The 52,655-nt window shown below is 40.2% G+C and overlaps 6 protein-coding genes across 8 annotated transcripts; 5 read left to right on the top strand and 1 right to left on the bottom strand.

Moving 5' to 3' along the window:
• The first annotated feature begins 21,536 nt into the window (after positions 1 to 21,536).
• Positions 21,537 to 26,010, top strand: LOC121808062 (protein MLN51 homolog). Of its 2 annotated transcripts, XM_042208402.1 has the most exons (11): positions 21,537 to 22,279; positions 22,752 to 22,860; positions 22,945 to 23,165; positions 23,251 to 23,981; positions 24,202 to 24,319; positions 24,497 to 24,622; positions 24,800 to 24,843; positions 24,933 to 24,978; positions 25,058 to 25,259; positions 25,535 to 25,594; positions 25,706 to 26,010. In XM_042208402.1, the coding sequence occupies exons 1-9, from the start codon at positions 21,780 to 21,782 to the stop codon at positions 25,083 to 25,085; spliced, it is 1,923 nt and encodes a 640-aa protein (XP_042064336.1). In that variant the 5' UTR covers positions 21,537 to 21,779; the 3' UTR covers positions 25,086 to 25,259; positions 25,535 to 25,594; positions 25,706 to 26,010. The 2 variants fall into 2 exon arrangements, with proteins under 2 accessions (XP_042064336.1, XP_042064337.1); XM_042208403.1 differs by lacking the exons at positions 25,058 to 25,259; positions 25,535 to 25,594; positions 25,706 to 26,010 and having other exon boundaries at positions 24,406 to 24,622.
• Positions 26,011 to 26,467: 457 nt separating this feature from the next.
• On the top strand, positions 26,468 to 27,762 carry LOC121809187 (putative oxidoreductase TDA3). Its single transcript, XM_042209728.1, has 2 exons — positions 26,468 to 27,320; positions 27,395 to 27,762. Exons 1-2 carry the CDS (start codon positions 26,468 to 26,470, stop codon positions 27,760 to 27,762), a joined length of 1,221 nt encoding a protein of 406 aa, XP_042065662.1.
• Positions 27,763 to 32,680: 4,918 nt separating this feature from the next.
• LOC121809491 lies at positions 32,681 to 36,599 on the top strand. 2 transcript variants are annotated; one of them, XM_042210143.1, is made up of 5 exons: positions 32,681 to 33,002; positions 33,272 to 34,344; positions 34,790 to 35,679; positions 35,930 to 35,986; positions 36,258 to 36,599. In XM_042210143.1, the coding sequence occupies exons 2-5, from the start codon at positions 33,372 to 33,374 to the stop codon at positions 36,501 to 36,503; spliced, it is 2,166 nt and encodes a 721-aa protein (XP_042066077.1). In that variant the 5' UTR covers positions 32,681 to 33,002; positions 33,272 to 33,371; the 3' UTR covers positions 36,504 to 36,599. The 2 variants fall into 2 exon arrangements, with proteins under 2 accessions (XP_042066077.1, XP_042066076.1); XM_042210142.1 differs by having other exon boundaries at positions 33,197 to 34,344.
• A 1,044-nt stretch (positions 36,600 to 37,643) lies between these two features.
• Positions 37,644 to 39,254, top strand: LOC121808417 (protein CDI-like). The gene is made up of 2 exons (XM_042208896.1): positions 37,644 to 37,981; positions 38,058 to 39,254. The coding sequence occupies exon 2, from the start codon at positions 38,082 to 38,084 to the stop codon at positions 38,859 to 38,861; it is 780 nt and encodes a 259-aa protein (XP_042064830.1). The 5' UTR covers positions 37,644 to 37,981; positions 38,058 to 38,081; the 3' UTR covers positions 38,862 to 39,254.
• Positions 39,255 to 39,927: 673 nt separating this feature from the next.
• On the bottom strand, positions 39,928 to 43,040 carry LOC121808415 (D-glycerate 3-kinase, chloroplastic-like). The gene is made up of 12 exons (XM_042208895.1): positions 42,732 to 43,040; positions 41,761 to 42,146; positions 41,568 to 41,647; positions 41,434 to 41,485; positions 41,301 to 41,342; positions 41,142 to 41,220; positions 41,036 to 41,067; positions 40,889 to 40,957; positions 40,689 to 40,763; positions 40,465 to 40,581; positions 40,329 to 40,379; positions 39,928 to 40,231 (listed from the first exon to the last, which is right to left on the bottom strand). The coding sequence occupies exons 1-12, from the start codon at positions 42,943 to 42,945 to the stop codon at positions 40,088 to 40,090; spliced, it is 1,341 nt and encodes a 446-aa protein (XP_042064829.1). The 5' UTR covers positions 42,946 to 43,040; the 3' UTR covers positions 39,928 to 40,087.
• Positions 43,041 to 46,866: 3,826 nt separating this feature from the next.
• LOC121806767 (katanin p60 ATPase-containing subunit A1-like) lies at positions 46,867 to 50,531 on the top strand. The gene is made up of 7 exons (XM_042206898.1): positions 46,867 to 47,232; positions 47,512 to 47,983; positions 48,532 to 48,729; positions 49,073 to 49,317; positions 49,463 to 49,621; positions 49,733 to 49,820; positions 49,963 to 50,531. Exons 1-7 carry the CDS (start codon positions 47,111 to 47,113, stop codon positions 50,242 to 50,244), a joined length of 1,566 nt encoding a protein of 521 aa, XP_042062832.1. The 5' UTR covers positions 46,867 to 47,110; the 3' UTR covers positions 50,245 to 50,531.
• The last annotated feature ends 2,124 nt before the right edge of the window (positions 50,532 to 52,655 follow it).

Genomic DNA, 52,655 nt, shown 5'->3' with positions numbered 1-52,655 from the left:
TGTAAACAAGATGGAGGCTTGCTTCAATAAGTGTGACACCATTAGTTGTTAATTTGTATCCTATTTATATAATAAACGTACGAGTACTTATTATTATCTCATTTCCATCCAGATTTGTGAGGTTGCTATGTGTTAACTATATAAATATTGTAAACGTCTTAAAATAAATCAAATCTTTTACCGATTAATTTTAATATATATCTAAGACAGACACTTGGGATTGATTAATGTGGGCTATGAAATGCCAGCAATTCAAAACTTATTCATGTATACATTATTTCTATTAATTGGTTGTTTATTTGGCAGCCATAGTAAAAAAAATGTTCAACTCTTGTTCACGAAATACCAAATTTAGAGAAATAGCAAAGCCAAATCGAAACAATTTATGTAGCATTCACATTTCAGTTGTTTGAAACTCTCACTTAAATATTCAATCACACAAAGCTAGTAAATAACTTAAATTGGCTGTCAATATTTTTGTTGTGGCTGCACTTTGCTAGGGATAGCAACGCTCGATATGAATTTTACTTATACCAAAGTTTCAGAATACTGATTATCTTAAATGATGAATGTTAAATTAATAAATGATTTTAAATGACAGTGTCACCAAATAATTAAAGCTTCCAGATTATCAAAAATCAGTTCCGCGTTAGCATAATCGGAACATGATTATGACTGCTTTCCATTATAAGATTAAGAAATTAAGGATTCCAAATTCGAAATTATAGATAACGGCCACTTTTTAAAGTATGGCGGTAATTCATACTGATTAGCAGGCCAGAAAACAAACGCCTATAAATAATAATGGAAGGCTGTCACAGACTCACCAATAATTTAATTATAAAAAAATATTAAGCATCCATTAAGAGAGGATTATTATTAGATAAAAATAGAGATGACGATTGAATGCAATAGTAAGCGTAGGTTAGCTGTGATTGCGGTGTTGATGCTAATATGCGCAGGGTGTGCGTCGGCTTCTTTCGGCAAATGCTACAGACATTGCTATGGAGATTGTGAGGCTGCGAGAAAAGAGTTAACTGTGTGCATCTCAAAATGCATTGTCAAGTGCATAGGCAAGTCAGCCAACTCTTACAACGTCCAGTGTGCCACGAATCGCTGCTCTCGGTTCGGTCAAGGTAAAATTACGCTTGTGCCCTTGCTCCGAGCTTTAGTGTGCGTGCGTTCGTGTTTAATATTGTGAATGTAAACATAACATAAGATTGTGAGTTTAAGTTTTTTAAATGAACTGTATCAAATATTGTTGGTAATGTTTATTTCATGGTGCTCTAAAGGGATATCTTAGTTTGACAATTTATTGTTTGAGAGATGTTAATATGTGTTTTAAATGATCAAATGCAGATGCCAACAAAGTGGAGTATTGCGTCAACAAGTGTGACAACAATAGTCGTTATTAGTATATCTCATTTCCTTCAAGATTCATGAGTTTGCTTTATGTTTTTTTTAGTTAGTTTGCTTTATGTTATTGATGGAGTACGTACTAAACAAGCCCAACAGCAGCAAAGCCCATCAGCCTAAAGCCCAAGAAAGAGTATCAGTTCGGCATGACTAAAGAGTATCAGTCCGGCATGACTAAAGAGTTCAGTTCGGCACAACCAAAGAGTTCGGCCCCAGCCTACAGCTCGGTAAAAGCCAACCAATCAAACTCTGCTCTCAGGTCGGCATCAAGCTCTATTCTCAGATCGGCAAAAGCTGCTCGGCAAGAATTCAGCAGTTCGGTCTCAGTATTCGACCGAACTAGGAGATAGTGGACTCATGCAGAATTTCCACCTCCACTACACCCACGATCTATTTAGTGGTGTCAAGCAGTCTTTAACTCATGCAGGATAGTGGACCCATGCAAGATCGCCACGATCTCCACGACATCCACTGCCTAGTAAATAAGGCTGCATGCCACGATCTTGGTTCAATGTATAAATAGAACCTAGATTAGATAGATAGAAAAAAGGTTCTGTTAAGCTCTCTAGAGATAAACCATCAAATAGCAAGTCTGTATTGTAAGCTGTAGAAAACAGATCAAGCAATACAACTCTGCCCTCTTTTCTTCCCGTGGACGTAGATTTACCTCAGTAAATCGAACCACGTAAATTCACTGTGTCGTGATCTGCATTTTCCTGCATTCATCACCATCAAAAATTCGCGGATTCATCACTGGCGCCGTCTGTGGGAAACAGAGAACCAAATTTGTGATAAAGCGAATTTTTGACCCTTTTTCCACCCCAAAAAAAATGCATACCAGATCACATACTACCCGTAATACCGTTCGTGATAACCGTGAGGAAGCTAGTCCAGCTCGCAGGTCTGAAAAACGGCCTCGGGAGACATCTACCTCCGGTTCTCACGAAGAAGGAACAAGCCACTCCAGGAGTCATCGCACCGAGTCTTCCCAGCAGCCCGATTTAAATGAAGCTGTCAAGCTGTTCTTGGCCGAGAAGCAGGAGGAGTTCTTAACCTTCCTGCAGAAGAGCCAACAGCCGGAGAAGACAACGGCGGATTCTCCCTCCTCATCCAGACATGAAAGTCACTACCGCAGTAGTGACGTGTCTTCCAGGAGAAAGAATCCTCAACCCCGACATGTTCCTGTTCCTCCTCGGTACCGGAACCACAGGAGAACTCCATCTCCTCCGTACCGATGAAATATCGGGTTCGCCATGTACGGAGCATTAAAGACTCCGTTCTCGGACGATATCACCCGAACTCCTTTGCCGCGGAACTACCGGACACCGTCAATGACTTATGACGGGCTAGTGGATCCTCATGACTTCTTGGGACGCTATCAGTATAATATGGCGAACCAGGGTCTCAATGAGGTCCATATGTGCAAGCTGTTCCCCGAGCTTCTTACCGGGAACGCGAGAAGGTGGTTCGATAGCCTCCCCCAAGGCAGCATTAGATCTTACCGAGATCTAATGGATGCTTTCCACAGGAGGTTCTTTCAGAAAGCGGAAGCCCGGATCACTTCGGCTCAACTGCTTTCTATACGTCAAGGTCGCGATGAAAAGATCAGCGACTTCATGACGAGATTCCACAAGGAATGCCTACAAGTAGATGATCTCAACGATCTACTTGTCATTTCGGCATTCCAAAATGGAATCCTGCCCGGAGCTCTCTACAGAAAGCTCGTGGAGTGCGGTCCGCAAACAGCTCAAGAAATGTGGGACATTGCGGACCAGTTTTCCCGTGCGGATGAGGCAGACCGTCGAAAACGGTCTTTAGACAGCTCATCCCGAGAAGAGAAAAAGAAGCCCGATCAAAGCGGCCAGGTGCTTCCTCGCCGAACTCCTTTTGAAAGAATTCAAAGGGCACCGGTACGCACCGGTACAAGGCAGATTGGGACCACGTCTCAATCCTGAGAAGCCGCCCGCTCAGTTCGTACCATTAAACAAGTCAAGAGCGGAAATTTTCGAACTACATTCCGATATGTTCGAAAAACCAAAGCGGATGACGAAATCAGCCGCGCGGCGACCTCAGGATCAATATTGCTCCTTCCATCAAGCCCACGGTCACGATACCGAGGAGTGCCGAAATTTGGCTGCAGGTATTGATGTTCTTGTGAAAACAGGAACGTTAAAAGAATACCAAAGCAAGCAGCCGAAAAAGAACAAAAGGCAGAGAGGTGCGAACTGCAATCCTCAGGATCTGAAAAGGCATGAGGATCCCGAAGACGACGACGAGCCGCAATATGATGGAGTAATCCAGACTATTGATGCTCTCCCTGCCGGGAAGACTAAGTCGTCCCTAAAAGCAGAGCGCAGAGGTTCCAATCAAGAGGAGCCAACACATAAAAGGCTGAAGAAAGACGAAGTGATTACTTTTTCAGATGCCGATCCCGTCCCAGCCATCTCTCCTCACCAAGACGCTATTGTCATTCAAGCCGGAGTGGCAAACAAACTGATCCACAGAGTATTTGTGGATACAGGAGCGTCAGTCAGCATTCTTTTTAAAGAATGTTTCGATAAAATGGAAGTGGATCCAGCTCGGCTCAGTCCGGCTCCACTTCCTCTGAAAAGTTTCGCCCAGGAGGACACCCGCCCTGAAGGTATTATCAGCCTTCCGATCACGGTGGGAAAAGCGCCTACAAGCTCCAATACGATGATCGAGTTCTTTGTGGTGAAAGCTCGGTCCCCGTACAACATCATCCTGGGGAGAGACTGGCTCAACACAGTTCGGGCCGTTTGCTCTACTTATCACCTCACCATCAAGATCCCCACTAAAGGTGGGATAGCGGTCATCCGAGGTGATCAAAAGAGAGCAAAAGAATGTCTGCAGATTGCGCTTAAAAGTGCCGAGCAATCAGTTCGGCACCATCAAGCATAGCAATCACAGCAACCGGAGTCAGAGGCAAGCGAGATGACCGAAGTCACTTCAGAGCCGAACTCAATGACCGTTCAGTTATACGAAGATGATCCATCCAGAACGGTCAAGATCGGCTTCGCAGGAACGCCTCTACTCCGGGAAAAGACCATTCAGCTCCTCAAGGAGTACAAAGATGTCTTTGCATGGTCTCCGTTGGACATGACCGGAGTGCCCCCCGAGGTAATCACTCATCGGTTAAATATTGATCCTTCAATCCGGCCAGTAAAACAGAAGCAAAGACTCTTTGCGGCAGAAAGAAGCCAAGTCATCCATGACGAAGTCCGCCAATTACTAAAAGCGGATGTACTATTCGAGGTGAAATATCCTTCTTGGGTGGCCAATCCTGTGATGATCAAGAAAAAAGAAGGAGGATGGCGGATGTGCATAGATTTTACCGATCTAAACAAGCACTGTCCTAAAGATTGCTATCCCCTTCCGAATATAGATAAAAAAGTAGAAGCTTTGATCGGCTTCGAAATTTTCTGTTTTCTTGATTTATACAAAGGATATCACCAAGTGTTGATGGATAAGAGTGACGCTCCGAAAACAGCTTTCATTACCGATTTCGGCATTTTCGCTTATAAAAAGATGCCATTCGGTTTAAAGAATGCCGGAGCCACTTATCAAAGGATGGTAGACAAGCTTTTTCGGCACCTAATCGGAAAACAGGTTGAAGTATATGTCGACGACATAGTTGTCAAAAGCAAAAGCACTTCGGAGTACGAAGACAACCTCAAATCCACTCTCGACGTGCTCCGAAAAGCCAACCTCAAACTCAACCCCCAAAAATGTACCTTTTTGGTAGATTCGGGAAAATTTCTGGGTTGTTGGATTTCAAAGGACGGACTCAAGGCAAATCCCTCAAAAGTTCAAGTTATTCAGAACATGGCGATGCCGAAGTCCATACACGATGTGCAAAGACTAACTGGATGTCTAGCCGCATTGAATAGATTCCTTTCCCAAGCAGCCGAAAAGCAACTGCCGTTCTTCAAAGTGTTAAAAAAGGCACCAAAGTTTGAGTGGGGAGCCGAGCAGAAAAAGGCTTTTGACGAGCTCAAAAGTTATTTAGCCGAGCTTCCAATTCTCTCTGCTCCAACAGATGCCGAAGTGATTTTCTTATACTTAGCGGCATCCGATCAAACCATTAGCGCGGTGCTTGTACGAGAAGAAGGCCTAAAGCAGTTTCCCATCTACTTTACAAGCCGAGCATTAAGAGGTCCAGAAACAAGGTATCAACCTCTGGAAAAAATTGCTCTGGCGTTAGTAAATGCAGCAAGGAGACTGCGGCCATACTTCTATGCTCACAAGGTATGCGTCTTAACCGATCTGCCTCTTCGGCAAGTTTTGACCAAGCCAGAAGCATCAGGCAGAATCGCCAAATGGGCCATAGAGCTGGGAGAACACTCAATCGAGTATCTACCTCGGAAAGCCATCAAGGGACAAGCCTTGGCAGATTTTCTTGCAGAAGCAAAGTTCGATCAAGCAATTCCTGTTATTGCCGAACAGAAGAATTCTGCCAATGCCGAACTAGCACAGCCCTTGGAATCCGAAGTAGAGCCGCCGGACTGCTGGAGCGGATTCGTAGATGGAGCTTCAAACAAGATGGGAAGTGGAGCTGGTATTTTACTTGTCGCTCCCGACGGACACGAGGTAACCTACTCACTTCGGTTCCTATTCCCCACTACTAATAATGAAGCCGAGTACGAAGCCCTCCTGGCCGGACTTCAGTTAGCGCAAAGTCTGCTCGTCAAATCTCTCAAAGTCCATTGTGATTCACAAGTCATAGTAAATCACATGTTGGGTACAAGTGAAGCTCGTGACGAGAGAATGAAGAAGTATTTGGACAAAGCGCAAAGCATCAGCCGAAGTTTCTCCTATTTTCGGATAATCCGCATTCCCAGAGCGGAAAATAGCCGAGCAGATACCTTAAGTAAGTTGGCCTCAGATCCAAGCTCAAAGGCGGAAGAATTAATGCATCGAAGCATTGATGAAGCCGAGGTACATTCAGTATCCAGCTCGCCGAACTGGATGACGCCGATCTTGCAGTATCTGGATCAAGGACAATTGCCCGAGGATAAGAGAGAAGCTCGGAAGATCACGTGCCGAGCACTTCGGTACGAACTTCATGAAGGAGTCCTCTTTAGAAAGTCTTACCTCCAGCCGTTATTGCGGTGCGTAGGACCAGAAGAGACGGACTACATCCTCAGAGAAGTTCATGAAGGATCGTGCGGTAGCCACATCGGAGCCAGAGCTTTAGCTAAAAAAGTTCTAAGATGGGGATATTATTGGCCAACCCTGGTACAAGAAGCAGTGCAGCTCGTCAAGACATGCCCGAAGTGCCAAATCCATGCAAATATCCCAAGGATGCCGCAGACCGATCTATCCACTATGCAAAGCCCTTGGCCTTTTATGCAATGGGGTATAGACATAGTAGGACCACTACCACAAGCTCCTCGGCAAATAAAATTCCTAATCGTTGCCGTGGACTACTTTACGAAGTGGGTGGAAGCTGAACCATTAGCTACGATAACGAGCTCGAAGGCATTGGATTTCGTCTGGAAGAACATAGTGTGCCGATTTGGCATACCCCACATCCTCATCTCGGATAACGGGACTCAGTTCACCGACAAGACGTTCAAGAATTGGTGCCAAGAGCTGAATATTCAACAGCGGTTCACTTCGGTCTCTCATCCACAAGCAAACGGACAAACGGAGGTAACAAATCGTATCCTGGTGAAAGGGTTAAAAGCTCGGTTAGAACAAGCCAAAGGACAATGGGTAGAAAATCTCCCTCAAGTCCTATGGTCCTACCGAACTACACCCACAACCTCCAACGGTGAAACTCCGTACAGTCTTGTGTACGGCACTGAAGCCGTGATTCCGGTGGAGATCGGCATACCCAGTCCCCGAACTCTAAATTTCTCAGCAGAAATGAATGACGACGGACTGAGGGCCGAGCTAGATCTTGCCGAAGAAAGAAGAGAATTGGCATGCATAAAAGCAGCCAAGTACAAGGAGCAAGTAGCCCGGTATTATAACCAAAGGGTGAAGAAGCTGCAATTTCAAGTGGGAGATCTCGTCTTGAGAAACAACGAAGTAAGCCGAGCAGAAAAGCTGGGCAAGCTCGAACCCACATGGGAAGGTCCGTATCGGGTGTCAGAAGTCCTCGGCAAAGGGTCTTACAAATTGGCTCACATGTCAGGAGAACAGGTACCCCGAACATGGCACATTTCCAACCTCAAGAAGTTCCATTTGTAAGAGACAGTCCGGTCAGTCAGTCTTGAGTCCTGTTCGGTCAATGTGCTTTCTTTGGTTTGCTTGGTCTTTGTTTGTCTCTGTGCGTTTTTGTCTCTATGTGCTTTTTGTTTGTCTCTGTGCGTTTTGTCTGTGTGTTTTGTCTGTCTCTGTGCGTGTCGTCTCTTACAAATGTTACTGAGGTATCTTGTTCTTCGAAGGCTGATCCCCTTCTTAGAACATATACAAGCCAACGATTGTGAGTCAAAGCTTCTAAAGAGGATACAAGACCACAATTCCGCTTAAGAAACAAGCACTTCGTCTGAAACGAACTGCAATAAGCCAACGATTGTGAAGTCCAAGCTTCTAAAGAGGATACAAGACCACAATTCGGCTTAAAAATCAAGCACTTCGTCTGAAATAAACTGCAACAAAAGTCCGATTCACGCGATAAAACTTGCCTGAATTAGGACAAGGGAAAGTCCGATCCACGCGATAAAACTCGCCGAATTAGGACAAGGGAAAGTCCGATCCCCAAATTAGGACAACGGAAAGTCCGATCCGAGCGATAAAACTCGCCAAATTAGGACACAAACCAAGTCCGGTCAAAGAAGAGTTCACTTCATCAGACCGAGGACAAACATCAACTTACCCCGTACCTTTATCCAGAATGCCGAAGTGATTCACTTCGCTTTTCGGGGGGGGGGTAGTGATGGAGTACGTACTAAACAAGCCCAACAGCAGTAAAGCCCATCAGCCTAAAGCCCAAGAAAGAGTATCAGTTCGGCATGACTAAAGAGTATCAGTCCGGCATGACTAAAGAGTTCAGTTCGGCACAACCAAAGAGTTCGGCCCCAGCCTACAGCTCGGTAAAAGCCAACCAATCAAACTCTGCTCTCAGGTCGGCATCAAGCTCTACTCTCAGATCGGCAAAAGCTGCTCGGCAATAATTCAGCAGTTCGGTCTCAGTATTCGACCGAACTAGGAGATAGTGGACTCATGCAGGTTTTCCACCTCCACTGCACCCACGATCTATTTAGTGGTGTCAAGCAGTCATTAACTCATGCAGGATAGTGGACCCATGCAAGATCGCCACGATCTCCACGACATCCACTACCTAGTAAATAAGGCTGCATGCCACGATCTTGGTTCAATGTATAAATAGAACCTAGATTAGATAGATAGAAAAAAGGTTCTGTTAAGCTCTCTAGAGATAAACCATCAAATAGCAAGTCTGTATTGTAAGCTGTAGAAAACAGATCAAGCAATACAACTCTGCCCTCTTTTCTTCCCGTGGACGTAGATTTACCTCAGTAAATCGAACCACGTAAATTCATTGTGTCGTGATCTGCATTTTCCTGCATTCATCACCATCAAAAATTCGCGGACTCATCAGTTATTTAGATAAATATTGTAAACGTCTCAAGATTAATCAAATCTTCTACCCTCTGAGTTTAATTGGTTAGTTCAATTTATGTTCCTGAAATTCCAACTTCAGAGAAATAGCAAAGCCAAATCGAAACTGTTTATGTAGTATTTTCACATCTCAATTGTTAGAAGCTAACTTTAATATTCGAACAAACAAATCAAATGTAAAGTTCAAAACAAGTAGAGCATATAATCGTATTCAATCACTTTTGTGCAACTATTTTGAAAAATCGATTTAGTTATATAGTTTTTAAGAGCTTAATTGTCCTTTATTAGCAAGTCAGAAAATACTATGTCGACCCCTACATCTCAATTATTTGTCTATAATACAAAATGGTCAATTTCCAATCGGATATTTTTGCTTGATTTATTTTATATTGCATAAAATTTAGTTATTTGTCTACAATGATACTCAACGATAATGCACACCACACTAAAAAGATCAACGAAAATATGTGATGAATCGGCGAATTTTTGATGGTGGTGAATGCAGGAAGATGCAGATCACGAGACAGGGATTTTACGTGGTTCGATTTACTGAGGTAAATCTACGTCCACGGGAAGAAATGAGGGCAGAGTTGTATTGCTTGATCTGTTTTCTTACAGCTTACAATACAGACTTGCTATTTTGTATTTTATCTCTAGAAAGCGAGAGAGTCTAAGAGTCTAACCCTATCTATCTGATCTAGGTTCTATTTATACATTGAACCAGATCGTGGCATGCAGCACCATTTACTAGGTAGTGGATGTCGTGGAGATCGTGGCGATCTTGCATGGGTCCACTATCCTGCATGAGTTAATGACTGCTTGACACCACTAAATAGATCGTGGGTGTAGTGGAGGTGGTGGAGGTTCTGCATGAGTCCACTATCTTCTAGTTCGGTCGAATACTGAGACCGAACTGCTGAATTATTGCCGAGCAGCTTTTGCCGATCTGAGAGTAGAGCTTGATGCCGACTTGAGAGCAGAGTTTGATTGGTTGGCTTTTACCGAGCTGTAGGCTGGGGCCGAACTCTTTGGTTGTGCCGAACTGAACTCTTTAGTCATGCCGGACTGATACTCTTTGGTTGTGCCGAACTGAACTCTTTCTTGGGCCTTAGGCTGATGGGCTTTACTGCTGTTGGGCTTGTTTAGTACGTACTCCATCACTACCCCCCCCCGGAAAGCGAAGTGAATTACTTCGGCATTCTGGATAAAGGTACGGGGTAAGTCGATGTTTGTCCTTGGTCTTATGAAGTGAACTCTTCTTTGACCGGACTCGTCTTTGGTCTGATGAAATAAACATCTTTGACCGGACTCGTCTTTGGTCTGATGAAATAAACATCTTTGCCCGGACTCGTCTTTTGGTCTGATGAAATAAACATCTTTGACCGGACTAAGCTTGTGTCCTAATTTGGCGAGTTTTATCGCTCGGATCGGACTTTCCGTTGTCCTAATTTGGGGATCGGACTTTCCCTTGTCCTAATTCGGCGAGTTTTATCGCGTGGATCGGACTTTCCCTTGTCCTAATTCAGGCAAGTTTTATCGCGTGAATCGGACTTTTGTTGCAGTTCGTTTCAGACGAAGTGCTTGATTCTTAAGCTGAATTGTGGTCTTGTATCTTCTGTAGAAGCTTTGACTCAATCGTTGGCTTGTTGCAGCTCGTTTCAGACGAACTGCTTGTTTAAGCTGAATTGTGGTCTTGTATCTTCTGTAGAAGCTTTGACTCACAATCGTTGGCTTGTTGCAGCTCGTTTCAAACGAACTGCTTGTTTAAGCTGAATTGTGGTCTTGTATCTTCTGTAGAAGCTTTGACTCACAATCATTGGCTTGTTGCAGCTCGTTTCAGACGAACTGCTTGTTTAAGCTGAATTGTGGTCTTGTATCTTCTGTAGAAGCTTTGACTTCACAATCGTTGGCTTGTATATGTTCTAAGAAGGGGATCAGCCTTCGAAGAACAAGATACCTCAGTAACATTTGTAAGAGACGACACGCACATAGACAGACAAAACGCACAGACAAAACGCACAGAGACAAATAAAGACCAAGTAAACCAAATAAAGCACATTGACCGAACAGGACTCAAGACTGACTGACCAGACTGTCTCTTACAAATGGAACTTTTTGAGGTTGGAAATGTGCCATGCTCGGGGTACCTGTTCTCCTGACATGTGAGCCAATTTGTAAGACCCTTTGCCGAGGACTTCTGACACCCGATACGGACCTTCCCATGTGGGTTCGAGCTTGCCCAGCTTTTCTGCTCGGCTTACTTCGTTGTTTCTCAAGACGAGATCTCCCACTTGAAATTGCAGCTTCTTCACCCTTTGGTTGTAATACCGGGCTACTTGCTCCTTGTACTTGGCTGCTTTTATGCATGCCAATTCTCTTCTTTCTTCGGCAAGATCTAGCTCGGCTCTCAGTCCGTCATCATTCATTTCTGCTGAGAAATTTAGAGTTCGGGGACTGGGTATGCCGATCTCCACCGGAATCACGGCTTCAGTGCCGTACACAAGACTGTACGGAGTTTCACCGTTTGAGGTTGTGGGTGTAGTTCGGTAGGACCATAGGACTTGAGGGAGATTTTCTACCCATTGTCCTTTGGCTTGTTCTAACCGAGCTTTTAACCCTTTCACCAGGATACGATTTGTTACCTCCGTTTGTCCGTTTGCTTGTGGATGAGAGACCGAAGTGAACCGCTGTTGAATATTCAGCTCTTGGCACCAATTCTTGAACGTCTTGTCGGTGAACTGAGTCCCGTTATCCAAGATGAGGATGTGGGGTATGCCAAATCGGCACACTATGTTCTTCCAGACGAAATCCAATGCCTTCGAGCTCGTTATCGTAGCTAATGGTTCAGCTTCCACCCACTTCGTAAAGTAGTCCACGGCAACGATTAGGAATTTCATTTGCCGAGGAGCTTGAGGAAGTGGTCCCACTATGTCTATGCCCCATTGCATGAAAGGCCAAGGGCTCTGCATAGTGAATAGATCGGTCTGCGGCATCCTTGGGATATTTGCATGGATTTGGCACTTCGGGCAGGTCTTGACGGGCTGCACTGCTTCTTGTACCAAGGTTGGCCAATAATATCCCCATCTTAGAACTTTTTTAGCTAAAGCTCTAGCTCCGATGTGGCTGCCGCACGATCCTTCATGAACTTCTCTGAGGATGTAGTCCGTCTCTTCTGGTCCTACGCACCGCAATAACGGCTGGAGGTAAGACTTTCTAAAGAGGACTCCTTCATGAAGTTCGTACCGAAGTGCTCGGCACGTGATCTTCCGAGCTTCTCTCTTATCCTCGGGCAATTGTCCTTGATCCAGATACTGCAAGATCGGCGTCATCCAGTTCGGCGAGCTGGATACTGAACGTACCTCGGCTTCATCAATGCTTCGATGCATTAATTCTTCCGCCTTTGAGCTCGGATCTGAGGCCAACTTACTTAAGGTATCTGCTCGGCTATTTTCCGCTCTGGGAACGCGGATTATCCGAAAATAGGAGAAACTTCGGCTGATGCTTTGCGCTTTGTCCAAATACTTCTTCATTCTCTCGTCACGAGCTTCACTTGTACCCAACATGTGATTTACTATGACTTGTGAATCACAATGGACTTTGAGAGATTTGACGAGCAGACTTTGCGCTAACTGGAGTCCGGCCAGGAGGGCTTCGTACTCGGCTTCATTATTAGTAGTGGGGAATAGGAACCGAAGTGAGTAGGTTACCTCGTGTCCGTCGGGAGCGACAAGTAAAATACCAGCTCCACTTCCCATCTTGTTTGAAGCTCCATCTACGAATCCGCTCCAGCAGTCCGGCGGCTCTTCTTCGGATTCCAAGGGCTGTGCTAGTTCGGCATTGGCAGAATTTTTCTGTTCGGCAATGACAGGGATTGCTTGATCGAACTTGGCCTCTGCAAGAAAATCTGCCAAGGCTTGTCCCTTGATGGCTTTTCGAGGTAGGTACTCGATTGAGTGTTCTCCCAGCTCTATGGCCCATTTGGCGATTCTGCCTGATGCTTCTGGCTTGGTCAAAACTTGCCGAAGAGGCAGATCGGTTAAGACGCATACCTTGTGAGCATAGAAGTATGGCCGCAGTCTCCTTGCTGCATTTACTAACGCCAGAGCAATTTTTTCCAGAGGTTGATACCTGGTTTCTGGACCTCTTAATGCTCGGCTTGTAAAGTAGATGGGAAACTGCTTTAGGCCTTCTTCTCGTACAAGCACCGCGCTAATGGTTTGATCGGATGCCGCTAAGTATAAGAAAATTACTTCGGCTTCGGTTGGAGCAGAGAGAATAGGAAGCTCGGCTAGATAACTTTTGAGCTCGTCAAAAGCCTTTTTCTGCTCTATGATTTCAGAGACGATTTAGTCTTCTCGGCAGGGAGAGCGTCAATAGTTAGGATTACTCCATCATATTGCGGCTCGTCATCGTCTTCGGGATCCCGTTGCCTTTTCGGATCCTGAGGAGCGCAGTTCGCACCTCCCTGCTTTTTGTTCCTTTTCGGCTGCTTGCTTTGGTATTTTTTTAACGTCCCTGCTTTCACAAGGGCATCAATACCTGCAGCCAAATGTTGGCACTCCTCGGTATCGTGACCGTAGTCTTGATGGAAGGAGCAATATTGATCCTGAGGTCGGCGCGCGGCCGATTTCGTCATCCGCCTTGGCTTTTCGAACATATCGGAATGTAGTTCGAAAATTTCCGCTCTTGACTTGTTTAAGGGTACGAACTGAGCGGGCGGCTTCTCAGGATTGAGACGTGGTCCCAATCTGCCTTGTACCGGTGCCCTTTGAATTCTTTCAAAAGGAGTTCGGCGAGGAAGCCTCTGATCGCTATGATCGGGCTTCCTTCTGTCTCCTCGGGACGATGAGCTGTCTAACGACCGTTTGCGACGGTCTGCCTCATCGGCCCGGGAGTACTGGTCCGCAATGTCCCACATCTCTTGAGCTGTTTGCGGACTGCATTCCACGAGCTTTCTGTAGAGAGCTCCGGGCAGGATTCCATTTTGGAATGCCGAAATGACAAGTAGATCATTGAGATCATCTACTTGTAGGCATTCCTTGTGGAATCTCGTCAAAAAGTCGCTGATCTTTTCGTCGTGACCTTGACGAATAGAAAGCAGCTGAGCCGAAGTGATCCGGGCTTCCGCTTTCTGAAAGAACCTCCTGTGGAAAGCATCCATTAGATCTCGGTAGGATCTAATGCTGCCTTGAGGAAGGCTGTCGAACCACCTTCTGGCGTTCCCGATGAGCAGCTCGGGGAACAGCTTGCACATGTGGACCTCGTTGAGACCCTGGTTCGCCATGTTATATTGATAGCGTCCCAAGAAATCATGAGGATCCACGAGTCCGTCATAGGTTATCGACGGAGTTCGGTAGTTCCGCGGCAAAGGAGTTCGGGTGATATCGTCCGAGAACGGAGTTTTTAATGCTCCGTACATGGCGAACCCGACATCTCTTCGGTACGGAGGAGATGGAGTTCTCCTGTGGTTCCGGTACCGAGGAGGAGCAGGAACATGTCGGGGTTGAGGATTCTTTCTCCTGGAAGACATGTCACTACTGCGGTAGTGACTTTCATGTCTGGATGAGGAGGGAGAATCCGCCGTTGTCTTCTCCGGCTGTTGGCTCTTCTGCAGGAAGGTTAAGAACTCCTCCTGCTTCTCGGCCAAGAACAGCTTGACAGCTTCATTTAAATCGGGCTGCTGGGAAGACTCGGTGCGATGACTCCTGGAGTGGCTTGTTCCTCCTTCGTGAGAACCGGAGGTAGATGTCTCCCGAGGCCGTTTTTCAGACCTGCGAGCTGGACTAGCTTCCTCACGGTGATCACGAACGGTATTACGGGTGGTATGTGATCTGGTATGCATTTTTTTTGGGGTGGAAAAAGGGTCAAAAATTCGCTTTATCACAAATTTGGTTCTCTGTTTCCCACAGACGGCGCCAGTGATGAATCGGCGAATTTTTGATGGTGATGAATGCAGGAAGATGCAGATCACGAGACAGAGATTTTACGTGGTTCGATTTACTGAGGTAAATCTACGTCCACGGGAAGAAATGAGGGCAGAGTTGTATTGCTTGATCTGTTTTCTTACAGCTTACAATACAGACTTGCTATTTTGTATTTTATCTCTAGAAAGCGAGAGAGTCTAAGAGTCTAACCCTATCTATCTGATCTAGGTTCTATTTATACATTGAACCAGATCGTGGCATGCAGCACCATTTACTAGGTAGTGGATGTCGTGGAGATCGTGGCGATCTTGCATGGGTCCACTATCCTGCATGAGTTAATGACTGCTTGACACCACTAAATAGATCGTGGGTGTAGTGGAGGTGGTGGAGGTTCTGCATGAGTCCACTATCTTCTAGTTCGGTCGAATACTGAGACCGAACTGCTGAATTATTGCCGAGCAGCTTTTGCCGATCTGAGAGTAGAGCTTGATGCCGACTTGAGAGCAGAGTTTGATTGGTTGGCTTTTACCGAGCTGTAGGCTGGGGCCGAACTCTTTGGTTGTGCCGAACTGAACTCTTTAGTCATGCCGGACTGATACTCTTTGGTTGTGCCGAACTGAACTCTTTCTTGGGCCTTAGGCTGATGGGTTTTACTGCTGTTGGGCTTGTTTAGTACGTACTCCATCAATATGCTATATGTAACACCATCTACTTAGATTTGGATTAAATGATGTAGACATATACTCAAAATACATCAGAGCATGCCATAATCATAAATAGTGAACGGAAAATTGATAGTCAAATATACATACTATATCAATTTTTAATTAAAGCATTAATTCTTTTTAATTAAAGCACTTATCCATTTTAATTAAGGCCCTTATCCATTTTAATTAAGGATATCAAAATATAAAAACAACGAATTTTTAATGAAAGCACTTATCCATTTTAATTCAGGCACTTATCCATTTTAATTCAGGCACTTATCCATTTTAATTAAGGATATCGAAATTTAAAAAGACAACTAATTTTTAATTAAGGCACATATCCATTTTGATTTAAAGACATAAAAAAATGCTTATAAATAAGAATTGAAGAGAGTCCTAATAATTCAAATATTAAGAAGATTAAGCATCCAATAAGAGAGTATTATTATTAATAATATTAGACAAAATAAGATGGTGAAGTGCAATAGTATGCGTATGGTAGCCTTGATTGCGGTATTGATGCTAGTATGTGCACAGTGCACACAAGCTGCTTTCAGCGATTGCTACGGTGAATGCGTTGAAGGTTGTCCAATTTTTGGCAAAAGGAGAGCTAGGTGCATCGCAGATTGCATTTTTAACTGCAAAGCCAAGCCAGCCAACTCTTGCAACGTCGATTGTACTACTAATCGATGCACCGGGTTCGGAAAAGGTAACATTACCCTTTTGCCCTTACTCCGAGCTTTAGTGTGCGTGTGGTGTTTAAAATTGATATAGTATGTAAATGTAACGGCCTTTGCGTTATTCATTTCTAGCAGGATGAATCTAATTTATTTAGGTGAATTCTTGTTATGCTATGAAAAATTGTGAAGTTATGTAAAAACGACACTTATAAAGATATAATATTCGTCTCACTCCACTCGTTATGATTTAAGATGTCATCTGAAGACATGTATGAAGATTAAGAGTATTTATTTTGAAGAATACTATAAATATCCTGGTTTTATGTGATTTTATGGTTGTAAGTATAAGTTTTCTAAATGAACCGGACCAAATCTTCTTGGTGATATATGTTTAGCTCATGGTGCTCTAAATGGATTTGTTAATTTCAATAATTTATTTTTTGGGAGATGCTAATATGTGTTTTAAATTGTCAAATGCAGATGCTAGCAAAGTGGAGGCTTGCTTCAATATGTGTGACCAGAGTAGTTGTTAATATCCCATATATAAATGTACTACCTTTTATTATCCCATTTCTTTCGAGATTTGTGTATTTACTTTATTTTATTATCTATGTAATGATCGTAAACGTATCAAAATAAATCAAATCCTCTGTCGACCGATTTAAATTTCAAGACAATTAATTTAGTGTTTGAAACTAACTTCAATATTCAAACAAGAAAATGCCAAGTTCACAAGAAAGAGAGAATTTAACCATATTCAAGAGAAAAAATAAAAAAAAATAAAGTCGGTCAGTAAATCCGCCAATGATTTAACATTTGACACGTTGTTTCCGTTCAAACATTCATTAATAATCTATCGTTAACAATGTAGAATCTGTCGATAATTTATGTTCTTTTGTGGTGAATGATTATTTTTGTGGTTCTTCATGTATTTCGTGAAATAGGAAAGGGGAGAGATGAAGAAAAGAAAGTGAAATGACGTGGCAACATGATTGAGACTTGAGAGTTAATTTAAGAGGCTGTTAATTTTATTTATTTAACGAGATTGGGAGTAATGGAAAAGGTTAAATTGTACTTCATCCGTCACATAGAAATCCGTCAAATTAATAAATGAGATTATATGACAGTGTCACAAAATAACTAAATTTTCCAGATAATCAAAAGCAAAATCAGAACATGATTATGACTGCTTTCCCTTAGCAATATTCAGTTCCACATTAGCAAATATATCATTCGTTAACATCTATAATTTTAATTATAGACGACATGAGTCTAGCGTAAAATTAATAAATTAAGAGTAAAAATATATGGAATGTTTCAATTGAATTTGATGAATAAGAAAGAAAGCATGAGATACACAGGGAAAAAAATGGTAAATGAGATTAACGGAATAGTCACCATATTTTGTTGTGCATTAGCAAAATTGGAAATAAGGATCCGAATTATCAAATTTGCCCATTCAAAATATAAAAACAGCCAGTTTTTAACCAAGGCACTTATCCATTTTTATTAGAAGGCCAGAAAATAAGCACCTATAAATAATATGGAAGAGAGTCATAATAATTCAAATATTAAGAAGATTAAGCATCACATAAGAGACTATTTTGATTAGATAAAAGAAGATGTTGGAGTGCAATAGTATGCGAAGGGTAGCTGTGATTGCGGTGTTGATGCTAATATGCGCAGGGTACGCGCATGCTGCTAGTGTTTGCTACAACAATTGCAAGGCGGGTTGCCAGTCTCTGCCTCCGGACCTACAACAGCGCGCAAAGTGCATCCTAAATTGCGTTTTCAAGTGCGCAGGCAAGCCAGTCAACTCTTGCAACCTCAAGTGCACGAGCACTGGGTTCGGAAATGGTAACCTTACCCTTTTGCCCTTGCTCCGAGCTTTAGTGTGAGTGTGTTGGTTTTTCAAATTGAGCATGTAAATATAACAGCAGTTGAGTATTCATTTCTACCTGGAGGAATCTAATTAGGTGAAATTTTGATATAAGTGTACATGTAGTGTAACACTATTTGCAATTTCTTGAAATTTTGACGAATTGCAGTCTTAAGTTTGTTGGTGTGAGTTATATAAATACGATACAAGTAATTATAAAGATATAAAATTCACCACACCCCACATGTTGTGATTTAGTATGTCATTTGGAGACTGGATTGAAGATATTTATTTTTGAAAATATGAGAAATATCTTGTTTATGACTTATGTGTGATTTTACGGTTCTAAGTTTGAGATTTTTAAATGAACCATATCATATCTTCTTGGTTTATTTCATGGTACTATAAAAGGATTTGCTAGTTTGAATAATTTATTTTTAGGGAGATGTTAATGTGTTTTTGAATGATCAAATGCAGATGTAAACAAGGTGGAGGCTTGCTTCAATAAGTGTGACACCAGTAAGTAATTGTTAGTATCCTATTTATAAAATAAATGTACGAGCACTTATTATTATTATCTCCTTCCTTCGAGATTTGTGAGTTTGCTATGTGTTAACTATATAAATATTGTAACTTCTTAAAATAAATCAAATTTTTACCGATTGATTTTAATATATATCTAAGACAAACACTTGGGACTGATTGAAGAATTAATGTGCGCTATGAAATGCACAATAATTCAAACTTATTTTCATGTATACATTATTTTGTCTAACGCATTGAACACCACCGTAATATATTAGCAATACATTACGAACAAGCATTGAACACCACCGTAATATATTAGCAATACATTACGAACAAGGACGGATGCTATAAATATTAGTAGTGGAGGCGGAATTCACACTGTGCTTCCCATGTGTCACAAAATCACGCTTCAAAAGAACAAAAAAATATTCTTCATTTACTATATTTTTATTTGAGCATTGTAATTATTATAGAAAACATTGCGATACAGGAAATTTTATCTCTATCATCCAAACTACTTAATCTCTCTGGGATTACTATTATCTACTAAAATGTAAGTACGATATTCTTCGATATTTTATTTTAAGTCATTCGCAATTTTAACCAAATATCTTTAAAAATCTTTACTACGTATCTTTTTGTATATTTTTTAAAAGCATAATCTTTTTGTACTAATCTTTTAAAAGCATAAATCAAATCTTTTGCCAACCGATTTAAATATCAAGACAATTAATTTAGTTGTTTGAAACTAACTTCAATATTCGAACAAGAAAATGTCTAGTTTACAACAAAGATAATTTGACCATATTCAAGAGTAAAAAAAGTAAAGTCGCCAATGATGTAACATTTAACACATTGTTTCCGTTCACACATTCATTAATAATCTATCGTTAACAATGTAGAATCCTTTCGAAAATATATGTTCTTTTGTGGTGAATGATTATTTTTATGGTTCTTCATAAAAAAAAATTAAACAAAGCCCAGCCCAGCCTAGCCTGAACCTAGCAAAATTAGAAAAAGACCGGCCCAACCCATCCGCCTCAGACATGGGCCAGGGCCGAACAGGGCCTCAATATAGGCGGGCCAGGGCTGGGCTGGGTCGGCCATGCCCACTTGACAACTCTGACCGTAAAGATTGGGCAACTATTTTATAAAATCAATTTAGAATATCAAAACATCTCTTAATATATCTAAACACCATTTTGCCAGTAAAGTATATATAAGATTAATTGATCAAACTATCCGCCAGTAAAATAATTAGGCATCGTTTGGTAGCTATGCCATGTTTCGACTAGACATGATATAATTTGTGATAGTTATCATAGTTTCGATTAATTAATTTATCTTAATTGGGTGTTTGATAGCTTAAGATAATTATAAGTTATCTTATTTAAGTGTTTGGTACAACAAGTTACAAATATGGATATAATTATAATTGTCAAAATTATCCTCATTAATTTAAGTTAATGACTAAACTACCTTGAAGAATAAATGCTCTCTTCTATGGCACACTCTCTCTAATGACAGATCCAAAAAGCGGAACTTGCGGAGTTGAAAATGTAATTAAAAATATTATAGTAGTATATTATAAATAATTATTATATATATTACAATTTAAGTATTATATTATCTTTTTTAAGGTATGGTAAAAAAACACGTCACACAACCTTATATAGTAGTATATTGTTTAGACTAATATAGAAATTTTAATATTTTAAAATATTTTATTTTAAAATTTGTGATATGTTATGTAAATTGTTTTGATCATTTTTATTATTTGAAGTACGCTTTTGTTAACTTCTAATTATAACAATAATTTTATTTGTAATTTTATAAATATTATTTCCTATGTCCCATAAAAACATGACATTGGGTATGACACGAGGATTAAGAGAAAATTGGTAAAGTAAGAAATAGAAGGAGAATGGTATGGTAAAGTAAGATAAATGAGGAGAATAGTAGCTAAAGTAATGTTAGTGGATAATGAGACCTATATTATTAAATTGATATAACTTTCCAAAAATGGAATGCACATATTTTTGTGGGATAGACGAAAATAGAAATTGCACATATTTTTATGGGACGGGGAGGTATTATTTTTAACTAAAAATGGATGGGTAGAAATGTATTTTACTAAATTTAACTAGGTATATTAGATATGTAACATAGGCAAATTGGTAGTTACAAATGTGATTGAAACATAGGCTTTTCAGTGGGCTTTGTGCGGGCCGGATACCAAACACGGGCTACGTAGATTGTTAACATAGCTACCAAATGCACAAATAAACCCAGACTACTCCTATTATCTAGACGGAACATAGCTACCAAACGATCCCTTAGTGTTTTAACACTGCAATTATGTCAAAAATATATTAGTAATATATCGATAAGAGATCGTATCAATGACCTACTTTTTTGTGATGAATGATTATATACTCTGTAATGTTTTGTAAAAATTAAATGATTCCTATAACATTGATAATTTCTAATTGTGATTATTAAATTAGGTCTTTGCAGTTCCCTTTTTATTTAAATAACTTTTGATAATGTTTCAAAGGACAAATAACTAATTGAATGAAATAATAAAGCAAATGGCATTAGAGACAATGAGGATTTTTAAGGGCCAATTTGAAGCCCAGTAGATTTAAGTGGGTCGGGTCTGGTCTCGAGTCGATTTGAAAAGCGGACTCGGATCCATCCGAATCAAATGTAATTTACCCAAAACACCCTGTAAAATTAGATAATTACCATCCGTATTAGGTTTTTGGTTGCTTTCAATATGAGTAAAGAACTTCAACTCATCCGTCAATGCCTCTTTCTCCATCTCTAAATTAATCATTGATTGGTGAAAATTGACTATTGACTCTTCCTCAAGCTTGTAAATCCAAAATCCTATAAATTCTAGACGAATTTACTGTGGGATCAAGGGTTTTTCTAATTTTTCTGACCCCTTTCAAACCCTAAGTTTTGTAGTAACTGCTGCTCTGAATCTCGGTTCATATTCTGTGTTGACGTTGAACTCAATTGGTTACTGGTGATGGCGGCGGAGGAGGTTGAGTACGAGAGCGATCCGGAGGAGGCGAAGTTGTCGTTGAAGATGCGGCGGAGGGAGGCGAGCGACGACGAAGAAGAAGAGGCGGAGCAAGGGTGGAAACCGCCGCGGAGGATTGAGTCGGACGGGGAATCTGAAGGTGCGGCGGCGGAGTATGAGGAGGAGTTGGACGAAGAAGAGGAGGATTATGATTTGGATGAGGAGGAGATAGAGGGGGTAGCTGTTCAGTGTGAAGAAGGCGGTGGTGGAAGAGGTAAAGATGTTGCGGAGGTGGTGGCGGTGGAGAGAGAGGAGAGTGGGAGTGAGAGGGAAAGAAATTTTGAGGGAAATGACGATGCAGGTGAAAATAATGATGGGGATAAGAATGCGGTTGATGGGGAGCATGAGGAAGAAAAGAAGGAAGTAGAGCCCTTCTCTGTGCCGACTGCGGGGGCATTTTACATGCACGATGACCGATTTCGAGACAATGCTGGCGGGCGAAATAGGTATTGGACTGAGTCTTTGTGATGTTTAGATGTTGAAAAAATATAAGCTTGTTTGTTAATATTTGGCGGAGAGAGCTTTGTGAACTTCTTTTGTTTTCGTTTGAATCATGCTTTCTCTTTCTTGATTGGACTTATAGGTGAGAATGGATAAGTTTCTTATAATCAGTAGAAAGCACAGAAGAAAATGTAAAGATGTTATTTTTAGATAGTTAAGTATTTTTATACTTCTTAGTTGAAACCTAGTTGTGTTTTTTATAATCTTACTACAGTTCTGCTTTGCTTCACGTTCTATGCTTTGTCCACTATTTATTTATACAGTACTACATTTTAAATTCCACTGTCTTTTTCCTCACCCGTATGATGACCTTTCTCCACTTTGTTTAATGCTGCTGTTCAGATAATGTTGATGCTCAACCCTTTTAAGTATTTTCAGAAATAATGCACTTATTAATGTAGGTTTTGGTGTTATTAGGAGAACCCTTGGAGGAAGGAAATTGTGGGAGTCTCAATCTCAAGATGATAGGAAATGGGGGCACGATAAGTTTGAAGAGCTGACTATGCAGGAAAGGCATCATGGACAGGTGAACCGGCCAACATTTGCTAGTATGTTTGTGTCTCTATGAGGAAAATTTTGTAGTGCATTCCTTATATGAATTGATTTGCAGGGTAGAAGGGGTGCTAGGGGACGCCATAGGGGCCGCAATAGAAATAGAGCCACAGACCCTGGATTTGCACAAGTAAACCGACCCAAAGAATACATTAATAACAGCACAGAGAATAATAATTATCAGGGCAGTGCTCCCAAGGGTGTTAGGGGACGAGGGCCTCGAAGATATCAACCATCCTTTAAGAACAACAATGACTCTCCAGCTACACAAAACAAATAGTGAGTATAACCCTCTTCTCCCCTCTTCCCTTATTTTTCGTTTGATGTTTTTTTCCTCTCATTTTTGCTATTTTTTCTTTTGTAGCCCTGGGAAATCGGTTGAAAAGCATTCCAATGTCAGTTCTCGAAGGAGTAGTGAACCTGTATCTAATGCAAAACCTGATGTAGTTCCTAGAAAACAAGTAGCCTCCAATTTGAACATTGCTTCCCCTCCATTTTATCCTACTGGTTCTTCCACAAAAGATAACACTGCACCCCCTAAGAGGGATGTCCATGCTAGTACAGTTAATCGTGGCCAGCAACCAGTGGTGGGTGAGAAGTTTACTATGTCGCAGTCTACTGCTACTATGCGAGGAAAAAATATAGTGGATTCCATTGGTCAACCTCAGTTAAGGGGCCAAGGAAGAGGACCAGCTTCCTTCACACAGATGGTTTACCAACCAGTTGTCTCTAATAACCAACATAACAGGGTTCCACCGCCTAACCAGCAACAAAATGCTCAGAGGAATTCTGGTCAAAGTCGTGCTCAGTCTTCTCTGCAAGATTCTTCCCAGCAGTTTACGCAACGTGTGCCTAGTAATTCACAAGCATTCTCTCCACCTAAAGCTGCTGGTGCTGTAAATACATCTGAATCTGGGGATGTTGAATCTGCTTCAGAATTAAATCAGCCTAAGACAGCATTGGTTGCTAAAGGAAAAGGGAGTGCTCCCGGCAGCACTAAGGGCTCGTTCCTATATGGTGGAGCTCAGGTTATGGGATCCTCTGCCAGTATGGGCAGTGGCCCTGGTGATCAAAACTTCCCAGCTTTCTTACCAGGTATTACGTGTGTCTATATATATATATATATATATATATTCAGTTAGTGCAGGGTCTCTTCTTTTCTTTGTTAAGTTTCTTAGAATGGGTTTTTATCTGACTTCTATATAATGACATTAATTTGCTATATATGTAACCATTTTATTGCTATCTACTATATTTGTTCCTGATTAACATCATTTTTAACTTGATCTAACATCTGCTCTTCGGTGAAATACAGTCATGCAATTTGGAGGCCAGCACCCTGGAGGAATTGGGGTTCCTGCTGTTGGCATGGCCTTTCCTGGATATGTTGGTCAACCACAACTTGGCGGTCTAGGGAGTTCTGAAATGACTTGGTAATACCTCTAGCATCATCCAGTCTTCAAAGTGCAAAGTAGATGTTTTCTGTTGACTCTATGATTCTATCTTGTTTATCTTTCAGGATATGGATAGATTCTCTTATCTTACAACCTAGATGTCCTATTTTCTGCTTATACAGTTTGCATCCCCAACTCTGTTGTAAAACGTTTCAGGCTTCCTGTTTTAGCGGGTGCTGCTGGAGCGTTAGGTGCAACATATTGTCCGCCATATATAACTGTTGATGGTTCATATAATGCCCGGCCTTCTGGGCAGGAATCTTCCACAGCAGCTGCTTCAAGGTAGAGAATTTGGCTGTAAAATCCTAGTACCTTGTATTTACATGGAATTCCTTGTTGGAAGCACCAGTCTCACACATTCTTTTATTTGCTTGCCTTAATAAAATATTTCTCCTTTTATGAAGTTAAAAATCCATATTATGGCACAGCTTACACGTGAACTTCATAATTTCATTGCAGCAAAGAGAATAGCAGTGCAACAAAAGGTCCTTCACAGAGGCCTGGTATGTCACATCAAACATTTGGTTCTTCTAGCTTTGTACACTTCCGTGTAAATGCCTTTTGCGGACCTAATTATTTGTTCCCTGTATAGATCTTGCAAATGATGATTTCGGCCAGAGGCAAAAGAACCCTCGCAGGCAAGTGTGGTTTGTCAGTGCCGTCTGTAGTTTTTTAATTAATGATCTTGTTTCTAACCTGACATGCATTGATATGCAGATATACAGAGATGAAGTTTGACCAGTGAAGTAGCTGGATGGCTTGGTTGTCTTGGAATAAGCATATAATCAAAAATCTTTAGAGTCCTTCAATCTGTTGGGTGTAGCAGAGTGTTTGGGTGTGCTTTTGGTGCAGGCCTTCTTCCAAGGCCCATTGTCTTCTCTAGTCGTTGATCTGGAGTGCACTTTCTCTGATATTTTAGGTATTGACTTAAAAGTGACAATATTTAATAATCTTTCTTGCATTTTCCCCTTTTACTTGTTGGATAGCGCGGGGGGTTGGGGTGAACACAGTGATTTTGAATAATCACTAAAATGATACTGGAGTTGTCATCTTGTTTGCCCATGAAGGTGTCTTCGCTGCTAGTGTAAAAGAAGTGTAATGGAATGGAGCATTATCTGAAAATAGGAAGTATGATTATTCTACCGACTAAGCTATTTACCATCACAGTTTGATAATGCATCTATCTTTCTCCAGGTACTTGAAAACGCCTCCTGATCCTGCTGCCTTAATTTGATGAACACTGCAGCTTGACAGGTGGCAGTTCCGTGTTTTTTTATGTTTTGACGACACTCAGATAAAAGGATATGGAATCTAGGTATTTGAATGCAATGTAGACTAATAAATGAGTTTAATTTTGTGATGCAGGTTATTGTGCATTAGTGTTTACCTGAATTATGCAAGAAGATTGTTATGGAGCTTTCAGAAAAAGAATAACGAGTATTGTTGTGCAGCCGCTGCTTGCTTGCTTTATCAAACTACGTTTCGCCTGGTATTATATGGATCTTATTTTCTATCCGATCAAAGGGTTCGTTGTCTTGCAGTTTCTAGTATTTTGGTTTGAGTTGAACTTTATTCTCTGCATATGAACTACTGTTCGCCTTTGTGTAATTGTGTTACTAAAATGTTTCATTTTGATATTTCATTATGTCTACAATCTAAAGTTTATTTAAGTGGGGACTCTATCTCTAAAATACTACTACTAAAATACATTGTATTACCAATCTAATAATCTATATTAGTATAAAAGTGGGATATATTTTAGTCGACTATTTCCATCTGCTGTCTTTCATAATTCTTGAATAATTTAAGATGCTCTATATCACGGACATATTTCGTTACGTAATAAAAGGAGATATTGTTAATTTGTTACCAAATAATCATATTGTTAATCCATTTTATATACTCCCTTCGTCCGTGAATAGGAGTCCCTTTTTATCATTTTAGTCTGTCCGCGAATAGAAATCCCGATTTACTTTTAAACTAAATGGTAATAGGCTCCCCATATTTCTACTCATATTTCATTTAAAACTAATATATACTTAAATCATGTGCCGCCAGAAATAATAGTACTAACATTCTCACGAGTTATCGCTAGCCGACACGTTTCAGCCAAAAAACATCTAAAATATGGCATCAGTTCCTCTACATCTCTCTCTCTCCCGGATCCATGCCCGACAACCCATACCCGACTCGATTAAGCTCTCCTCCTCACAAATCATGGATCCCCAAATTCCGCCGAAAAGAGTAATCGTCTGCGGCGGCGGAATCATCGGCGTCTGCGCCGCCTACTTCCTATCCAAAAAAGGTGCCGCCGTCACGGTCGTCGAGCAATCCTCAATCGCCTGCGCCGCCTCCGGCAAGGCCGGCGGATTCCTTGCCCTCGACTGGTGCGATGGTGGCCCGGTGTCCTCCCTCGCACGCGCCAGCTTCAATCTCCACCGCTCACTGGCCGAAGAGCTAAACGGCGCGGAATCGTACGGATATCGCCACCTCTCCACCCTCAGCCTATCAATCGCCGAAACGACGTCGGTCCGATCGAAGAGGCCCGCACCAATTGTACCGTCCTGGGTCGACGGGGCGGCGAAAAGCCCTAAAATTATCGGGACGACGGAGACTACGGCGCAGGTGCATCCGCAGCTCTTCACTAAGACGCTGCTGGAGAAGGCCGTGGAGGATTACGGAGTGGAGGTGGTTATTGGGAGAGTAGAGAGCGTAGAGGCGGCGGGAGGAGCGGCGGAGGCGGTGGCTCTGGCGGATGGGCGGCGGATTGAGGGCGATGCGGTGGTTTTGGCGCTTGGGCCGTGGAGTGGAAAGTTTGGAATTTTGAAGTCCGTATTTAGGGTTACTGGGCTTAAAGCCCATAGCATTGTGATGGAGCCCCGAGATCCTTCTGCAATTTCGGCCCATGCATTGTTTCTCAGTTACTATTCGGCCCAAGGTGGAAAGCCCATGGACCCTGAGGTGTATCCTCGGCCCACAGGTAGTAGTAATAAAATCGGCTGACGCATCATCGCATATTTAAAACTAACTCGAATTTGGTAATTTGATAAACAGGGGAAGTGTACATATGTGGGATGTCAGCAGAGGCAGAGGTACCGGATGAGGTGGAGCAGATAACTGCAGTGCCGGAATCTATTGCGGTTCTCAAGACGGTGGCTGGGAGTGTGTCGAGCCAGTTATCGGAAGGTGAAGCCACGGTGAAGGCGGAACAGGCGTGCATCTTGCCCTGCACCGATGACAGTGTGCCTGTCATCGGGGAAGTTCCAACCCTCAAGGGATGTTACGTGGCGACAGGCCACAGCTGTTGGGGCATTCTCAACGGCCCAGCCACGGGCGCCGCCATGGCCGAGCTTGTCTTAGATGGCCGTGCAGCTATCGTTGATCTCGCACCGTTTAGTCCTCTAAGGTTTCTTTCCACATGAAAATGGTAGGAAAATGATATGCTAGTTAATGTTTATGTGATACAGTTTTCAAACCAATGAGTTGTGTAAATTAGATTTAGTAGGCCTTTGATTTGTTGTTTCCTCCAACTATCAAATTGCTTTATCTTTAATTGAATTTCTCAATCAATATGTTTTACTACTCCATAATTTAATTTTTTTTTATCATATTATTATTACCATTGAATCTAGTCATGCTAGATTAATTTTAGAGTAAGGTTGAAAATGGTCCTAAACATATGACAATTTACGATTTTAGTCATGTACATTATATTTTGAATTCTTTCGTCCTTCACATTTGAAAATGGGCCAGATTTAGTCAATTTTAGTCAGAACCGTTAAAATTAACGGTCAACAACGATTTAACTATTTTGACTAAATTAGAGGTTTAATTAGAATATTTTATATTTTTCTTAATTCACACGCTCTCTCTCAATTTAAACTATTTTGACTAAATTAGAGGTTTAATTAGATTATTTTATATTTTTCTTAATTCACACGCTCTCTCTCAACGCCCTCTTCTCTCCTTCTGTCAACACCTTCTTTCCCTTCCACTCCACCACCCTCCTCTGCCGCCGCTCCTGCTCACCGAGTTCGTATCAATTTATGCTACATCTTCTCTTGGTGTTTAATTCGCCGCCGCTACTCCTCTAATCCAACCATATATTTCCTCACCTCTACCCGGATAATCTCCTGCATCACTCTTATCGATCCCCCGCTAAAGGGCATATAATTGACTTCTGCTTGCCTGCCATTGCATCAGTTTAATAGGCGGCGGCGGGAATTGTACATACTTAGGTTGAATTTGGTGGAATGAGTTGGTGAGTTAGTGTTGTGTTTAACGGAGTCGATTGCGGGGAGTGAATGGCTAAGACTGATGGGCGGATTTAGGGTTGGAACGGTACGGTATACCGCGCCGAAATGGCCATACCGCATACCGTACCGTACCGTGCGGTATGACCAAAAACCATACATTTACCGTACCGCTTTTGTCGGTATACCAAAATTTAGATATCGTTACCGTACCGCTTTTGTCGGTATACCGTACCGTGATTTCGGTATACCGCAATATGCGGTATACCGCGGTATACCGTGATTTCCTGTATATACCGCAATTGCGGTATATACCGTATTTGCGGTATACCGTGTTATTTGCGGTATATACCGCAATTGCGGTATAACGCGGTATACCGCGGTATATACAAAATGCATACATTTACCGTACCTAAAACTGTCGGTACGGTATGATACCGTACCGAAAAGTACGGTATACCGAAAATTCGGTATTTTCGGTATTTTTTTGGTACGGTAAGTGCGGTATTTCGGTATATTTTCCCAGCCCTAGGTGAATTAGCGAGCGGAGAGCAGGTTTGGGTTGAATCAAAGGCGGAGGGATTGGGGTAGGGCGGAATAGGTGGCGGAGTCGGTGCTGACGGATCTCTTCAAGCAAGGAGCTGTCGTCTTCGGTGAAAGAGGAGCACTTGCGGTTGTTTTTATGGCGTTGGCGGTGCGGCAGGAGAGGGGGTGGACGATGGTGGCCCATTTGTTGACGAAGCGGGTGTGGGCGCGAATGATGGTGCCGTCCTCGTCGGGGTGAAAGCGTGGTGCTTGACCTGAGGGGAGAGCTGGTTGCACCAGCGGAGGCGGCAGCTCTTGCCGGAGCTGCCGAGGGAATGAGGGATTTAGGAATGCAGCGACGGCGATGAATCGTGTCAGAATCACCAGAGTTATTGATTTGAATTGATTGGATTGCTTTATGTTTTTGTTTTTAGCTATAATGAAGAAGAAGAGAAGAAACTAATTAGTGACCCAATAAATTAAGTTATAATTTAGTTGTTAATAAAACATAATTAGTAACATGATCTAGTCAAAGTAGCCTAAATTGCAGTTGACCGTCATTTTTAAAGGTTCCGTTTAAAAAGGACTAAATCCGGCCCATTTTCAAATGTGAGGGATGAAACAATTCAAAAAATAATGTTCTGGACCAAAATCGTAAAATCGACGTTTGGTTAGAACCACTTTTGACCTTTAGTCCTAATTTTACAACTTAATTGACTATTACTACCTTTTACTCAAAACCACTGTCCAATTATTACAACTTAATTGACAATTACCACCTTTTACTCAAAACCACTGTCCAATTATTTGCTAAGCCTAAACAAAGCTTGTCTTCAAATGGAAACCAGAAGACAAATAATTACGAAGTTTCAATTTAATTGTCAATACATCAAAGAATGTTTTACTATCCCATTACATTAATTGGATAGCCTCGAGATTAAAGTCTTTAATTTAAAATTTAATAATTGCTATTATAAAATATTTAAATTTATAATTGAATTTGAATTATAAACTCTTTCAATTATATAATTAAAATAAATATATAAAAGTCTATTTGTAAAATAGAATATCTCTACCAAATACTCCCTCCGCTCCCCATTAATTGACATCAATTTCATTTTTCATCCGTCCGCAATTAATTGACACATTTACTTTTTACTTTTGGTAATGAACTTCACATTCCACTAACACATTACATTTCACTGATATTTTATTATGAAATTAATATATAAAAGTAGGACCCACAATCTAATAATATTCCATTCACTTTTCATTATATCTCTTAAAACTCGTGCCAAATCAATCGATGTCAATTAATGGAGGACGGAAGGAGTACATATGTATAAACACAATTTGATAACGCACAATGCATACAATACACATATATTTGTACATACAATATAGGGTTCAGAATATATCATACACACAAAACACATATAATCATAAACCCTACACACAATTTAGAATATATCTAAAAATATGTAAAATTACATAATGTACTATATAAATAAAAATAAAATTAGTTTTGATTAATTTTTTAATTTACCATGCAAAAGTTTAAAATTAAAATAGTAATTTTTCCTCAGTCCTTTAATTTGATCAAATAAATATTAGAATAAATTTAAATATTACTAGTATAACTTGAAATTTTAGTTACATAATTTTACAACTATGACAATTCAATCTGATTAGAGCATCTCCAATGGTCGGTCCGCTCGCCGAACCATTGGCCGGTCCGCTATCCGATTCCCGGCGCTGGTCGGTCCGCTCGCCGAACCATTGGAGTCAGCTAGCGCCAAATCGGCGAAAAAATCGGTGAAAAAATCGGCGAGCGGACGCCGATTCTCGGGCGCTGGCCGCCATTGTAGGCGGGCGATCGGCCAACACTTTTTTTTAATTTTTAAAACACTATATATACGCGATTTGCACGTCATTTTCATTCGCACCGCTTGTTTTAACTAATTTTCTCTCTCACTTAATTTCTGTACAAGAGCAACAACGTGAAATGAGTAACACGGGTGGTAGTAGTGGTGGTAGTGGTGGGATGCCGAGGAGTACGAACGACAAATGAACGAAGAGTTGGAGGCCTGTACGTCCCGCGAGATAAACCGGTTGCTACAAAGGGCCTTGCAGCCGGCGGTACCTCAACCTCCACCTGTTGTCCACCGACGAGTAATGATTGATCGGGATCACGCAGCTGCACATCAGCAGCTATATGAAGTCTACTTTGCGGAGGAGCCGCAGTTTGGGGCGTCTCTTTTCAGGCGGCGTTTTAAGATGCTTAGGGCAGTGTTTATGCGTATCGTTGATGCTTTGGAGCGTCGATATTTGTATTTCCGGTTCAGGTACGATGCGGCTGGCAGACCCGACCACACACCTATACAAAAGTGCATTGCTACAATCAGGCAGTTGGCCGACGGAGGCGCGACAGACATGTGGGACGAGTACCTCCACATCGGTGAGACGACTGCCCTGGATTGTCTAAAGTATTTATGTCAGGGCGTCATTGAAATATTCCGTGATCAGTATCTTCGAAGCCCTACCCCTGAAGAGTGCCAGGATCTGATGCAGATGCACGGGGAGAAGCATGGGTTCCCCGGGATGTTGGGCAGCATAGATTGAGAACCAGTGCCAGGGCGTCGGTCCGGCCATCAGTTTTATCGCCAACGGGAACCAGCATGATATGGGCTACTACTTGGCGGATGGGATATACCCTAGGTGGCTCGTCTTTGTGAAGACGATCAGATGCGCATCAGATGAGAAGAAGGCATACTTTGCGGAACGACAGGAGTCGGCGCGCAAGGACGTGGAACGCGCATTTGGTGTGCTCCAGTCTCGATGGGCGGTAATTAGGGGTCCAACGCGTTTGTGGCATGTCGACTGCATTGCTGATATAATGTACGCATGTATTATCGTGCACAACATGATTGTCGAAGATGAAGGTGTACAACTGACTAGTTGGGCCAATAACGATGCTAATGAAGCCGGCCCAAGCCACGGGGTGGCCGCCCCAACGTACAAGGGGGTACCTCATGATGAAGTCGGCCGCCTCAAGGCACATGCCGACATGCGCCAAGTGGATGCTCATATTCGACTCCAAAAGGATTTAATTGAAGAGTTGTGGGCGCGGAGTACTGCACGTCGTTAGTTTTTTTTTAGTTAATGTATTTTTTTTAATTAATGTACTTTTTTCTAATTTAAATATTATTATTGAATCTTCCCGTATCTGTGTCGTAAATTTAATTCCGTATTTTTTGTGATTGTTAATTATTTATTTTTTATAATTTTGTTTATTGTGGCTAGCTTATTGCTTGTTTAGTTGTTTGTACTGATGATGTGGTAGGAGGAGTTTTTAGTGCTGATAATGTGATGTGGTAGGAGGAGTTTTTAGTGCTGATAATATGACAGGAGGAGTTCTGGCTAGCCTAAAACCGGCAAACTATTGGAGATGCTCTTGTACTAGTATCAAAGATTACATCTATCAACAGCCAATGAAAAGTTGGTAGAAGATCTAGTCTGTAAAACTTTCATCCTAGCTGACTCACAATCTTTAACTCACGTCACGTGACCTGTCTCTCTCTGAATCCTCTATCGTCACTTTCTCTCTCATGAGTTTTACCTGAAGAATTTGAGTAGATTTACTACGGTAGTTGTTGATACACTTACTTGATCCGAATACTCACTTTACAATTGTCGGTGCCCTCTCATATTCTTTCAGATCTTCTCCTTTCTCCTTTCAGCTCTCCGATCTTCTGCAATTCAACTCCTCCTCATTTTTCAATTCAATTTCACCTCTGTAAATAATTCCGCCAGAATCATTCTTCCAATATCACTTCTCACCTGCTATCAGCTCCTCCGCCGGAATCATTCTTCCGTTTAACATCGTGAGTTTTCCGAGATTCTGGAAATTGTTTTTTTTTTTGTGTGATTTCTTGGATATATTTCTTTGGCTCGGAGTAGTTGAATTTGTGTTCTTTTTCTTTTTTAAAAAAATTCTGGTTTTCCTAACTAAGATGGATTCAGATGATTAGGTTAGGGGAATTTTGATCTTAGAGGAAATTTTGATTTTCTATTGCAGGTTGGTGTTGTGCATTGCAGATTATCGATTAGGAAAGCAGATAAGTAGTTTTCGCTTTGTTTCTTGGTATTTCAGATTGAGGATTTGAGGTTGGGGCAGCTTCGGCATTTTGATGAAATGTTGTTGTATGAGCATCTAGAAGCTGTGATAGTGTAGTGATTAGAAATATTTTGCAATGGAGGATATGAACATAGTTAGGTTGTCCCCATTGAGGCCGGGTGGTGGCGGTTTGAAGTCACCGTCCTCAGGGAAGTCGACTCCGAGGGGCTCTCCTTCCTTTAGGAGGTTGAGCTCTGGTCGGACTCCGAGAAGAGAGGGCGCCAGAAGTGGTGGTCATATTTTTTCCTATTGCTTCAGAAGCAACCGCATTGTGCTTTGGCTGCTTTTGATCACTCTTTGGGCTTATGCTGGATTCTATTTCCAGTCGAGATGGGCGCACGGAGATAATAAGGAAGATCTTTTCAGTGGCGGCTATGGAGGTGAAATAAATGGTGGAAAACCTGGATCGCAAAAGAGTAACAGGAGGGACTTGATTGCTGCTGGAGCACTTGAGTCCAAGAATGGGACGAGTAACTCAAGTTTGGAGAATGTGGAAGGTGATCTTTCTGAGAGGGGAAGTGGTAATTCGTTCAAAAAAAGTAAGGCTTCGAAGAAGAGAAGTAAGAGATCTGGACGTAGTTCACGTAGGAGGAGCTCTAGTAAACTGAAGGTTGTGACACAAGATGTAGAAAGTGAAGTTGATGTACCAATTGAAGAAATTCCCAAGAAGAATACAACTTATGGATTCCTTGTCGGTCCATTTGGCTCTGTAGAGGATTCGATTTTGGACTGGAGTCCGGAAAAGCGGTCAGGCACCTGTGACCGGAAGGGTGCATTTGCACGTCTTGTTTGGTCGAGGAAGTTTGTGTTGATCTTCCATGAGCTGACCATGACAGGAGCCCCTCTTGCAATGATGGAGCTGGCAACTGAGTTTCTGAGCTGTGGAGCTACAATATCAGTTATAGTTCTGAACAAAAAAGGCAGCTTGATGTCAGAACTACACCGAAGGAAAATTAAAGTGCTCGAGGACAAGTCAGATCTGAGCTTCAAAACAGCCATGAAAGCAAATATCATAATCGCAGGTTCTGCGGTCTGTTCATCTTGGATAGGTGAGAATACTCTAATCATGCATTTGAGAGTTTAGATGGAAGCACTCCCTAATTTTGCTTGCCTTAAACTATATCTTTTTGATATACTGCTACTAGATGCTGATAGTTTGATATATTTGTGGAATGTGAAGGCTTAACTATATCTTCTTGATTTTTCTCATCATTTGGTCATTTTTCGTAGTAGGATAGTTTTTTATGGCAACTCCTAAGCAAGATAACTTCTGCTTGGTGCAAAATATGATGCTATGTGTGCGATGTTTGGCGCTTAATAGATAATGAAATTGTCACACAATCTTTCACTTGTTTAATCAGTGAATAACATATGATTGAACCAGCCTTAGTGTGGATTGCCTTTTTTTTACTTTTCTTGAATTCGTGTGACATAGTCTCACATATTGATTAGTAGATGTCTAATACCTCTTCCCTATCTCATATATGGTCTCAGAACAATACCTGTCACGTACTGTTCTCGGTTCTAGTCAAATTATGTGGTGGATCATGGAGAATAGAAGAGAGTATTTTGATCGGTCAAAGCATGTGCTCAACAGAGTAAAGAAGTTGATTTTTCTTTCTGAACAACAATCCAAGCAGTGGTTAGCCTGGTGTGAGGAAGAAAAGATCAAGTTAAAAGAAGAGCCTGCATTGGTGCCACTCTCGGTCAATGATGAGCTAGCCTTTGCTGCAGGCATCTCATGCTCGCTAAATACTCCATCATTCACTACACAAAACATGCTAGAAAAGAGACAGTCGTTGAGAAACGCTGTTAGACAAGAAATGGGACTGGCTGATGATGATATGTTGGCTGTTACCTTGAGCAGTATCAACCCTGGAAAGGGTCAGTTGTTGTTTATGGAGTCGGCCCGCTTGGTAATTGACCAAGGCCAACAGCTGAACAGTTCTGGCCTGAAAGATCCAATCCTAATGGATCACGATTATTATTCCAGAGCTCTACTTCAGAATCGGAGAAGGGACATTAAATCTTACAGTGGACCAAAGCTCTCTGGTAAATCTTCTTCAAACACAGACACGCCCATAAAGAAAAGAATAAGGTCATCTCATATCTTCACCAACGAGGGTAGACTCGATACTATGATGTATGGTAGAGAGGCTAGAAGGAGAAAAATGTTGTCCCAAAACGTTGGAAAGAAGGGACAGAATCTTAAGGTACTCATTGGCTCAGTCGGATCTAAAAGCAATAAAGTACCTTATGTGAAAACACTTCTTACGTACCTGTCAACACACTCAAACTTGTCGAAGTCTGTGCTGTGGACTCCAGCAACAACTCGTGTTGCCTCCCTCTATGCCGCAGCAGATGTTTATGTAATGAATTCTCAGGTAAATATAGCTGCTTGCTTTATTCGTGATTTTAGACCTCATCATCTGAATAGATACTGTTTATACATGGATCCCTACACTGTTCCATTCCATTTCGCATGCCCAATTATGATATCTATATGAGCATCAGGAATCCGTTTTAATGTTACATGCCTGTACACTTGTGATGCTAAACTTTACTGATTGCCACGTTTTTAATGTTTAATGTTTATCGTTGCCCTATGAATTAACTGCACGTTATGTTTTGCAGGGAATAGGAGAGACATTTGGAAGGGTAACAATTGAGGCCATGGCATTCGGACTTCCTGTATGACAATCTTCTTGTTCTAGTGCTTAATTTGGACCTAAACCCTATCATTGTTTATCAATATTCAATCATAAGGGAAAAAATGAAATTAATTTCACCATTATGATCAGAATATGGCTGTGTTTGGTTTAAGAAAATTTAAACACGTCTGCATAGGCTAATGCCTCAACAGCATGCATAAATATAATAATCTCTTGCTTTTGTTGTTTTCTTCATAATTTACAAGTTTCCTTTTTCATTACTGAATAGCTGTGTTCTTTCAATGGTGCAGGTGCTGGGAACGGATTCTGGGGGCACAAGGGAGATTGTCGAGCACAATGTAACGGGGCTACTCCATCCTTTGGGGCGCCCGGGCTGTCAAGTTCTTGCAAGAAACCTCGAATTCTTTCTTGAGAACCCATCAGCAAGGCAAGAAATGGGAATGAGGGGAAGAGAGAAGGTTGAGAAGATGTACATGAAAAAGCATATGTTTCAGAAATTCGGTGAGGTGTTGTACAAGTGCATGAGAATTAAGTAGCATCTCACTCTTCTACTTTCAATCTACTTTGGAAATGGCTTGTTTAGCACATTGCTGCTATTAGCTTCAGAAATGATATACATACCTATTTCTTCATATCACTAGTTAGTTTTCATGCATCCTATAATTCTCAAGTGAAGTTGCAATTTCACTTGCTTTGTGACTTGTGAGGGTGTCACCAATTAATCCGTACAACTGGTTGATAGAGTATAAAATAAAAGCATAAATAAAATAAAGCACCATAGAAAGAAATTAATTTACATAAAAATAATTACATACTCAACATTTAGAAAACATGTGTTTGCAAAACCTACTTCTACATACTACAAGTAATCCGATAAATTAGTCGCACGTGATATTATTACAAATCTAAATTTGATACATGAAAATACTCCCTCAGTCCCGCGTTACTTGAACGTTTCCTTTTCGGCACGGAGATTAAGGAATGCGTGATAGACAAAATCAAATATTACGGCTGTAGGTGATAATTTTTACTAAAAATGAAAAGAGTGCAAATAACTTGGGACTCCCAGAAAGGAATTAACACGGGACGGAGGGAGTACAATAGATTGGTCAAATTTCTCAATCTTGTTCGATCTTGTTCCATTATGGAATTATGTGATTTTATATGTAGGGGAAATTTGAGAATTTGAGAAGAGGCAAATATAAAGAAATTGCAAAAAAAAAAAAATGCAAAATTGACAAAATAGCATATAGTTAAAAATATTTGAGGAGGGGCATTAGCCCCACCTTGACATAAGGTGGATCCGCCCGTGATGATGCTGTCATGCTCCCTAATTGAAGAGAAATTAAAGTAAAAAAAAAAGAATAAAGTAAGTATGAAATATTTTGACCTAAAAAAGAAATGACTTAATTGTAATGAAGGGACTCAAAAAGAAATAGAATGTCTCAAAAAGAAATACAACTCCACTCTAATAAGATGGATTAAGTAATAAACTATCCCTATAATGATAAATTCATCATAATTAAGATAATTATTAAAAATTGGATCTTGCACGAATGCGAGGTTAACAAAATCAAAGATTTTGTATTGGAATAGATTTTTGATGTAGATGAAGAGTAACAAGGATAAAATTTAAATCACATGAATACATAAAATAAATGAATGAAGTAGTCCACAATCTAAAACACTGGAAAGAAAAAGAAGATTAATGATGCGTTTACAGAGCTAATAAAAGAGAGAAATAAATAGAGCCTAAATTTACAGCTCTAAATCCCCGCAATCACGGAACCGACATTCTCTCGTGGTGAAGAAATGCTAAAACGCGCAATTCCTCTTCCCTCCGTTATTGCACTTGAATTTTTGTGATCCTAATCAAAGAAAACGACATTGCTTCCCTACCAGGAAACCTCTTCTCCGCGTCGCATTGCCCAATCAACTCTTTCACAACTCCTCATTACATTACACATATGCTGCATTCGCCTATTTCCCCCTCATCCCAGATCTGCTGAGCTAGGTACATTGCTTGTTTTGCACTTGTTTGTACCAATAAAAATGCGATCTTGATTGTATTCACAAATGTTTTGATGCAGCTTTGCACTTTCTAGCTGGAACCCATGGCGGATTTGCATCCCTCCAACGGTGTTGAGGTACTTAATTCCGATCCCGTCTCCAACGGGAATGCGAAGGGTTTCAAGATTTTCGTAGGGTATGATCCTAGAGAAGACATCGCTTATGAGGTGTGCCGTTATTCTTTGTTGAAGAGGGCTTCGATCCCAATCGAGATCTCCCCAATTAAGCAGTCTGAGTTGCGTGAAATGGGGGTTTATTGGCGTGAGAGGGGGAAATTGGAGAGCACTGAGTTCTCGTTTTCGCGTTTCTTGACGCCTTATCTAGCGAACTATGAGGGATGGGCCATGTTTATGGATTGTGATTTCTTGTACTTGGATGACATCAAGAAGCTAGTGGACTTGATTGATGATAAGTACGCGATAATGTGCGTGCAGCACGACTACACGCCTAAGGAGACCACGAAGATGGATGGTGCAGTGCAGACTGTGTATCCTAGGAAGAATTGGTCTTCCATGGTCTTGTACAATTGTGGTCACCCCAAGAATAGGAGCTTAACCCCTGAGATAGTGAATAATGAGACGGGGGCGTTTCTCCATAGGTTTCAGTGGTTGGAGGATGATGAGATTGGGGAGGTCCCGTTTGTGTGGAACTTCCTTGTAGGCCACAACAAGGTTGTTGAGGGCGATGAGAGCACGTTGCCTAAGGCCATACATTACACGCTTGGTGGGCCGTGGTTTAAGGAGTGGAAGGATTGTGAGTTTGGCGATCTTTGGCTGAGTGAATTAGAGGATTACCAGACGGGCGCTGTGAAGAAGGGAGATTAGGGGAGTGCATAGAGGAGGTTGTTCCTTTCGCCATTGTGTTTGGTCATGTTTTGCTTGATGGTTATGTTAAGTGGTGGAGGTGATGATGTTGTGTGTTAAGTTGCTAAGTAGTTGCATCTCCTTGTAGATGTATTCTTTCTTTCCCCCTTGTTTGTTGGTGGTATAAAATCTGAGATTTCTTTAGATCAAACAAAGCATTTTTTTTCTGATGGTGATTAGTACTTGGACAATATAAGAGAGAGGAGAGTGTAAAAGAGGTACTAATATTGCATTTATAGCGCGATTTTTGTCGTGTGATGTCTCTGTATTCATTAGCTATAATTTATCTCATTGTATTACAGTATGTGTATGTCCCTGTATTCCTATATCAATAATATCTCACATTAGTCTGCAGCTGCCAAAGTTAGTTGTCTGATTCTTGGTCAGTAATTTATGTTTATGCATACAAATGGGATGAATAAGTGCTCCATTTCTTTGGAAGATCTATATTATGTGGCTGTGAAATTGTGTTCGCCCTCTTGTTTGAGCATCTGTTAAAGTGACAGATAATTTCATGTGCGCACATGGATGCCAGTTCCATCTGATTATGACAGATTCCACCCACATTCTTACACACAATTTCACCAGGAATAGGATACCTGTTTTCTTATTGCATAAAATGGGCCTAAAATGATCCCTGTAGCAGTTAATTTATGTGTTTGGCGATCAAGATAAAATTCAAGAACATCCCGCTCTCTAACACACACATACACACACTAGACAAATGAAGAACACTAAAAGTAGGTGTATTTGTTGTGGCACAGCTTCTTCACGATGTGTTGCTGTTGGTGCTGTGCTGAGACTTGTGAATGCTGCTTGGATGCTATTTGCTGTTGCTGCATTTAGAAACACACTGCAATTCATTTTCCTATCAGATGTATCATGTAACCATTTTTCTTACAAAGTTAAATTAGTTGCAATCTCAAAATTAATCGTAATCAATTCAGATAGTTCAATTTTAATGATACCAGATCAATTGTCAATACAACCAGAAGAGGACTGATACTCCCTAAAAAAAGAGAAAAAAAAAAGTAAAGAGGAGTGATACTTATATTGCGGTAAAAGAAAACAGAATGTTACAATAGGTTGAATCATCAAAACTGGAACTGTTACAATTGGTAAATCAGAAAATTAATTCACATTGAAAAGTTAAACCAGATTTGAAGCACAACCTGCAAGGAGTTGGCTTAATCAGCAAGGATGGGGTTCCGGCCCTCGTCGATTTCGACCACAAGTAGATGGTCCGGGTCCGACCCACTTGGCCCTTCAGCATAGAGGGTAGGGAGATATGCTTTGTATGCTGGCAGATATCTTGAAACGAAGTCGAAAACCTGCCATTGCAACATCAAGAAAGCAACCATAATTGTAATAGTTGCATATTTCAATCAAGCATAGAATCATTGAGTAGCATTTAGATCTCGAATTTACCTCCTCATCGGACATTCCAGGTTTTCCATCGTCTCTCATGGCAATCTCTGCCTGTAGACGCCCCAAGGAAGTCGTCAGAGAGACAGCACAGTAACATTTTCTAAAAGATACTAAGAAGGATGCATCTGCAGCTTACCTGCAATCGCCACTGATAAACGTAACTAGGGTCCTTAATCTTGATAACTATCCATGATTTGATGAACTTGTCCCATGCATCATAGTAGGCTTCTAAGTTTTTATTAACTACTTCAAGCTGCAATAATTTGTCCATAAGTGATCTTACAACCACATTTGACTGATATAATTGTAAGATACAGAAGTGGACGAAGGGAAGAAATTTCTACGTCCTACTTCTCAAACCTGTGGGTCGACAGCTTTCACAACTTCAGCAGGTACAGGCTTAAAACCAAGCATCCAACCCTCAAACAGGATAGCCTAATGAAAGTGAAAAGACGACTCATTATCAAAGTTAGATCCAATGTCAAGTGCCTTAATTTCACTCAATAGAACTTTTAAACCAGCTACGTTTTTTTTATCAACTACTATTGTGAACCACCTACCGATAGAGGGCCCTCCACTTCTGGCCACGTTGAAGGGTCAGCTCTGTCACCTCGACCTTTATATGCAGACTGGAAGATAAAAGAACAATACTAAATGCTTCACATCCTAAACATTTTGAGAAGAAGAGTCTGGTCTTGTGTGCCTACCTTGTCATAACGAGGAAGCTTCATTTTTGTGCCTGAAACTCGCATATTATGCCAACACAACATAATCAAAACAAGGAAAACAAGAAACAACTGTGGTTGGTCTAACCTTCTCTTGTCAATTTTTGCAGGGATGTCAGTGTCTCAACTGAAAAAGGAAGATCGTGGCTTCCAGCATTTCCACGGAACTGAAGGTTGAAGATTTTATGGTAAACAAACAACATTGATGAAAAGAAATCCGTTCGAGGAAAGACAGTGTTCTAGCTACCTCTAGAAGTGCATTGTCAGGATTGCTCTCCCGCAGTTTGCCCTAAAATGGATATTCCAGTTTTACGATAGTAAAAATACTTCAAAAGGGAGAACCCACCATATCAGTACGAGACATTATGAAAAGTGTTTACCTGGCCCTCCGCGGTCAGATAAAAATCATCTATAGATATAGTTGCAGTCTTTCTGAAATCGAGTTATCAGTTTTAACATCTTGCAATGATGATCAAATAATACTATCAACTAATATTACCATTTTATACTCTACCTCCCAGTGATTTCGAAAAGGAAACTCAGGGCGAATACGAGTGTGGTCTTGCCACAGCCTTGTGGTGCACTGAAACCAATCTGCATTGACAGGAAATGAAATTACAAAATATGAAAGCCACAAGCCATTACTATCTATTGAAGATACAATAGAGTTACTATCTATAGAATCAAAGAAATCATCTGAATTGTACCATTAATGGGGGGATATCATCTTCATCTTTGAACTTAGAACTGTGAAGACTGATTTCCTCTTCACACCACAAGAAAACTGGTATATAGTAATGGTATATCCGGACTTTTTGAGGCTCTGTCAGAAAGAGTTCATTAAGCCGAAACAATCTGCAGAGCTGTGATCCACATAAGATCCACTTGTCGATGGATTCAGCCACCTTATCCGGGGTCAGACTGACTTTGTCCAGGAGAGGACCCGAGCATATAAAATCATAGAGATCCTCCACTGCAGAAACTTGAGCTGGTTTTGTAGGAAGCGCGGAAACTGACAAAGCTTCCCTCCTTTCCTGACCAGCAGTTTTATCATGAAAAGAAGATGTGTCTTTTATCCATGAACATTGACTCCCTGCATCATAATGAAGGCTCAGCTCAGTAAGGAAAAAGACTTGATTGATAATATAAAAATACTAGCAGCATTTTATGAACTATGTTGCAAAAAAGTAGATCAATGGTTCAGAACAATCAAATTTGATGCACTTATCGTGATTTCATTAATGTCTAATTAGCCCCAATATTAACCAGCAGATTTCCGTTGACTTAATTATTTTAGCAGTTGAAGAACATTCAAGAGGAGATTATGGTTCGATCTTCATTTTTTTCACCCCTAGCAATCTACGAAACAGATTTCGATTTTTTCTAGAAAAAATAAGGTATAATTATGCTCTGCAAATCACATTTATAGGGCAATTTCACAATTTATGAATAACACAATCATATGAAAGACAAATCGTTAATTCTACAGAAAACCACAATTTAAAATTTTGAAATTCAAAAAACATCATCCACCTTCAATCAGGAATGAATACAGAACTCTCTAAACCAGAAATTGAAAAAAAAAATTAACAAATCATCTACGTAAGGAACTGAAATTTTAGATCACCGGTTTCAAGCACAGAATCAAACCAAATTAATCTGATTCAAAAAAAATTACCTGATGAATTCGATGACTGCATCGAGTGTAGCTGTGAGTAAGGTGCTCCGGTTTTGCGTGTAGAAACTGCGGAAATTGTGGGAAGTGGAGTCCATTTGGAAATATTCTTCCTCCAAAAATAGCAATTGGTAGAGTCATTTTTATTAAAATTATATAAAATGCAGCGTGGGGATGACGATGACGTCGGCGGGGATAGTACAGTCAGCACCGCCATTGTTAGCACTCTGCAAATGGGGAAGGAATACAAAAATGGTATTTTTGTGGTAAAATATTCGTAAAGATGATCAGTGTTGCATGGTTCAGAAAGATTTTCAATTCTGCCACGTCGGATGGATTGAGTCACTTAAATGCCCTCCTCAATGTCCTCATCCGTAAATACACTATCATAGATTTAAAAAGAATAATGAATTTACTACTTTTATATGGTTAAATTGTCATACGAATTTTTATTAATGGTTAAATTGTCATACGAATTTTTATTAAGGGCATCAGCATTGGGGCGCTATAGTCATACGAATTTTTATTAAGGGCATCAGCAGTGGGGCGCCCTATAGTGCCCCACGTCATCAGTTTTATCCTCCTACCTCCCCACCTGCAGTGGGGCGCCCTAAGGCGCGCCCTATGGCGCGCCACATCATCATTTTTTTAATATTTACAAAATCCATACGAATTTCAAAAACTAATAAATTAAAATATGAATTTCAATAACTTTATTTCATTTAATAAAAATTAATACATTACAATGCGAATTAAAAAAAACGCAAACTCAGATGTCGAACTACCGGACTCAGACGAACTAGAACTATTGGTGTCGTCGCCGAGATTCATTTTGGTTGGATGTTGAGAGAGAATATGTAAAGAGATAGTCGATATGTTCGTATGTACAAATGAATTAGAAACGAGATTTAAATAGAAAATCAAAAACGCGTGTCATCGTCCGCGACCATCGTCCGCGTAGCCCACAGTGGGGCGGACGATGGCCTATCGTCCGCGGCCATCGTCCACGTAGGCCGCAATGGGGCGGACGATGGACATCGTCCGCGCTATACTCCGCGCACTTAGTATAGGGCGCGACGATCGTCCGCGGCCTATGTCACGCACCCGCAATGGGGCGGACGATGGCGGGCGCGGACGATGCGCGCCATCGGGCGTGCCATCGTCCGCCCCATTGCGGATGGCCTAAGAGCATCCACAATGGCGGCGAGCGGACCGGCTAGCCGATCTCAGGCGCTCGCCGGTTCGCTCGCCGAACTATTGTAACCGGCGAGCGCCATTTCGGCGAAAAAATCGGCGAGCGCACGCCGATTCGCGAGCGCTGGGCGATGCGCTCGCTGGTCTGCTCGCCGCCATTGCAGGCTCCAGACCGACGAGCGAATTTTTTTTCTTTTCGAAACACTATATATACGCGTTTTGCACGTCATTTTCATTCGCACCACTTGTTTTAACGAATACTCTCTCTATCTTAATTTCTGTACAAGATCAACAACGTGAAATGGAGAACAACAACGAAGGTACTCCAATGACGAGCGGGGTCTCAAACTCCCCCGGTACCCGTGGGAGGTGTATGGGGTCCGATGCCCGGGTACTACAACATGTACCCGTGACAGCAGATGATGCCCAGCAATGTACTTTTTAAATAATGTAATTTTTTTTAAATTAATGTATTTTTTTAATGTACTTTTTTTAAAATTAATGTATTTTTTTAATGTACTTTTTTTAATTTAAATAATATTATTGAATTTTCGCGTATCTATGTCGTAAATTTAATTCCGTATTTTGTGTGATTGTCAATTATTTGTTTTATATAATTAGGAGTGATGTGTCTAGGCTATTGTTGGGCTATTTGCTTGTACTGATGATGTGGCAGGAGGATTTTTAGTGCTGATGATATGGCAGGAGAAGTTTGTGGCTGGGCTATGACTGTGCTATTGCTGGGCGAAAGCCATTGTGGATGCTCTAAATTTTAGTATGTCTTATATTTGTTTAAATTAGAATAATTGATTATTAAGTTTGAAAATTTTGCAATCATCCCATATATTCTAATTTAGGTAAAAATAATAAAATTACATACGTGGACAAAACGAGCATGTTTGATAATATTTTGTCAAATAATTCATTATGCTTGATTAAATTTTGATTGATCTCATTGAACTATAAATCGTCGAGTTTGAAAATTTTACAATCATTCCATCTTTCTTAGTTTGAGTAAAATCGAGGTTAATGTGTTTATGTGAACAAAACAATGTAAATGGGAGAAGATTGTTTTAAGCATGACTAAAAAACATCGTTTTATATATAAATAGGACAATGAAAAAAAAACTGATTTATCATGATTTAATATTCCATTTTAAAAATCATACGGAACAAATCATAATTTGAGCATATTTCATAATTTAAATCACTATTGATTAGTACACATATACACCTCATCGTTTAAACTTTAAATCAATAAATGTGTGATGGCCATTATCATTGTAGGCCACTGAAAACTTGTGATCATTGCAAATTTTTCAAACTTAATAACACCAACTAAAATTTGAACAAGTATAATATCTTTAACCTAATGAAAAAATGATTCCTCAGATATACTTCGTGCGTTTCACGGTAGTTGAGTCATTTTATTTTTTTGCACTCATTTTTAAAAAATAATAATAAATAGTAAAAGTGGAGAAAAAATAAAGTGAGAGAGAATAATATAAAGAAAAGTCTTATCTAGATTATTCTCTCTCTTACTTTACTATTTCTCTACTTTAACTATTTATTATTATTTTTCAAAAACGAGTGCAGAAAAATTAATGACTCAACTGCCACGGAACAGAGGGAGTATTATTATTTTCTTTTTAATTTCTCCAAGTTAATTTTTTAACGGTTGCTTAAGTAAAGCTTATATTATTTTCAAAAACTTAATTAATGTCTACTTTTATCTTTTCCCTTGAATTTGAACTTCAAAGTTTGAAGAACCATGAGCTTTGAGCACCACTTATTACTAGGCCATATTTACTTGTGTCACGTTAGAAATGGGCCTCCTTATATTTATGACTATGGGCTCCATTCCATTCGATGTTATAATAGAGTGTATTTTTCTAAAGGGGGTTTTAAATTCTTCAATCTATATGCCCCTCCCAAAATTCCAAAATTAAGGTAATAGCATTGAGAGCATCCCGTGCTCTTGCCAATGAGCATGGATGTGAGCCCGACCCCACTTATTCTGCATACTCTTAGGTAAGAGCACAACACCCACATCCATGCTCTTCCTCAAGGCGAGCACAAGGGTCTCACCATTCCATTATTCAATTTAAATAAAAACATTTCCATAAAATTAAAATGCATTAAAAATATTCGAAATAATATTACAAAATACATTAAAAATAACATAATTAAAATCCTAAAAATTAAAAATTACATAATTAAACTCCTAAAAATTAAAAATTACATAATTAAACTCCTAAAAATTAAAAATTACATAATTAAATTCATAAAATTAAAAAACCCATTACTTGTGGCCGAATTTCGGCCACATGTGTTTGATTAAGTTTTTTTGTAGCTCAACGTGGGTTCGGGTATCGCCCATTGTGTGCCTTGATTCGATCCTCTCACCCACCGTCGTATGCACACCTCAGAGATGAATGAGAGATGATTTGATGTGAAAAATGGATGATGAATGTGTGTATTTATAGATGATTTTAGGGAAAAAATTTAAAAAAAATTCAAAAAATATAGAAAAACGGGCAAAAAAACGGCCATTTTTTGGGATTGTGATTTTTTTTTTGGTATTATTTTTTATTTTTAAAAAAAATGATTTTCCACCGGATATGCCGTTGGCCAATCAGAACGTGCCACGTCGCCTGCTCGCTAACACGGACGTGCTCGATGCATCGAGCAGCGCCGTGCCAGCGGCGCGAGCGCAACGGTGGACAGCGTCTCCGTGCCGCTGGCACGAACGGACGGACGGCTGCTGCATGCTCGCCGATGTGGATGCTCTAATGTGCATTCGTCTATACAATTTTTTTTGGGCAGTGACTATGATACTGGAGTTTTGTTTTTAAAAAAATAATCATTGTTAAAGAATTGATTAATATTCAGTGTAATTAAATTGATTGATTTTTAATTTGTTAAAGGAAAGCTAACTAAGCTTTTTCTGTTCAGTAAATAACCCCTTGGCCATTTCTGCTCTGTCGAGGTGACCGTCGTCCCCATTTCTGTGGCGTCAACTCCACCGAATTTGAACCCACTGCCCACACACCATTGATACGTATCCGTTGCGTTTCATTTCACCAACCCTCCTGCAAATTTTGATATCTTGATTTCAGCTCGGTATTCAAACCCTAACTTAGCCAATCCTATTTAATTCGTTTGCGAGAAAGAGAGAAATAGTACAAATGGTGGGTGCTTCTCTGGCGGGTTTGCAAGATCATGTGAAGCTAGCTAGAGAGTACGCAGTGGAAGGACTCTACGACACTGCCGTTATCTTTTTCGATGGGGCCATTGCTCAGATCAACAAGTAATTTACCTTTTCTTTTTTTTTTGTGAATTGCGCTTGCCCAATTTTGCTATCTGTTTGAATTTCAGTTCATGATAATTTGGGCTAATCTGAGCTTTACCTGTAAGATGAATTTCATGTTGTCTAATTTAGTCGTGCGAGAATAGTGAGGACAGGAAATTAAAGAAAGGCTGGATTTTGTTACTAATTTTTATTGAATGTATGTTTTATGGGTGAAAATTGTTTCATTAATCTGATTTAATCAGCATTGTCGTTTGAGATCGTCGATTTTTGTGTTAGGCATTTGAATACAGTTGATGACCCATTGCTTCGTACGAAATGGATGAATGTGAAAAAAGCCATATCAGAAGAAACAGAGGTAGTGAAGCAGTTGGATGCTGAGAAAAGGTCGTTTAAGGACGTTCATGCTGGTAGACGGCCTAGTTCTCCTCCTATTTCGACCAAATCATCTTTTGTTTTCCAACCACTGGATGAGTACCCTACGTCTTCTGGTGCCTCTATGGATGACCCTGACGTGTGGAGGCCTCCTAGTCGAGATCATACAGGTAGGAGACCTGCAAGAAGCGGTCAAGTGGGTATGAGGAAGTCACCACAAGATCCTACTTGGGCTCGTGGGGGTGCAGCTAAAACAGCTCCACGTGGAGGTAGGACAGGCGCTTCTAGTAAGGTCAACGCTGGAGTCCGAGCATCAAGTACTGTTAAGAAAGGCTCTGCCAAGTCTACCTCAGGCTCAGGGAAATCAGATTCCGTAGTAAGTTACAGTGACAGATGCGGTAGTTATTTTTCAGTGTGCTTGTTAACTCTAGCACTTGGAAATAAAAATATTTTGACACATTTTCTCTGTTATAGTTTGTCATGTAAGAGACCATCTGACTACAGCTAGTAATTACTACCAGATACGGTTGTGCTTAAAACTTTATGCTAATTCGAGTATTCATGTGGATATTAAATCTGATCTGGATAGATTAGGAATTTAGGACATAATTTAATGCTCATGATGATAGGTGTTCTTTTATGTTCATATTTCATTCTTTTTTTGTCTATGTTTATAGTGTTAGAATAAAGTAACAAATAAAAATGCTGTCATTCCTACGCGTGATGAAAAATCTGCATCATAAGAATGCTTGACATATACTACAAGATAGCTTTTTCCTGCTCTTTCGTAATGTTAATAGTAGTTATTTTAATAAACTGATTTAAACTCTGGTTATTATAATTTTGGAATTTCGCAGTTTGTTCTTATTCAACCATCCATAAATATTCTCCTTGTAATTTGCATAACTTTGTAAAAATTTTCAGAATGGGGACTCTGAAGAGGGAAAACCCAAAAAAGTACAGTATGAAGGACCTGATGCCGACTTGGCAGCTATGCTTGAAAGGGATGTCTTGGATTCCAGTCCTGGTGTTAGATGGGATGATGTGGCTGGGCTAAGTGAAGCAAAAAGACTTTTAGAGGAAGCTGTGGTGCTTCCTCTGTGGATGCCTGAATATTTCCAGGTATTTGATATTGGTTGAAGATAAATGATCCTACACTATTGTCATGCTCATACCTACCTAACTAGTTTACTTTTTCTTAATATATGTTGCTAGCTTATCTTTCTAGTTTCTAGTCTGTTTGTCTAACTTGATCTGGAATCCAGAGTATATCTTAATAGTGAGTGATCCACTTTGTTACTGCTTAGTTTTTCTGAAGTTGCTGAATGTGGGCATCTGTTTGAACTTACTAGAACTTAGTACTGTTCTTTCTTAGCTGCATGTGTTTTAAATTTATTTGATAAGAGTGATTGAGATCTGGAAAACTAAGTGCCTATCATATGATCTAAAAGTTCTGTTGTCCCAGGGAATCCGCAGGCCGTGGAAAGGTGTCCTCATGTTTGGCCCCCCAGGTACTGGAAAAACTCTTCTTGCTAAAGCGGTTGCAACTGAGTGCGGGACAACATTCTTCAATGTTTCTTCTGCGACCTTGGCTTCAAAATGGCGTGGAGAAAGTGAAAGAATGGTTCGGTGTTTATTTGATCTGGCACGAGCTCATGCTCCAAGTACCATATTTATAGATGAGATAGATTCTTTGTGCAATTCTCGTGGGTAAGAAGAAGTTACTTCTCTCTTATGTTATAATGGGAGGAAAGTCTTTATTCTGCATGTCTTCATGGGAATCATGACTTCTAGAGCCAAATCGTAAGTTCTGAGCCAAGCCCCCTGATTCATAAATTTTTTCCCATTTTTCTAGGGCTTCTGGAGAACACGAATCATCCAGGAGAGTGAAGTCTGAACTTCTAGTTCAGGTAGATGGGGTCAACGCTTCCTCAACCAATGAGGACGGCACACGCAAGATTGTGATGGTTTTAGCAGCTACAAATTTTCCTTGGGATATAGATGAAGCATTGAGGTTAGGCCTTTTTTTCATTTTCATAAAGAGTTTAATTTCCCGCTATACGTTTACACTTAGTCATTACTAGTTACCTAACTTACCTCTTGATTTTTTCCACAATGAATGCAGGAGGCGGTTGGAGAAAAGAATCTACATTCCTTTACCAAATTTTGAAAGTCGCAAGGAGCTGATACGGATAAATGTGAAAACTGTGGAGGTAACATCTTATTGATCAGTTCATTGACATGGGAATATCATAACATCCAAAAGTACTTTTGTCTCGTTTTTTTTTTCCTTTTCTTTTCATGTGGTTATGCTGCTGTTTTGGGATTTCCCAATCTCATTATCAATACCATCAGGTGGCTCCAGATGTTGATATTGACGATGTTGCCCGCCGTACAGAGGGATACAGTGGAGACGATCTGACAAATGTTTGTCGTGATGCCTCATTGAACGGAATGAGGCGCAAGATAGCAGGGAAGACTCGTGATGAGATCAAGAACATGGCCAAGGATGAGATTTCAAATGATCCGATTGCAATGTGCGACTTTCTAGAAGCCATCACCAAGGTCCAGCCTAGTGTTTCAGCAGCTGATATTGAGAAACATGAGAAGTGGTTTGCTGATTTTGGATCAGCTTAACTGAATCTCCTGTGATATTCGGTACAATACCTCCCTTCGTCTCTTTCCCGATATCCTTCTTGTTGGTCTCTGTGCTTCGTGTGTTTGGTTTGCTACTATCAAACGACGATACGAACTATAGCCCCGAATCCTTTTTATTCCTCAGGTATCTGCATTTAAGTGAGCTGTTTGTTTATGGTGAGAAGCTTCTCAAGTTCTCTTGTGTTCTTCGTTTTTTAACATATCTACTAATGATCCAAATCTTTATTGATCTTTTGTATCGAGAAATCGATCTGCATTTCCTCTAATTTCTGTGTTGTGGGATCTTTTTTTATTTTTTATTTTTTATTTTTTATTTTTTTCTTTTGAGGTGGAACATCCTCCAAGAACTTGGGGAGTTTCTTCCAATTCTTTTTACTCTGTAGTTTATTTGTGACGTTTGAATATCGTCAAAAAAATCCCAATATTGTAAGGATTTTTTACTAGGGAAACCTTGCGATATTATTTTTTTTAAATAAGGCTAATATGTTGGGTGCAAAAATGCAATTTTTAAAATATTGGGATATATGTTAGATTTTAACCAAACGCTTGAATATATTAGGCTATTATTTCTTATAATAGTATACATTTGAATGTACTTACAAACATAAATGCCTAATACAAATTTATTTAAATGCTTGCACTAAAATATACTCCTTTAATATAAAAAATATTTTAATGATCGAGTTTCGTGAAAAGATTATTTATCTAACTACAAATATCTGATTCTTTTATTACTAGAAAAGTAGAAATCCCCTAAATACTTTAATTCATAAGTAATATTTTCACTAAACGAAATTAGAACGGCCATATAAGTTGAACTAAATACGAAAGCCAAATTTGATTTTGTCATATACAATGTGGGAAAAATCGACTCATTCATTTGGTAGTGAGATTTTCGATTTATCACAAAATGCTCCATCGCAATCTCCGTCGATATAATATCTTACATTGTTATGAATTCTTTTATTATGAGCAAAATAATCGTAATTTACTATGAACATTTCTACATTACTTTTAACATATATATGCACTTATTCTCAAAGCCATTATTCTTTTATGCTCACATAGCAAATCATATATTATCATGAGAATCTCACGTCTTCAAAAGTAATCAACAAATAGCAAATCATACTATATTTTTGTTCACCTTGAATCTCTATTTCCAATTGCACCAAAAATTATGAGAGACTCTCATTTCCTCCTACTCTTTTCATTCGTCATCCTCGTCCTCTGTCTCCCCATTCGGACACTCGGTAGGTGCAGAGTCTTTTGAATTCGACCTCTCCTCATTTTTGCGTAGACATGTAAAAAAAGTTACTATTTCGTGTTTAAATAAAGCTCGAGTTTGGCTTGATTGTATATAGGTGTAGGTGACGATCCTTGTAAAGATGCGTTTTGTGGACAAGGAACATGTGCGCCCTCGGCCTCGGGTACCAATTATACTTGCACGTGTAAGCTTGGATGGAAGCATGGTTTTGATGCACGTGCTTGTATTTTACCGATTTGTAAGTGTCTCATGTTCATTTATTGTCTATATTGTTACATACTTTTATTGAGATTATGATGAACTCTGATTATTGTTTTTTACTTTTGATTTTCAAATTAATCTTAATTGTGTTAATTAGAAGCACATTATTTTCTTTTATCCGGAATTGCATCTCGTTGGTGTCAAACGCAATTTAAATATTTATTTTAAAAGAGATGATGTTGCATAAAATTTGATTAGCTATTTTCTTTAAATATAAAGATTTGAAAAAACTGATTCAACATTTGCAGGCACTATAGACTTCGAGTGCGGGAACAATGCGCCTCCGCCGCCACCGCCTCCGCCGCCACCTGGTCTTACACTTCCACCATTTCTTGATCCTTTGAGCGGTAAATTATTTTATAATCATTAGCAGGGAATATATCAACATAACTATCCTTAAATTAGAAAATAGTATTAAGAGGGATATAATTAATAAATGAAATATATTGTATCATAATTAAATGCACTTGATTATAAATTTATAATATACTAGCGAACCAAACTGTGCAAATAAATGAAATAATAATCTCTTATATAGTTGTACATTCATTATCTTATATAGGATATTTGTTATTTCATTTATTAATATTCCCCTTCAATTTTGTTGGAATTTTATTTTTCTAATCGGGTCAGATCACATGGAATTTACCAACACGTTATTGGATTAGATTTCAAGTCCAAATATACCGAAGAGTTAGTTATTTTCTTTGTTTTTGACCCAAATATACTACTATTGGATTAAAAGTTTCAGCCACAGTCAATGATCCACTCTAATATCACAATAGATATATATGGAGTTCCAACTTAGAAACCAACTAGTGAAATGTTGAATAATTCATAAGACTTATACTCCCTCCGTCCA

This window comes from Salvia splendens, chromosome 6, assembly GCF_004379255.2.
Source record: "Salvia splendens isolate huo1 chromosome 6, SspV2, whole genome shotgun sequence".
Taxonomy (NCBI): Eukaryota; Viridiplantae; Streptophyta; class Magnoliopsida; order Lamiales; family Lamiaceae; genus Salvia; species Salvia splendens.
The sequence above is the reverse complement of the archived record's forward strand: the minus strand, read 5'-3'. Positions and strand labels throughout refer to the sequence as shown.

Excerpts from the sequence above, each read along its gene's own strand:
- LOC121808062 (XM_042208402.1), top strand. The coding sequence starts at position 21,780 with ATGGCGGCGGAGGAGGTTGAGTACGAGAGCGATCCGGAGGAGGCGAAG. Across the intron at positions 24,623-24,799 it reads TCCACAGCAGCTGCTTCAAG|CAAAGAGAATAGCAGTGCAA; the intron begins GTAGAGAATTTG and ends ATTTCATTGCAG. Across the intron at positions 24,844-24,932 it reads AGGTCCTTCACAGAGGCCTG|ATCTTGCAAATGATGATTTC; the intron begins GTATGTCACATC and ends TTCCCTGTATAG.
- LOC121809187 (XM_042209728.1), top strand. The coding sequence starts at position 26,468 with ATGGCATCAGTTCCTCTACATCTCTCTCTCTCCCGGATCCATGCCCGA. Across the intron at positions 27,321-27,394 it reads GGTGTATCCTCGGCCCACAG|GGGAAGTGTACATATGTGGG; the intron begins GTAGTAGTAATA and ends TTTGATAAACAG.
- LOC121809491 (XM_042210143.1), top strand. The coding sequence starts at position 33,372 with ATGGAGGATATGAACATAGTTAGGTTGTCCCCATTGAGGCCGGGTGGT. Across the intron at positions 34,345-34,789 it reads GGTCTGTTCATCTTGGATAG|AACAATACCTGTCACGTACT; the intron begins GTGAGAATACTC and ends ATATGGTCTCAG. Across the intron at positions 35,680-35,929 it reads TTTATGTAATGAATTCTCAG|GGAATAGGAGAGACATTTGG; the intron begins GTAAATATAGCT and ends TATGTTTTGCAG.
- LOC121808417 (XM_042208896.1), top strand. The coding sequence starts at position 38,082 with ATGGCGGATTTGCATCCCTCCAACGGTGTTGAGGTACTTAATTCCGAT.
- LOC121808415 (XM_042208895.1), bottom strand. The coding sequence starts at position 42,945 with ATGGCGGTGCTGACTGTACTATCCCCGCCGACGTCATCGTCATCCCCA. Across the intron at positions 41,648-41,760 it reads ATGATATCCCCCCATTAATG|ATTGGTTTCAGTGCACCACA; the intron begins GTACAATTCAGA and ends CTGTCAATGCAG. Across the intron at positions 40,764-40,888 it reads AAGTGGAGGGCCCTCTATCG|GCTATCCTGTTTGAGGGTTG; the intron begins GTAGGTGGTTCA and ends CACTTTCATTAG.
- LOC121806767 (XM_042206898.1), top strand. The coding sequence starts at position 47,111 with ATGGTGGGTGCTTCTCTGGCGGGTTTGCAAGATCATGTGAAGCTAGCT. Across the intron at positions 47,233-47,511 it reads GCCATTGCTCAGATCAACAA|GCATTTGAATACAGTTGATG; the intron begins GTAATTTACCTT and ends TTTTTGTGTTAG. Across the intron at positions 49,318-49,462 it reads TCTTTGTGCAATTCTCGTGG|GGCTTCTGGAGAACACGAAT; the intron begins GTAAGAAGAAGT and ends CCATTTTTCTAG.